This window comes from Chenopodium album, chromosome 14 (genome assembly GCF_948465745.1).
Source record: "Chenopodium album chromosome 14, dcCheAlbu1.1, whole genome shotgun sequence".
Lineage (NCBI taxonomy): Eukaryota > Viridiplantae > Streptophyta > Magnoliopsida > Caryophyllales > Amaranthaceae > Chenopodium > Chenopodium album.
The window spans coordinates 17,783,536-17,855,624 of record NC_137847.1 but is presented as its reverse complement, the minus strand read 5'-3'; the positions used below and the strand labels follow the sequence as shown (position 1 = coordinate 17,855,624).

Genomic DNA, 72,089 nt, shown 5'->3' with positions numbered 1-72,089 from the left:
ATACACTAACTTCTTTAATAGATTTCACGATATGTGAACATTCTGTTACAACAGCAGCATATATTTCCTGGTGAAGCAGCATAACTATCATACACTAACTTCTTAAGTAGTCGATTTCACGATATGTGAATGTTCTGTTACAGTAGCAGCAGCAGCATATTTTTCCCAGTAAAGCATATCATCTCCCACACTTCTGATTCTTGAATAATACACATATCATCTCCCACTCTCAAAATTAAATATTTGCAGGCAACCCCAAAAATCTAGGAAACAATAGATGAAAAGCCTTTCATACTGCACAGCAAAGTTTTGGATCGATCGAAGCCAAACAGATGCAGAATGCTTGGTATCCGGTAAGTGGATGCCTGTTACATTGAGAATTTCGGCTTCCGTTAACAACTCCTAATAAAAAGGCTAGGTTTCTTAGAATCAACAAACTTTAAGAAGATCATTGAATCCATTACCTATAATCTAGCACAAACTTTGACTTGCCCAATCTTCCAAGCTGCAGGATAGTTTGTCCTCCACTCCCCTACAAATTAGTCATTTTTTTACAAGTGTTAGCATATCCTTAAGTGACATGTATAAGAAGCTATAAATTGAATGACTAAGCATATGTTGTCACTAAATTACGCGTGATTTTGTCATTCACTCTAAAACTTACATTCCAGATTAGAGAATATGTTTGAACCTTAAGGATACATAGATAAGTATAGCAAAACCCATTTTAAAACTCGTCTTGTACAAAAAAAAAATTGCGCATAAACCCATACCCTTACCTCCATAGTAAGCTGGATGTTCTTAACTGAGCTCTGAATTCTAAGGCCAGCTCTGACTTTCTCTCTGAAATCCAACTCATATTTTTTTGAAATCTAAAGATGCAAACCAGTCAGAATTTATTGTAAATTACTATACCGAGATGGAGAAAAAATGTGATACTTAAAATTATAGGAAAAGGCATTCTGACCTTGTTATAATGAGGCGCTCTTGATGATAGGCAATGAACTTGGTCTTGGTCCATCTTCCCCTCCCATTGTGAAGGAAGACCCTTCACATTTTGTACCTGTAGATGTCAAAATTTCACTGATTCAGTCACAAGGTCGTTGGAATAACTTTGATGCATTAACCAAAATATCGCATCTTCATCAATCAAGATTGACCTGATTATTAGTTGTATTCTTTGACTGCGTGGACAGAGGCTGCTGCTTCGAAATCCATGCTCTAAGACTTCTGTGCCTCCCAGTCCAGGTAGCAATGGTGGGAGTAAACCTGCACATAACTCAAATTGAATTCAAGATGCTTTGGGTGCTTATATTATAAACTATTGCTCAAAGCACTAAGAGGAGGATCATAGGGAGGCTTACTCTACAATAGCCTCAAGTAATCTTGATCTATCAACCCTTGTCCTAGGGGACCTGCCCTGGGAAACAGAAATTCACATTTGCAGTTCAATCACGAGTTTAGCAAGAGTACAAATCAGTGGTACTATATTTTTCATAATTTTCATGGACTAAAAATAAAGGTTCTTCATACGGAGTACCATGCTATCACTATTGTTGTACTTGTACCTTATTCCAGACATAGTATCTTGAACCCATGAGGTTTGCTGTTACTAGACCAACGAAACTGTCATCTGAGGTAGACAATACACCCTTTGTGTTTTGGGCTATGATGAATACAGACCGTCCACTACGTCGTTTGTGGTAAGCAACAGCTAGTTTTCGGTTTTGTCTGCCTTGACCCTCCTGAAAAAAAAGCTGAGAAAATTACTAATCGTGTCCAAATTATAGCCAGTATCATTCAATCACTCTACTTGTACTGTAGAAAACCAACTAAATTTATAACAGTCCTTTGTTGTCATACAAAAAAAGACCATTTAATGACCTTTAGCTATGTTTAGAGAAAACTTAATCCACTGCAGTAATACACAACACAACAGCCAGCTAAACTTCATAAATTGCACTAATATTTTATTTTGTTTTATAAGTCATAACTTGAACTAATATAAATACTTGTACAACAGAAAGATCAGTCTAACGGTCTGAAAGGTACAAAAAATTATTGGAAATTAATTAAGCATAACAAATTAAATAGGAGTAGAACAAGTACAAAGATATAATTGAGTCACTGAACTTCTGACATAAGAATACTAAAACGCTCAAGGAAATTAAACAGGTACGTATCCATGAGCTATACAAGTATATAAATTTCCTAATATTTGTTCAGAATTGAAGCGTCAAGAATACATATACTTATGTGGAGCATCATGTGTCAACAAACAAATCCTCAAGAATGCAAAAATGAACTGTTATCATCTTATCAAGGATCTCAGTATATGTTGCTAATTCAATAATCATAATGAGCAGAAAAGTTAAAGCAAACGAGGAACCTACATTGGTATACAAAGAGTACAACGAACCGCCACGAAATCCTTGAGGTGCAGCTTCCTTGATGATAATACAAGTGCACCTTCCAACATCCATTGGCAGTGGTCTACACAATAAAGCCCTGCATAAAATTTGGGCTATAAATAATCAGCTTCAAATTTACACAATTATATTAATCTATGATCAAAACATCTTTAAATCATATCGTTATTTAGCTACACATTAACTTTTTAATTGTCAAAATTATACACAAATAAAACCAACCTATTAGGCAATGTAGACCAAGAAGAAGCAGGAGCAGCCTCAGAGTCAGAGTAATCCCACATATTCACCGATTTTGCGCTCTCAGTCTCCTCAGCAGCATCCCAAACCTTAAAACCAAACCCAAACCCGAAACTCGAGTCGGGTTCATTCATTTGTATACACAATTGAAGAGAAGAAGGCTTCAAAGCTCGTTCTTTACAATTCTGCAATGATTTCCCATCTGGGTATTGTTTCTTGGTACAGAATTCAGTCATTTTTGGCACTAAATTCTCCTTATCATCAGTAAAGTTCGAAACTTTCTTTGATTTTGATATGGGAATATCATTTTCCTTACAATTCATTATGTTTTTGCTGCTGTTTTTGAGAGAGAGGTGATTTCCAAGAGGAATGACAGCAACTTCTGCTACATTTTCATTGGTTTTTCGATCAATGAGAGGATTTGTGTAGAGTGAATTATATGAAGATTGCCGTAAAATTGACGTTTTCTTCAATCCAGCCATTTTGTTTCTTGTTGGTTTTTTTTTTTTTTGGGGGGAAAGATTAATAGTTGTTCATGAAGGAAAATTGGGGGAATTTGGGAAAGAACAAAAGAAGTGAGGAAAATTGGATTGGTTATAGGATTAGAAAAGAGGAGCCCACAAAAGTGAAAATTGTCTGATTTATTTGGGGAAAATCTTTGAGTTTGTCTTGGGTTTTGTTGTCATTAAGAAGGTGTTGTTTAAGGAGTTTGAATTTTGAAAGTGGAGAATGATAGTGATAGGGGAGTTTGAATTTGTAATGGTTACTTTTTTTTAGTAACGGTAAAATTTTTTGGAGTTCTGTTTTTGTTTGTTAAAATAGAGGGCGGTGACTTAGTTTTTAAATTAGGTAATGCTATATCAGCCTAAGGATTACATATAAGCATAGAATATACTTTCTTTTTTAGTGTTAAGTTGGAATTTATCAACAATTCACGAGTAAATCGGTATAATAAATCGGTATATCTTTTTCCTTAAAATTATATACTACTCCGTAATATATTAAAAGGCATTTCTAACAATGTACACTTGTCATTTAAGCTCCCCTCACTACGACACATCATTCATTCAACTACTCAATACGCCACGTGGCTCTCCCTTCCATTGATTTTCATTACATGTCATGCACTCATAATAATAATAAAAAAATTTCTCCACAAGATTCGAACTCGTAACTTCTAATTGTAGAACTAAATGTCTTACCACCAAGCTATGTGATTTTTATGTAATCTTTTGAATACAAAATATTAATATGTAGCAAATGATAATATGAATAACAAATTTAATTACAAGAAAATTAAACATAAATTACAATGTATATTAATGATCAGTTAGTTTCATGCAATAATTTGGGACATCGGTCGGGCCCAAAAACTAGTTGAATTTGTTAAAACTATAGCACATTCGGAATATACGAAGTATTTCCTCGAATGCATCTAGGCGCATTGGACTTATGTATTTGGCATGCATATAGGAGGGTAATCAGGGATTCGGTGATACATTTTCTCTCTATTAATCGTATAGTGGTACATTTTTGTGTACTACTATGCATGTATAATGTACCATTAAAGTATAAGTTTTGTGAATAGTACTTTTTGTGTAATATTATGCATGTAGTGGTACTTTTTGCCATCATAATTTCCACCATCAGGTTCCCATTATTTACAAAAATGACATCCGATTTACATGCTAAATATATAAGGCCTATACGCCAATACTTTTCTGTACTTCCTCCGCCAACAATTATGTGCAACAAAGAGGTATTATTTGTGAGATATAAGATACTCCATCCGTTTTTTTAATACTTGCTGCATTTTTTTTTTCGGCTGTTTTTAAATACTTGCTCAATTTCCTTATTTGGAAAGTTTTTACAAGATTTAATTCATTTCTCTCACCTAGTGGACCCATCATAAATCACATTTTATCAATTTCATATTCGTTCTCCTTCAATTCTCTCAACTACTTTTTTTAAAAAAAAATTTATTCTTCCCCCTACCCCACTACCTCCATATTTTATTATTTTCTCCAATTTCTCCTAAAACTCCGCGCATGGAGAAATATAGCAGGTATTTAAAAACGGATGGGGTATTCCTTTGTTGCACATAATTGTGGGCAGAGGAAGTACTAATCATCGTTTATTGTTAATTTTTTTCTCAAATTTGACATGAGGAGATTATTGTATATTTAGGGCCTGTTCTCATTAGCTAAAATGAGCTGAACTGAACTGAACTGAAATGAATATTTTATAAAAGAAGGAAATTAAGAGCTGAACTGAACTGAACTGAAAATAATCGTATGAGAACAGGCCCTTAGTCATTTAGGAAAAGTTATTATGTTGATATAGGTATAAACAATTAAATGGACCTGATTTACACTAATTTATTGTCAACCATTAACATTAGAGACATTGTAACATATAGAAAAAGGTCAACTATATTAAAATAAAAATATTATGTTAAAATAAAAGTCATTTTGATATTAAAGGCCATAAAAGGTTAATTATTTTCAAATGATTTATATACTGGTCAGTATGAATAATGAAGGTCACTATATTAAAATTAAGGCCAATATATTCAACATAATATCGTATTTTAGGTTTAAAATAATATTAAAGGTCAAACAAGTTTTAATAAAGGTTATAATGTTAAAAATAAGGTTACCATGTTAAAATTAGAGTCACTATATCCAGTATAATGTCAGTTGCATGCGTATATCCATAAGCCTCATATCCACAATACTATTATTAGTTTTTTTCCTGATGAAGGAAGTTACGATAAGTTATAGTTTTAAAAAATAAAAGAAAAAGAAAATTAAAAATAGGGAAGGCAATAGGATTTAAGGATTAAGAGTTTGGAGGCTTATCATTAAAAGTTGTAAAATTAACTGTGCAATTATATAAACTAGAGTGTACTCGTGCTCATGCACTACGGGATATATGTAGTACGTATGTTAAAGAAGAAAATAAATGTATAGTAGAAGCGGAAGTTATAATATAAAAAGTTTCTTTTGTGTTAATTTGTAAGATGTGAAAGTTATTTGTATTGTCAAAAAAAAATTATACATTTTATTTTAAAACCTTTTTTACAAAAATTGAAGGAACGGGGGTTTTGGAGGGTTAGATAATGTTATATATATATATATATATATATATATATATATATATATATATATATATATATATATATAGAAATGGGATCATGTGAGAACCAAGTCCTATAATAGGAACTAGGAACTCATCCTGACCGTTGATCACTCTTAATCCAACGGCTCATGCTTCACCCGCCTTTTTCATTTTCATTAAGTGTATTTTCGTAATTTCGTCCATTGAATGACCTCCCTTCTTTACAGGCGCCGCTTCATTTTCTCTCTTCGCTTCCGAATTTTCTCTCTCTACCTTCGAATTCTTTAGAATGCTATTTTCTTCGATCTGCATTCTTCGCTTGTGCGAATTTATTTGTGCAATTATGGGATTTTGATCTTCAATTACTTTGTATTCTTCGATTTTTTCCATTCATTGAGGTAATTTTTTGTGTTTCTGATTATATTTCTATTTTCGTTGTTTATTTTGATTTCCTTGTTTATCTCATTATGAGTTTTTCTGATTTAGGGTTTTTTATTGTAATTTTTATCAATTGTTACTTATTAATTGTTCTCTGATTTATTCTATACAATTTAGTGTTTGATTTAGGGCTTTATTTTTACGATTTAGGTTTTTTTATTCCGAATTTAGGGTTTTACACTTACGTAATTCATGGTAGTGGTTATGTATATAGTTGCTATATGGCTGGCTGGTCTTAATCAAGTAGTAGATCTTGTTGTTTTAAATTTACTTTTTGCATTGAGTCATTTACTTTTCATTATTAATTTTACTTAATCCTTATAACTTCATGTTTTTTAGTTTGTTTAATTTTTTCAGTTTTTGTTTTTTACTTTTTGCTTTGAGTCATTTACTTTTTAGTATACTTCTTATAGTTTTTATTAGTATACTTTTTAAAATTGGTTTACTTTTTGTTATTGTTTATTTACTTTTTTCTTTGATTCATTTACTTTTCAGGAAGATGACTGAAAGTGTAGAGCATTGTTCTGCTGCTGTCACTAATGAAAATATGAATGTAAGAATTTTTAAACACCTACTCAGCCTGTGCTTCCTAGCATATATTATAATTCTGGAGGTGATAAAGAGTATATGCCAGGTTGTTCTTTGGAAAACAAACCCTTTATTGGAATGAAATTTGATACTCTTGAACTTGGTATTGCCTTTTATTACAAATATGCCAATGAGTGTGGATTTAAAGTCCGTTCTAGTACTACTAAAGTACAAAAGAATAAGGATGATTCTAATGATAAAGGAGTTACTGTAATTAAATATTTATTATGTAGCAAAGAAGGGTATGTGACAAATAACAAGAAAGCTGGTAAACAAGTTGAAGGTGCATGTTTAAGGAAAAAGACTGTGAAGAGAGTTGGATGTCCTGGTAAGATTAAATTTAGGTTTGTAAATGGTGGCCAGTATATTGTTTATTCTTTTTATGAGCCCCATTCTCATCCTTTTTCTACACCTATTACTAGGCAGGTTACTAAATATGAAGTTAATTTAAATTTTGCTCATAAGAAGTTTATTTTTGACAATTCAAAGTTAAATATAGGGGTTGTTATGTCTTATAGGATCATGAAAGAACTTTGTGGTGGGTTTGAAAATGTCAGGGGCAGTAAAAATGATTTCAAATATTTTTCCAGGGACTTAAAAGTGTATATCTCTAATGCTGATGGTGCAATGTTTGTTCAAAACCTTGAACAAAAAGTAAAAACCAGTAAAGGGGGTTATTATTTTGATTACTGTGTTGATGAAAGCAGGCATTTGACTCGTGTTTTTTGGGCTAATGCTATTGGTAGAAGAGATTATCAATTGTTTGGGGACTCTCTATCTTTTGATTCTACCTATGATACAAATAAATATTCATTGGTTTTCTGTCCTTTTACTGGGGTTGATAATCATAAGAGATGTGTTACATTTTGTGCTGCTTTGTTATCGAAAGAAGATATAAAATCTTTTGTGTGGCTATTTCAAACTTTTTTGAAGTGTATGGGAAGAGAACCCTCTTGTATAATCACTGATCAAGACCGTGCTATGGGTATTTCCATACAAAAGGTTTTTACCAAGACTAAACACAGGTTATGTATGTGGCACATAATGAGGAAGGTACCTAAAAAGGTTGGAACTCAGTTTTGTAATGAAACTGACTCCTTGAAAAAGCTAAGTGCAGTAGTTTGGGATAGAGAAATTGATCCCCATGTATTTGTTTATGGCTGGAACAGTGTTATGGAGGAATTTGACCTTGTCTATCATGATTGGTTTGCATACGTGTTTAAGATTAAACATCTTTGGATTCCTGTATATTTCAGGGACTTATTTATGGGTGGGTTACTACCTGTTGCGGATCTTCTAAGGGGCAAGGCTGGGCTTGGCCCCCCTTAGATTTTGATCCAAAATTTATTATCTACTTAGGCTACTTCACTTATATTAGTGTCTTTAATGTAACATTTTAGATAATTACATCACAAGCAAATAAAAATCCTTGCATTTTTATATATTTAATGGCATTTTTCTTCTTACTTTACTTATTTGCAATGTTGTTAGAGATTTCATACTTGCTAATGCAGCTTTTATATCACTAATTTTTTTTAGTTATACTTTAACATATACACCGTATCTAAGCCATCTAAATTTAGTGTTTTCATACAAGTCAAAATCTGAATATGTTTTTTTTTTTTTTTTTTTTTTGGGTCGGTTGACGGATCGCTTTGTAACACCTATCTAACATGTTATGATAATATTTATATATTAGTAAAAACAATATGTCATGGTAATACATAAATCGTGTAAAATCGTAGATAGTTAAGGAATAATTAAATTATAATTTGATTGGCCCCCAAAAAGAAAGTTGTCAAGATCCGCCACTGATTGGAGGCCATTATTGTACATGCCCAAAAGGGTCATCACGGAAATGGGATACCAGTTTTTGCTACTGCAGGTAAGGAACAACTAATTAAAACTGCTCAAACAAAATTCTATCTTAAAATATTTATTATTTGTGGGACATAAAATATTCTTTTGTTGTAAATAATAAGAAATGGGGGGTAATAATTATCTTATACTTAGTATCTTATAAGAATCATAGAAGAGGAAAAAAACTTACGTGGACCGGGTTCACAATAATATTATGTAGACCTGGGTTCATACACGCGCAACTGACGATATAGTGACATAGTGATCATAATTTTAACATAGTAATCTTTATTAAAACTTGTGTGACCATTAATATTATTGTGAACCTCAAATATGATGTTACGTTGAACATAATGACTCTATTAACATAGTGACCTTTATTATCCATATTGGCTATTATATAAAAATTTAAAAAAAAAAACCAAAATATCTCTTATAGCCTTTATAATAACACAATGACTTTTATTTCAACAAAATAATCTACATTTTAACATAATGTCTTTTTTTTTTATTATTATTAACAAAACAATTATAGTGTCTTTAATATCAGTGGTCTATTATTAGTTAATGTGAATCGGGTGTATTTAAAAATTTAGGCCATGTTCATTTCACCTTATTTTTGCTAAACTGAAATTATTTTTATTGATCTGAAATTATTTTTGCCGAACTTAATTACATTTACTGAAGTGAAATTAATTTTATTGAACTGAAATTATTTTTGTTGAACTGAAATTATTTTTACTGAATTTCTGTTATATTTCTTCTTAAAAGTTACTGATTTTTACTGAACTGAAATTAATTCTAGTGAACTGAAAATATTTTTATTGAACTGAATTTATTTTTACTGAATATTATATTTTTAAGGTGAAGTGAACAGAGCCTTAATTATACATGGGAGAACACTTTCCAATTTTTTTTTTTTTAAAAAAACAACCATAAAAATAAATAAATAAATAAAATAAACATGGAAGGAGTAGAAATATCCCCCTCCATTATTTCACTTTTTTTCCTTGCAATATACTTGTATAAACAATTAAACTTGGATTATATATTCCTGAGCCTTTTTTTGTTTTTACTCCCCATCAATCTTCCCTTGACAATATTATGGTACTTGTACAACAAATGAAAGACGGTAATGTATGTCTGTATATTGCAGTGTTTAAGTGGTCTCTAAGATTGCATAAATAATTAACATATTTATATGCATGGTAGGTGTTGGTGGTGGCATCATCATATTGCTTTTGATTGGGTTTCTCTTGCAATATAAACACGGGAAAAGACAAATTAGAAAAATGCGCGAAATTTTTTTTCAGCAAAATGGTGGTTTGCTTTTACATGAAAAACTTTCGGAACGAAACGTAGGCAAATTTAAGATCTTTACTTTGCAAGATCTTGAAGTTGCCTGCAACAATTATAGTGACGAAAACATAATTGGAAGAGGAGGTTTTGGCATTGTTTACAAGGCAATTTTGCCAGATAGCCAAGTTGTAGCAATAAAAAATCTCTCAAGGTAGATCTAAAACAAGTGGAGCAGTTTATCAATGAGGTTATTGTTCTATAGCAAATCAACAACAAAAATGTGGTCAATTTACTAGGTTGTTGTCTTGAGAGTGAAGTACCACTATTGGTGTATGAATTCATGAACAACGGGACATTATATGACCATCTAAATAATCTAGCCAAAGCTTCCATAATGAAATGGCATGTGCGCTTCAATATAGCTTCTGAAGTTGCCAATGTGCTATCATATCTACACACAACAATCTCAACACCGATAATTCATAGAGATATGAAGTCAATGAACATACTCTTGGATGATAATTACACTACTAAGGTAATTGATTTTGGAGCTTCAAGATTGATACCACCAGACCAGAGTCAATTTGCTACAATGGTGCTAGGAACCAGAGGATCTAACTGAAAAGAGTGATGTTTATAGTTTTGGTGTCGTCTTGGTGGAGCTATTGACAAGAAAAAAAGCAATTTCTAATGATAGGCCCAAAGCTGAGAAATGCCTTGCTATGCACTTCCTCCTCAAGATAAAAAAGGTTGTTTGTTAGACATTCTTGACTTTAATATAGTAAGCGAAGGAACAATTGAAGAAATACATCAAATGGCTAATCTAGCTAAATGGTGCTTGATGTTGAAAGGAGAGGAGAGGCCTACCATGAAGGAAGTTGCTACGGAATTGGACACTATAAAAAGAAAGGGATCCCATCATTTCCATCCATGGAATGATGATGGATCAGTTCAAAAAGATTGTGAATCTTTGCTCGTCGGGACTCAAAAAGATTGTGAATCTTTGCTCGTTGGAATTCCAAGATCACACGACTACAGTGGTAGTGGTATCGAATCTATTTTGTACGACTCACAATTGCTCTCTAGCTCCACTTTGGGAAGTGGTAGGTAATTTAATCTTGCATATGCCAATTGTAGTGATGAAATGCGAGGCCTTCCAAAGAGAGGTTTGTGATGTATGAGTAAATGCATAACGAGGGGCATAGGGGTCATTTCACGTAAATGCATATCTGATTTTAGAGTAGTACCATTAGGTGATCAATTGTATCACTGGATGATAAAATAGTATCATTGAACATTCAGCGGTAGTATACATGTATGTAGTGGTACTATATATTCATTCAGTGGTACTCATTATGTGTAGAAATAATATCATTACATAGTCAATGGTATTATCTAAGCTATCAATGGTACATTTAAAAATGACCCTACTTACCCATCTCTCTCCTCCTTTCTCTCACCCCATGTACTTTTTAATATTTAATTATTTGTTATGCACTTCCAAATGCATAACAAAGCTATATTAGTACTTTCTCCTGAAATGCATATAGTGATGATGGGAGTAATTAAAATTGTATCAAATTTCTTCCATATTTATACCTAGGAGTACATGTTTTACTTTATATAGGGTCGGTTTCACCTCAGGTATCAGGTATCAGGTAGACATGTTGTTCAAAATGTGTAATTCTATGTACTTTTATTTATTTATTTATATTTTTATTTTATATAAAGAGTGTAATAGAATAAAAACAAAAGTGATACATAAAGGTTTTCTGCATTCTTTGAGTAGTACGATAATTGAATGCTGCATTTTCTTGTTAATTTCCACTGTATACATAGTATGTATATTACACAACTCAACATTTCAAAGGCAATGAATGATAACAGTCGACTTCAAGTCGAAGGAGTATATAATCCAAAAATTCCATATGCGTATATGGGTCTACTAGCTTAAGAAATTTCAAAGGAAACTGCTCGTGTAGTCATGTTAGGGGCACTCTATTTTTTTTTTTTTTTTTTTTTTTTAGGGATACTTTTACATGTATACAGTATACATACGTTTTTATCTAGATTAAGATTGTACTGTAAGTCGTATGGATGTTGTGAGACTTGTGAAAATTCTAATGTAGTCTTATGACTTTTGACTGCCATAATTTTTTTTTAAAATGGACGGTTGAGATAATTTCTTTTTTGATTTATTTTTAATTAGTAATTTTAATTAAAAACTCCTTTTTTTTTAATTATTTTGTATATATTTTTTCTTTCCAGAATTTTGAAAATATTAAAAAATAATTTCTAAAAGATAAAAATATATTTAAAATAAGGAAAAAGATATACAGCCCTAAGGGCTCCGTATAAGAAGCTAAAATGGGAAAGAATTGATAATAAATAAACATTTATTACACTGATTTAATCGTGAATTGTCAATAAATTCTCAACTTAATACTAAACACGGAAGTATATAGCATTACCGTTAAAATATTTAAAAAATTATTTTTAATTAAAATTACTAATTAAAAATAAAATAATAAAACAAATAATCTTAGCCGCCCATTTTAGAAAATTGTGATAATCAAAAGTCATAAAACTACATAGAAAATTGTGATAGTCAAAAGTCATAAAACTACATTACAATCATGTGTGAGACTTGTAATTAATTGTGCCATGAATCCCATGATAAAGTAAGACAACGGATATCATTTTTTTAAAAGTTATTAATAACATGTTTGATCGGTTAATGTGCAAGATTTACCTTTTTTTTTAACTTGCAAGTCGCAAAACTTGTCAATTCTCAATTATTTTTACTCCCTCTGTGTTTTAATAAATGTTACACTTATCAAATATGGTTGTGTTTTAATAAGTGTTTATACCTTTTTTTTTCCCCAAAAAACTGCATTTTCATATTATATATATCTTTTCATTCCAGTGCTTTTTTCTGTGTGGCTGGGGTTACTTATTCAGGGGTTACTTAGTCGGTCAATGTTACTTATTCTGGGTTACTCAGTCGGTTAGTGTGTTTTCTGTATGAGAGTAACCTCTGATTGACTGAGTAACCGCTGACCAAGTAACCCTTAACTGACCGAGTAATCCATGACCAAATGAAATAACGCCTGAATAAGTAACTCTTGATCGACCGGATAACCGCCAAATAAGTAACCCCGAACACACGATGTGACCCATTTGAAAATTGTGATGGTCCCCACCCAAACCCAGTGCAGTTTTTCATTTATTTATTTTGTTTTTTAATTTTTTATTTCCTCTCACATTTATAACTCTTTAATATATTATTACCCCCTAACTTTCTTTTAATTTTTTTTAATAATTTAACTACCCCACTTACTTCTTATTTTATAAAGTCAATTAAATTGACTAAAACTATATAGCGATCAAATTATAATGCTGATTAAAACATGGGGAAGGTTCCTTGTGTGCGAATTCTAAGATAGGGGGAGGCTCTTAATGGCAGGAGTATGCAATAAATCACTCAATCTGTTACTATGCTAAATAATGACAGTTGGGGACATAGGTGGCTTATATATGGGGAAGTAGTAATACAAGAATGTTATGTATTTACAAATACTTAGCAATGATTAAAATATTCTAAAAACACATGGTAGATAGAGAAAGTGAAGAGAGATAGGAAGACAGAGGTATGTAGGTGGACCCCACCTATTTTTTTGGCAGATTGTCTTACGTGATGGGGTACCATATGCTGATTGTTCCACTAAAAGCATATATAGTACTATTAAACCTTCAGTGTTACTATTTATGCATAAATTTAGTACAACTGAATGCATATATAATACCACTATATACATATATTGTATCACCGTATGTGTTTTGGTGTTTTTCTGGTCCTTCGAGAGAGTTACGTCACTAAGTATGGATTCCCGCTGTTCGTACCTGCAAAACAACAGAGACTCCGGGTGGTTGGAGCTCCGCCTCCGACGATCAAGTTAGAACGTATTTGGAGAGTGTAAAAAGGTGCAGAAAAGGTAAAGTAAGATCTTCTCGGATTCCGAGATCAGGTGTTTTCTTTGATGTAAGAGAATTCAGGTAGGTTGTAATAAATAAACGTGTCCCAACATTGGGGAGAATCTCCCTATTTATAGGGTTATCGAGATTTGTGCCCTTGCCTACGTCACGGAAACCTAGGACTGATGGGCTGCGCCGTTTTTCGGCTTTCTCGGGATTTGGGCCATGAAGGCCGTCTTTTCCCTAATGACTAGGAAGACACGTGTCAAAGGGGGATAGGTCCACTTAGAACCTTTCCTAGGGTGACACGTGTCACCTTCTGATAGGGCCACGTGGCTTGGGTAATTTTACCCAAAACATTTGCCCCTAACAGGTGTGACGTGGCGTGCCACGTGGCATATGTGACACTTGTCACTTAGTTATTGGTGAATCAGTTTTAACTGTTCACCTTATGAGGAAATTACAGGGTTGCCCCTGAATTTACCCCTTTATAAATAGGGTTTTTACCCTTCCTTTTTTGGACGTTTCCAATAAGTCATAAGAGAGAGAAAAATTATTTCTAGAGAGACAGAGTCTGCCAACCATCTGTGTATTTCACAAACATCCGTTCGCTTTCCTGACCGCTTGTTACAGCCGGTCAGCGCTTGACACCTTTTCTAGAAACTTCTTAAGGTACCGTCTCTACCCCTCTCAGCTTTTTCATATTTTTTCGTTTGTGCATTTACATTCAATAAATGGACTCAACCCCATCACACAGGGCAGTAGTCAGCCGGTTTCCTGGTACGACTGAGTCTAGGATTAGGGGTGCCGGCTCTGGGTGTATGGAGCAACCTTCTACATCTTCAAATCCGACCGTCTCTGTGTCTGTGCAGGACACAATGGCTCAAGTAAAGCAGGCAGCCCGAAGACAGCTAGGGAGAGACTGTCCTTTAGAAGTGCCATCTAATGAGGTCACACCGGTCGAGGGGGAAGATATGCCGGTTGACCAGGAAGAGGATTTCCCTCTAGGCACGCCTAGCACACCAAGTGATGGGATCCTTGCTGAATTTGAGGGGGGAGACAGTGAGGAATCCGTCTCTGCTGCTGGCTCCCAAGAGAAAGGGTCTGAAAATAGAGGCGGTAAAGAGGTCGCCTTTGCCTCTGGCTCTGATCATGAGGATGAGGTCTCCCACGGGAGAGACGGGGGAGAGACCGCATCTGGGTCTAGGGCGGAGGAGAGCAGTGATGGTCCTCCTTTGCCGCTTGAGGATAATGAGGCGAAAGAGAAGAAAAAATGGAATGATGAAGCGGATCCTCTCCGGATTCATGTTTCGGCTAGAGATAGAGAGAATATGATTAAGGGCCTGAATTACTTCAAACTCAAGCGACCCCTTAAGGAAGGCTATAACATCCTAGTGCCACTTGAGCTAGGCACAATTTCCTGAAGGACGATAAGCCAAATGCCAATGAATACTTTGGCTGTTATGAGGCGACGTTTTGGCTGGCCTCTGGTTCCCCTTACACGACGCAATAAAGGCTATTCTGCAAGGATATGACCTAGGCGTGTGGCAGTTGTCTCCAAACTCTTGGGTCAACATTCTGGGCTACATCGCCGCCTGTGAGATGAAAGGCCTGCACCCCGGCTAGGAGGCCTTTGCCCACATGCATTACCTTAGCCGTAACCCAGGCAGCTGGAGGGCGTGGTATACCTTGACCACGTACCCCAAACATCAAATGACCCTAGACAAGCTATGTAAGTGTTCTGACTGGAAGAACCAGTTCTATCTGGTTTCTGACCCCAACTAGTGAGAGAGCTATAAGTTTTGCCGATATAATAAGAACCCTGACCTTTTAGGCTAAAAATGCAAGTTTCCTACAATCCTGGATGAGGATTACGAGAAAATAATAAAGCTGGGATTTTTTGAGCTTAATTACAACTAATACTCTCTCAACCGGCAAAGTAATAAGTGTACCCAAAAATTAGATACCTAAGCATGAATGGTTGAGAGACGAGGCGTTCTTATCCACCTGCGATCTGAGCACAATGTTTTACAGACATAGGTTTACCATGCATCCGACAATTATTATGCCGTTTATATTGTTTAATTACTTCATCTATTGTGTTCGCTGAACTAACACCCGTTCCTTCTGCAGAAACCGGTAGAGGGATGCTTCCTAACTACAAGACACCAAGGTGGTCTACGGCTTAAATCCTTGAGGATAATGCGAAAGTAAAAAGAGCCCAGCCGGAGGCTAAGGTATAAACCGCTGCCCCTACCATTTGAATTTTCAGATTTAATTTTTCATAGAGGCGGGTGTTACCGACTGTATACTTAATATCTGATTTTGCTTTGCAGCGTGGAAACAGGGTAGCTCCTAGGTCTTTCACCAAATTGATCAAGCGTAAGTAAGACGACGATGTCTCCAACTCCACCAAGTCCCAGAAAGTGTCGTTTGTCCAGATGGCTCTTAAGTTTCCGCTTGGGAAGGGTCGCTTGAGTATCGATCGAGGGGAAAGGAATCATCCCGAAAGGCTTTGGTCTTGGGATAGACCTTAGAAAAAAGTCGGGTTCCATCACGGTACTAAAGAGTAGCGAGCTACCCAAAGCTGCAAGCGGTGCTGCAGCAACTGTGGGCGACGATAGCATGCAGATCCTCGAAGGTATGGCTAACCCTTATGAATCCCCGTTTGAGCTTGGCAAGCCCATGCTGGTTAAGTCACACTCCGAGCAGACGTTTGAAGGATCACTAGGCAGCCGTCAACTGATAGGTGGCGCCTATATAGCTCACTCACCCAATCTTGCTTATGGTAGATTAATCCCCCCTGCTGGCCGGATGTGCAACAGTACTTCAAGACGATACGCCATCCCCAAGAAGGAGCAGGATGCCATCCCAAGCATACAGACGTTCAATGTTAAACGGATCCTCTCCCTTCTGTCTGAGGTATGATAGCTTCACTTAGTTTCTTAAGTACGTTTCCAGCCGAGTTTCTAACACACCGTTTATCTCATGTAGGCGATGCTGAGAGTTGATGGGCTGAAGAGGCCGTAGGCCCGAAAGCAGGAAAAGGTAAGACGGGCTAATAAAGCGGCAAAAGATTCCACAGACGTTGCCCAGTATCAAAACACAATAAATGATCTTGAGACTAAGGCCGAGCTGATGATGCAGGCAGAGAACATTAGGAGCTTCACGGCTGCACTGCAAGAGGCCAACAAGGATAGGGGTGAGCACAACCGGGTACCCATTCAAAAACAAAGGACCCTAAACCGTACTCTGTTGTAATCGGATCTAGAAAATTGGAACTGGTATTGGAACCGGTCCTAACCTGGTCCAATAAGTCTGGAACTGGTCCCGAACCCGGTAGGAACCGGTTCCAAAACCGGGTACCCGGTTAAAAAAAAAATCTAACATGATATTTCTTAATAAAATTAGGATAATTTTTCAACATAATCTATAATATAATTGTAGAGTCAGTTAACTACAATCACCCAAATCCCCAATCCTCAAATTCTATTGATCACACTTTTTTTTTTTTTTTTTTAATTTTTTTTCTAGAACACCAATAACTACCTTATCCATCCCACTATTTTTTAATTTTATTATTTTGTATTTTTTTAAGGGAAACCAATAACCACCAACATTTCACTTTACGTAGTTTTCTTTTGCGTATAAGGTATCCCGTGCAAGGCACAGGTATGCTCTAGTAACTAAAAAAAACCAAAGTATCTAAACACTATATAACAGATTCAAATAACACAACAACACGGTTTCAGAAAAAAAAATAATACATCGAGAAAATTTAGAAAATAATAAAAAATTTCCAGTACAAAAAAAAAATACACAAGTAGACAATTTACTTTATAAATTGATACTCCAAAATAAAAGCTCTTTTCCCTTTGAATTGGCGTTAATATCAAGAAAAAATGTTATGATTGGAAAAACTAAGAAATTCTTGAGTTACAACATCAAATGGAAAGAAAAAAATATACAAATATCTTATAATTATTAGAGAGGTGAAGATGGAAGAAAAAGGAGAAGTTGAGAGTTAAAGAGGCGTTGGATGAATGAGGGAGGCTGATGATTTTTTTTAGGGTTAGTTTAGAAAGGGTAGGAGAGTTTATATGTAAATGGGTTGTTGGGCATACTAATATTACATATGTACATGGGATATGGGCTGTATAAAACAAAAAAAAACAGGTGGAACCGGGTACCTAGTAGGAACCGGGTCTTGATTTTTGGAACTGGACCCGAACCTGGTGGAACCAATTCCGGGTCTAGACCCGCCGGGTCTAAACTGGTTCCGGTTCCAAAACCGGGTACCCGGATTTTCTGCTCACCTTTAAACAAGAAGGCTACTGACTTCGAGGTTGCCCTCAAGAATGCTCAGGCGGACCTCAAGGCTCTAGAGGGCGTTGACCAGGAGAACACCGATCTCTAGGAAGACGTCAACCGCTTTAAAGATGAGATGGCCAAATCCCAAGAGAACGTCTAAACTACTCTCCATGTTGAGCAAAGCCGCCTCATTGAAGAGAATGAGCGAGATTGCGAGGAAAGGATGAGGATCGCTTATGCCCGGGGGCTGAATATGGCACATGGGCTCTAAGGTACCATACACCAACCTTGTCCTCGAGGCAAGGGAGGAGGGAGCACCAGAGCCAAAGCTGTTTAAGGAATGGGCATAGAAAGAGCTGGCTAACGGCGGTGAGCAGCAACAGGTCCAGGAGGGGGAGGAAGAACATGAGCCACACGCTGAAGAGCCTGTAGTGGAGACTGTCCTTCCCCTGCCTGAGAAGGATGCATCGTTTTCTCCGCCTAAGAAAAATTAGCTTTGTGTTTTTTGGCCTTTTCCCGTTTACATTTCCGGCCTGTGTGCCGAGTATTTTTTATGTTTATTCAACAATCTTTCTTCTTTTCTGGATAGGTATCCAGCTAACGATCTGGTCGGGTTAATTTATGAAATGGTCGATTGAGTCGGTTTTGCTGAATTTGCTTTACTTTTTATGAATTTTGATTTGCCTTGATTTCTGCATATATGTTTGAATTTTTGCCAAGTTATTATAAGCATGCAGCAACTAACAAACCGGCTGGCCTTTTTCCCCTAGGCGGCTGTGTGGTATGACATGTTCCTAATGATAGAAATGGTGTCCTTCGAACACGTGTATTATTCCGATAGAGGGTTCGGAATTAATAGAAAGCTAATTATTCAGTGAGATCAAGTGATCGAAATGCCTAGTTGGAGGCCGCTTACAATCACCATAATTAATATTACAGCTTAATCTTGACTGAACCCTTCGAGTCACACCCAAGCAACTAACGATCCGATACGACGAATTAATCTAGAAGGAATTAATGAGTCGCTCGAGTATTATATATTTGGACGTCGAAAATCGAGCTAGAAGCGCCGAGACCGAGCGTCGCAAGTCGAGTCGAATTAATAAAAGACGAGACGGTAAAATCAAATTAATTAATCAACAATTACCAAAATACCCCTAGCATCGGAATGCCCCGAGAAAACCGAGTACTAGGGGAAAATGGTGCTAGCACGCCAAGGCTAGCAATGCTATCAAGCATGCTAGCACGCGCATCAGCTAGCATGCTAGCACGCAGCGCTGGCGCGCGCACAACTGCTAACAGCCAGCAGCGCTAGCTAGCTAGCGATGTGCCAGCGGGCTAGCACTGCCAGCACCAAGACGCGCACATGCCTCGGCCAGCAGCCCGTAAGAATGCGTGGCTTGCTGGGCAGCAGGCCTTCCGCACTAAAGCACGCACGGGCAACCAAGCCAGGCACAAGGGCTGCTAGCTGGGCGCACCTTGCTGCCCAAGGCTGGGCACCACGTGGAACTTTGTGAGAGGAGCCGAGTGAGGGTGAGTGGCGGTTAGGGAAGCTTGGGGAGGAAGTCAATGGTCTCCTCCCCTTGTGGTCCTTACCTACCCTCTCCTTCCATGAATGCCACTTGTTGATTAATTATTTGTTTGGGATTTCTTTTTATTTTTAATTTAAAAATAAAATGAGAAAATTGATTTTACCAACACTCCCACATTGATGAGAGAATGGTATGGTCATATGACATTCTCTAGAAATACCCACCTTGATAATTGGAGAAAATCACTTGAGTATGAACTCAAAAAGGCATCTCCACTTGAGAGAAAACCTTTAAGTTCATATAATACTCGAGTAGTGTTTTGGTCCGACTCAGCTAAACTCCGAGTAAGAGACCGATCGGGTGGATACCGTAGGAGGTCTTTTCACTTGTAAGACTTAGTTTTTCATGTAAGAGCTCCGTGGTGTGAGCGAAGCACGCAACAAGGGTAAGATGGTCTTTTTTCTCTTTTTTTATTTAGGTTATTTAGTTATATTAATTGTGAGAGGGTCTTGGGGTCGGGTTTTGTTTCGCAAAAAGTCGGACTTTCTGAAACCCAACACCTAAGTCAATCAATCACAGTAGTGATTACCCTAAACCAAGTACATATTTGACCATCATACAGGCGGGTAGACAGTTGGCCCCCAGGCGGTTCAAGTAGTTCTATCTTTTCCTCCGTCTAGGGTAGTTATAATCCAATTATATACCCAAACGTCCGTCTATCCCATTGGGAGAACTTTTTAGAGTTACATAATTTCAAAATATAATCTAAGTTAGAACTATATTGGTCACCGACTGATGTCTTCAGACACACGGTTCTTATGACCCCGGTTGTGTTTCTCTTAGATTACTTAAGTCAAACGGCTATAAGTTGGCCAATTAGGCCAATCAATTTTGACAGTTTGTATATGTTTATAGAGCAATGTGCCACCCAAATGGGAGATTCTCTCTGCGAAGAATTCACCCGGATGGGCGTCGTTGGATGTCGTACTCATATTGGAGCAGACGGTAAAATATTTATATCATCGGCCATTAGCCTCATTACGTCGTCTAAAAACGATTGTTTAGCCGCTAAGTTTTTGACCTTTACTTATTTTAATTATATGAGATTTAGCCGCCTACATCATGCACAGGCGGTGTATCCGCATGTAATGAAAGCGTTAAATGAAAAGAAATTATAATAATTGAAAATAAAAAGCAATTTTTCATTGATAGGCTTTTCATTTACAAAAATTTTCAAGTCTCAAAAGTAGTACTTTTTTAGGTTGTCTACATTCCAAGTTCTGGCTAAGTGCCTGCCGTCTAGGGTTTCTAGCCGGTAGGTACCGCCTCTTACTTCCTCATGGATCCAGTAGGGACCCTCCCAATTGGGCGTCAGCTTGCCTTGTTCATTGGCCCTACCGGTTGCCTCCATTTTCCGTAGCACAAAGTCCCGCACTTTCAAGGGTCGTTTGTTTACTCTTTTGTTATAGGCACTTTCAAGGAGGCATTACCCCTGCGCTCCGGGAGTTAGTCTAAAGCTAGCCGCATGGCCTCCCAGTTTGCCTTTTCGTCATATAGCATGACTCGAAGAGTTGGCTCATAGTGCTCAATAGGCAAGACGACCTCTGCACCATACACCATGAGAAATGGGGTCTTACTGGTTGCCCCTTTTTCAGTTGTTCTAATGGCCCATAGGACATGAGTTAACTCCTCTGCCCATAAACCGCCAGCTCTCTCAATTTTCTTCTTAATGCCGTATGAGATTAGCATGTTGAAGGCTTATACTTGTCCATTTGCTTTGGGTCGGCCGACTGATGCAAAGCAATGTGAGATCCCTTAATCTCCCAACCAATTTTTGAGGGTAGGCGTCTCAAAATGAGGGCCATTGTTAAAGACCATAGACATAGGTACCCCAAACCTGGTGATGATGTTCTTCCAGATGAAAGAGATGACGTCCTGTGTCTTAATATTCTTGACTGCCTCCGCTTTTACCCATTTAGTGAAGTAGTCGACAACAACTAAGATATACCACCGTCCGCCTGGCGTAGGAGTATATGGACCCAGGATATCCATGCCCCATTTGGCGAATGAAACCAGGCTATGAATGGCCGTTAGATCAACAGCTGGATGGTGGATTAGCTTGTAAAACCGCTGACACTTGTCACACTTCTTCACCATTTCCATGGCGTCTGCCTCAAGCGTGGGCTAAAAGTAGCCCTGCCGCCTGGCCCTAACTACTAGAGCCCTGCCGCCTATATGAGAGGCGCGGTAGCCCGAATGTAACTTCTCTAAAACTTCATACCCCCTCTCAGGGGTGATGCAATTCAAAGTAGGCTTTAGAAAGCCCTTTTTGAAGAGTACTCCGTTCTTTATTTTAAAGTTGGCTGCACGTTTTCTCCCATTGTGACCATTTCTAGATTTGTATCCGATAGGGTGCCGTTTAGTAGATAGGCCCGAATGCCATCCATCCAGGTTGAGCTTCGGTTAAGTATTCCAATGGGATCTTCCTCAAAAATACTTTGTTATTCCATTACTTCCCAGAAGACTGACCGAGGCGTATCACTGAAGGCGGATGATGCCAACTTTGACAAAGCATCCGCCTGGTTGTTCTCATACTTGGGCACTTGACTTAGTTGAAATTCTTCAAGTGTCCCAGCTTCAATTTTGACCGCCTGAAGGTATTTGATCATAGCCAGATGGGTGGCCTCATAGTCACCATGGTATTGGCTAACGATCAAATGAGAGTTAGAGCATGCGTCAATTTTTGTTGCCCATACCGCCTTGCATATACAGATGTCGGCTAGCAAGGCTTCGTACTCTGCCTCATTATTTGAGGATTGGTACTTGAACCATAGAGCATATTCAAACTTGTCCTCTTAAGGACACTGACATATAACACATGCACCACAACCGTTTATGGTAGAGCTCCCGTCTACATACACTATCCAAACCTAGTCAAGATTTTCTGGCACAACCAACTTTGTCATTTCGACAATGAAGTCGGCAAACGTCTGACCCTTCACTGCCTTCCTTGGTTCGAAAGTGATTTCAAGACTTTGCATTTCAATAGCACATTTGAGCATTCTACTGGATGACTCCAGGGTTGTCATTGGTCGTTTGAGGGGTTGGTTTGTATAAAACACAACCGGATGCGCCAGGAAGTAGGGTTTCAACTTCTTGACGGCCATGAAAAGAGTAAGGCCAAAATTTTCAACCATAGGGTATCGTAGTTTAGCATTTCAAAGAACATGGCTGATAAAATAGACCGGGAGCTGATTGTCGTCTTTGTCAGCAAGGAGAACAACACCGAGGGCATAATCTAAAATGGCTAAGTACATGTAAAACGTCTCTTTCGGCAGAGGGCTAACAAGCCTTGGCAAAGGGTGTAGAAGTTTTTCAATTTTTGAAAGGCTGCCTCAGCATCATCCCCCATTAAAATCTAGTCTTCTTCCTGATTGCTTGGAAGAAATAAAGGCACTTGTCACCTGACCGACTGAGGAATCTCCCCAATGCCGCCAAACAACTAGTTAGCTTCTAAACCTCCTTGATAGTGCAGGGTGACTTCATGTCAATGGCCGCCTGTATCTTCTCGGGGTTGGCCTCTATCCCCCTTTGATCAATCAAGAATCCGAGAAACTTCCCAAACTCAACACCAAAAACACACTTCTTTGGATTGAGCATGACCTTGTGCCGTCTAAGTGTGGTGAAGGTTTCTCGGAGATCAGTAAGATGATCCGTATGTAGCTTGGATTGACTATCATATCATCAATGTACGCCTCTACATTCCTCCCAATCTGATTAATGAAGACTGTATTTATCATTCGTTGGAAATTAGTAGGTGCATTTTTTAAGCCAAACGACATCACAGTATAAAAGAATAACCCTTGATCAGTGATGAATGTCGTCTTCTCCTGATCTTTTTTCCACAGAGGATTTGATGAAAGCCTGAATAGGTGTTCATGAAGCTCATCAAGGCATGCATGGCAGTAGATTTGACCAGACTGTCGATCTTTGGAAGCGGGTAACTGTCCTTTGAACATGCCTTGTTCAAGTCAATGTAATCAATACACATGCGCCAAGTACCATTTGACTTCTTTACAAGCACAACGTTTACAACCCAATTAGGGAAGTTACATAGCCGAATGAACCCAGCATCACAGCTTATTAACCTCGATAATTGCCGCCTGACTTCTCTCCTCACCGTGATTTCTTTTCTTTTGTCTGATAGGCTTCTTTTTTGGATCCACAAAAAATTTATGGACAACAAGATCCAAGCTGATGCCTAGCATCTCTTCCACTTCAAAGGCAAAAATGTCTTTGAATTCTTTCAGCAGGTTGTGCAAGTATACACCCAGCTTCGCAAAAGCAACCGTCCCCACCTTAACAGTACGCTCTGGATGGCTTTCGTCCAAAGCAATATCAATATGTTCGCCAGCCAGCTGGGTATGGAGTTTATCTGATCGTTCCTCGGTCAGTGATTGCTATTGCTTTTCCTTCTTCATCGCCACTAGCTGATCAGCTTTCCTCTCTTTTCTGGCTGCAGGTGGGGCGGGGTTAGGATCCTTGACATTGTCAAGGTATATTGGCTCCTCACCTTGGCCGGCTGTGACCACTGTGGGCTTGACGTTAGAGAGATAACATTCCCTAACCGTCGTCTGATCCCCGTTCAGGGAGCCAACAGAACCATCATCCCTCTTGAATTTCAGCAGGATGAGAGATGGGATAATGACGGGCTTGGATTCGTTTAGAGACGGACAACCCAAAATGAGGTTGTAGGTGGTAAGATCTTCTACGACTAAGAACCGGACGACCATGTGGTGTCCCTTTCCCTTCTCTCCCAGACGGATGGGTAGATCAACCCGACCGACTGGGTGCACAACTCTTCCCCCAAAACCAACCAGGGGGTGAGTGACCTTATGCATGCTGTCGGGCTTGTACTTCAGCCTGGACAAGCACTTGTAGCTGAAGATGTCAGACGAGCTGCCAGTATCAATCAGGATCCGTCCTACTAGTTGGTTGGCGACCTTGCATTCGATGACGACAAGGTCATCATGCGGCTGACGAATTTTTCCTCGGTCTTTTCCAGTGATGACGACCTCAGGAAATGTACCGGTAGACGCCTGCTATTGTGTAGATCGGCTTTTTGTTAGTGTCCAAACTACTAGTAGGCTGGGCAGTCTTTTTGAATGACTGCCTTGGATTTGTCTTCAGGGTAACTTTGGACTTGAGGATGTAAGACTTCAACACCCCCAGATCAGCCAGACGGTCCAACAGCCACTTGAGGCTATAGCAATCGTCGGTGTCATGGCCAATATCCTCATGAAAATGGTAGTACTGGTTTTTGTTCCGATTTTTGGCGGAACCTTTCATTGCAGCGGGCTTCTCAATGGTCACTCGGTCTTTGATCTCCATGAAGATGGAGAAGAAGTCCTTGTTAAACTTGTACTTGGGGACATATGGTTTAAACTCTTTCTTTTTCTTCTGGGACAACTTATCAGAGTCGTCAATCGCTCATATTTTTTTTCTCTTTTTGCTCTCTTCGGCTTTATGAGCCTGTTGAGCAGGCCAAATCTCTTTTTGTTTCTCAGACTTCTTGGAGTCTCACTGATTGCTAAGCGAACAAAGATCGGTCGCCTCTACATAGGCTTCCGCCTCCATCAATGCCTCTTAGAGAGTGAAGACTCTCTTTTTGACGAGGTCAAACTTAAAAGTCGACCGGTCTTTCAGACCCTTGAAGAAGTCTGTGTATGCAACCTCGTCAGACAGTCCTTGAATCTGGATTCTCACTAGATTAAACCGCTTGACATAGGAGTGAAGCCGTTCTCTCTCTCCCTGCCAGATGGTACTCAAGTCGAGACTTGTTTTCTTGGCAGGGATGTTCATTGAGAAGTTGGGTGATACATACCGTGACACAGTTCTTTCCCGTGCCTTTTCTGCGTCTCTTTTCTCACGCCCTTATGAAACCTGGATGCAAATCTGGAAAAATTGTACACCATGACACAGCGCCACGTGTCGTGCCACGGTGGATATTGCCGCATCGCGGCATCCTTTGCCGTGTCACGGCACACATGCCGTAACACGGGATTTTTCCGTGTTTTCTCCGCGTACACAACTGCACGTGCTTTATCATTTTAGGGCAAAATAGTGCACCGTGACACGGTAATCTGTACCGTGTCACGGCGCCCCAAATTAGGGCTTTTATCTTTTCTAGGGTTCCGTGTGATCCCCTACTCATTTCCTCTATAAATACGAGCCTCCTTTCTACAGTTCGGGGCACAAAAAATCATTCTCTCTTCCTCTCTTCTACACCAAAAATCATTCTCTCTTCCTGTCTTCTACACCAAAAATCATTCTCTCTTCTTGTCTTCTACACCAAAAATCATTTTCTCTCTCCCTAGACCAAAATCATTCTCTTCTTCCTCTTTAGCCTAAACACTAGCCACCCTATTTTCTCAAAATACTTCCTTTAAGCACTCTAAAGAGTCCATACTTGACCCGAGGTTCTGTCCTTAAACCAAGGCGTGAAAAGGTAGAATTAACTAAGGGTTTGGTTTTGGGGAGACATTTTTAGGTGTCTACATTAGTCCATAAACATTCTTTACATTGATCCAACACAAAGATGGTTTATTTATCATCATAGCACTTCCGGTTGGGACAGGAGGCCAAAAGTAGATGTCTACATTGGATGACTTTCCTCGTGCCCGTCTAGGGCATAAGAACCTTGGACCTGTCAATCAAGGTCCCCGCCTTCTCTTAGTAGCGAGATGTGGAGTAGGTTGCCGGTCCCTGACTGACTTTCTCCTCTCAACATGAGGAGACTTTCTAGCCGACTGACCCTTGCTAGAGCCAGCCGTCCTTTTGTTGATCAAGTCCTTGATCTCCCCCTCGAAACTAGTCATTAATTTCATGAATTTGTCTTTAGTGACTGTAGGACTTTAAATACTCTAAACGGAATTGCATGAATCATATTCATAGGCATCTAAACACCAAGATTAATGCATAACACATAAAGAACATATAATTGTACCTTTGAAGCGTGATTCCACGTGCGATCGAGCAAGAACGAGAGATAAAGAACCTCAAGCGTGATTCCTCTACTTGGTCATCGGGCACAAATTAAACCTCCACTAATGCTAGTTTGTCGTGATTGAACCCTTCAATCAACCTTCGACGGAGAAGAGAGGAACAAACCAACCAAGATCCACCACCACGAACACCACGCGCCACCTTAGGGTGGCCGGCCGTACGGAGGGGTAAGAGGGGAGGGGCGTGCGTGAGAGAGAGAGAGAGCTTAGGGTTTTGGAAGTTGGTTGCTTGTTCACAATTAACCTAAGCAAATTTACTCTTTAGGTTAATTGTGAATTAATTCAACCTTGGTCATGAACTTTATTTATAGATCATATCTAGAAATAAGAGTCCATGTAGAGCCCAAGTTCCTAACTCTAATGTAACTACTCTAGCCCAACACCAATCATGATCTACCATATCCTCATAAGGCCCGTTAATGGGCCTCTAACTTGTTTAACCCAATGCCCTTATTGTGTGACCTCATAGGATCCATTCTATTGGGCTTTGGACTAATTGACTAGCCCTAATATCATTTATCATATCTAGCAACAGACAATGACGACCCAAAAGAACAAACTTATTACGCCATAATAATGACCCTTGATATATCTAGTAATTGCACTTATCGAAGACATAATTCCTTAAATCTCCCACTTGTTTGAGACAAGTGCACAATATTCAAATTTCTTAAGTCAATGTGCGTCGATTTGATAATATGATTGCATCTCATGTCGTGATCGTATTAATCTACGAATCTTTTCTTGAAATCTGAGTTAGAATTACAAACAAATGATTACTATGTAATCCATTTGAGCACGGCCATGCATTTTCTGAATTCTCCCTCTTCAAGGGGCCCATACACATTCCTAATTAAATAGGTAGACTCAATCTAATATTGTGGCAACCAAATCTCCCACTCAATTCTTGAAGTAACCATGAAATTAACATCCTTTATAATCTCCAGTTACGGACAGACGTTTGAATGTACCACAGTCAAATCAATCATTGAATGGAATCAGTGTTCCACTCATGTCAAAGAAATCCACTAATATATCTGGAAGCTCTATACTTGAACTTCAAAGTAGGTCTATAGTTCGATCATGCATCGTTCATGCATATTTATGTGATTGACCGAGCATCACTACGCTCTTTTAGCCCATGAAACTGCTCTAACCAATCAATCTTACATGGCAGTCCTTTTATTGAAATCATTTATGTCCACTTTAATGATTTCGAACTAGGAACTTAAATAATATATGAATTTAGTTCACATGTGGGGTTTCATTCACCAGGTCATCAACCTGATGAGCCCATCAATTCATAATTATTTTGGAAATTTTATTGAATATAAAAATCATGATTAAATAAGATTGAAACTTTGTTTCAATTGATAAACATAATTCTGCAAGTTAAAGTATTACTTATGATATGTTTTTCTCAAAACATACACAACTTAAATTACATAACTTGCTTGAATATAATAACCTTAGTATGACTCTCATACCTTGGCCATGGAAGGGGTTTAGTTAGTACAATTCATGAGACATTCTCATAAATATGAATTTTGCAATTTCTAAATTTATAATAATATTCATCTCCATGCACTAAGAATTTTCCTTCGTCCTTTAGCAAGGAATTTAGGAATTTCTAACTTGTATTCCAACGTTACATTGGATTCCAATTGAAATCTATCATCACTTGTTCTTAAAATGTTTGAATCAAATAGAGGAGTATAGTCCATGATATTCATGATGCATCCTTTGCAAACTGCATAAGGAGCATCACCCAAAACCTTAATTTCATCAACCTTTCTCAAAGCATTGAATCTTTAGCAATGTGCCATGTTACATGGGATTGAAACTCCTTTCAATATAGTGTCAAACCTTATAAGAATCTTATCAATATAAGCTTCATACTTCAAAACCTATCTCTATAGATCTTGAATCCCAAATGTACTCATCATCCTCTTCAAGGTTTTTCATACAAAATGCATTAACCATCACTTGAGTACTTGACTCTCCAGCAATGAATAAATGCTCTTTATACTAGACCAAGAAGAGTGTATATCACCCACTAAACATTTTGTATACATAACAACTTCATTTATGAGAACATCAAACAATTTTAATTAACTCACAAAAATTAAGAACATTAACTCCATGGTGCTAACTTCAATCCATTAAAGGATATTTTATGTATCCCTAGGATTATTAGATTTTCAAAATCATTTGGATTGTATCATATACAAATCTTCTTTCATGAACCAATTCAAGAAAGCGTTTTGAAGTCCATCTACCAAATCTCATAAGGCAGAAATCACTAAAATATCTTTGATAGATCTTTACAACGTGACTAATGTAAAGGTTTCATCGCATTCATAGTCATACTATGAATTAGTTGAATCTTTTAACAAGTCTTTGCTTTCTTTAGAATACACTTTTCTTTCTTGTCTGTTTTTCTTATAATGGGTATCACCCAATTAGGCAAATTAATCAAGTGTCATACACTTGCTTACAGACTTAGAATCTATTTCAGATTTCATGGTTTTTAAACCACTTGGAGTTATAACTTGTGAAATCATCTTTATTTCTTGCATAATTATCATGTTCCAAAATAAATATTTTAGAACTCTTAGTCAATATGAAATCATATTTCTTTGGCTAAGTTTTACATATGCTAGTCATCATTGTGGGTTTTTATACAACAATTGAAACTCATACCACAACTTTGTTTAGTTTTTAATGAGAAACAACAATAGAGGATGTGCATTTGGAATGTACTACCTTCGACACATGGTTATTGTTCCCATTACACTTAATGAGACCACGCGTTGTCATTTATAAAATGAGGTGAATCGTGCTCATATTGTTGCTTTTATTTGATTACTTCTCGAATTTCTTCAAGATTTTCAAATTAACTTTTCTTGAACTCTGTTTTGGCTTTCAAACTTTTCAAGATTCTTATACTCCCACTTGCCTTCTTGAAGAGACAAATTTTGCATATGGTGAACCAACCATAGTTAGTTTGAACCATGTTTGTTTGTTGCTTTTCTCGAACTCTTTCGAGATTTACACTACTCCCACTTGACCTTTTGGAAATGAAATCTTTCCATAAGGGCATTTACTTGAGCAACAAACATTTTGTGCTAAGTATGACTTGTGTAATAGTGCCCCGTGCTCTGTATAGGAATCGAACGTATATCAAACGATTTAATACACCTTTTATTCCTTGCTTTGTAGAAAGACTTTATAAGAAATTTTCTTATCCATATCACATGTGAAGCCTTTGCTACATTTTGATTTGACATATGTAGTTTTGCTTAGTTTTGTAGCTCATCTGAAAAGTATATCTTTGATTTATGGTTGGAAGATAAGGTATTTTCATCCATTATTAAAATATATCTCATATAGAATGATAGCTCCTTTACACTTCATAAGATTTTCTTTTGGAATTTGTTGTAAAATGATTTCACAACTCTTGGATGTTTATCAAGTTCTTGACTCAAATTCTCATTATTACGATCATATTGAAATATTTTGAGTATATATTGCCAAGTAAATGTCTTGACTCAAACTTTCACTATTACAATCATATTTGTAGTGTATTTATTGTCTTGTCAAGTTGATTCTAAACTCCATATTAGACTTTTGAACTTTTCAAAATTTTCACACTATACCTTCAACTAAGCACAAGTGATCATATCACAAAAGAAGTTTCATTGTCCGTCTCCAGTCTTTGAACCTTAGGTGTTCTTACATCGATATGTATTAGACCTCAAGTTTGCATCATCAATTCTCTAAATGGTAAGGGTGGGCAAAAAATCCGATCCGATTGATCCTATCCGCGATCTGATTGATCCGATCCGATTTTTTACATTTCGGATAATTCGGATCGGATATCTGAAAATTTTCGGATCGGATTCGGATCACGAAATTTGAAAAATCGGATATCCGATCCGAAAATTACTTTTTTTTTTTTATAAAGAACTTAAAAACAATTACAGTATTTTACATTGTGTCAAAAACGCAAAAGTCAAAAATCAAATGCTCAAACCCTAAAACACTAAAACATTCACTGCCTCTTGCCCTCACCGCTCTCCCTATCGCGCAGCCAGCCAGCCACAAACCTGAAAATCTCACCGGAGCCACCATCCTCATCGAAGCCACAACTGATCTTACTCGTCCTTCATCATTCGTCACTCTTCACTTACCCAGACAACCACAAGCGCACAAATAATGAGGAAATTCGATGCTTTTTTTTTAAAAAAATTGATTAATAAGTTTCTTTGTTTTTGTAATTTTGTTAGATTTGTTTTTGGGGTTGAATTGTTGATGTTTTGCAGTTTTCGTGAGTTTCAATTTGTTGTTTGGGATGTGGGTCTTGTTCTTCATTTTGTTGTTTGATAAATTACTGATATTTTGGTTTTTGTTTTTGTTTTTGTTTTTTATAAATAGCAGTTTTTGTTCTTTGTACGTAGCTTAGTTGATTTGGACTTTGGTGACTTTATCCTTGATAATTTTTGGTGATGAATTACATTTTTATTAATTTTTATGATACTCCTTGAATCCTTGATTTAGTTTAGCTTTGTATTATTATTACTTACAAAAATTAAAATAATAAAAAAAAAATGAGCATAGAATTTTGGATCGGATATCCGATGATCCGATCCGAAATTTTCAGATATCTGAAAAATCGGATATCCGGTTTTTTCGGATCGGATTCGGATCAGTTTTTTACCGATCCGAAAATTTCGGATATCCGGTTTTTTCGGATCGGATCGGATATCCGGTTTTTTCGGATCGGATCGGATATTTGGTTTTTTCGGATCGAATCGGATATCTGAAATGGCCAGCCCTACTAAATGGTGACTTTGTCAAAATTTTCAAATTAGAATGATATTTACATATATCAATGGATTCATAATCTAATGATATTGAAATTCCATCCCTTTGGATCTTCCGCATGCAATGTTCATTTCTCATTTGAATTACTGGACATTTTAGAGACTGGTTTATCTATATCTACTATATAAAACTTTTAAAACTATTTAGATTTTCAAAACACATCGTGACTCAATAGAGCATAGAATAACATTTATTCCATGTTTTTAAATCTTCAATGATTAGTCATTACTAACATTGAATGGATATGTTTTGATAATGGCAAGAATAAATAATATTTATTTAATTCTAGTCAATTACTAGGTAAGGTGAAATATAGGTTCTACTTGTAAGGTTGCAACTTTTGCTTCCAGACTTGTAGATTCTACTTGTGAAGTAGCAACATTTGCTTCTAAACTTGTAGATTTATTTCTCCCTAAGCCATACTTCTTCATTTAGTTCAACCACATTCTCAATGAGAGAGAACTAAACATGACATCACATGTCCAAGAAGTAGTAATATGCTAAATCAATTTCTATAATATACTTCTTATATTGGAACACTTCCATTCTTTTACCTTCCAACTGTATGAGGTTGTTTCTAACCAATTGGAGTTATTGGTCCATTTAATTGGAAACATTTGTTGTTCATAACAACATTTAGCATATAAGTAATTTTAGGTTTTAGAACTAGCAACTTGCTTGCATTTCTTGACTTATAACTTCTTAATGCAATCCTCATATATTCTTAAACCATTCCCATTTGAGCCACTTAAAACACTTATCTTAGGTTCAAAATGAAACTTTGCTTAACTACTTTAAGCACTTTCATGATTTTGCTAAGTCTATTCAATCATTATTCTTATTACAGTTTAATCAACTATTTAACTCTACATGAAATGGATGAAGAATAATGTCATTTGATCAACTTTTTATCATAGAAATTTCTAATCACTTTCTTATAATCAATCATATTGAAGATAAAAGATTTTATTGGACTTCTATACTTGTCTTTTGGAAGGTTCATACCTCTCATCTCATTATATCCCTTGAAACACTTTTCAAAATGAAGATGTGTTGGCATTTTACTTAAACATTTTAAATAAAACCAACCTTAGACATGTGACATGGGTTTCTAAAACTTGCCTTTTAGAACCATTTTAGCAAAATTGGAATATAAGTTTAGGGATTATCTTTTAACCTTTTGAGAACGTTTCTCAACTTTATTTTCAATCGAGGAGATTATATATAATAATAAAATTAGAACGAAATATTACTTGTAAATAAACGCGAAATTCAATTATGTTCATCTATAAAGCACCTAAATTAAGGTTATAGGTTACTTTAACACTTTATTCATAATATGTGTCCCAATTGAATTAAGTGATTCCAAGATCTTTTATTCGTGCAATAGTTGACCGGACTGAGGCCTACCATCAAGCATTACATTTTCAAGTTGAGTAAACTCTTTACTGATTCCGATTACTGCAACTCTTGGTTGAATAATTAACCATCTCATGTTTAATTATTACCATTTGCTTCAAGGTTCTAAACTCTTTAGGTAATCTTGTTGCGCACAACCAACTAAATGTGTAGAACGTGATCTACCCCAAATTACCCAAGGTAACAAGTGACACTCTGCTGAGGCCGACCCATCACTTACGATCGAAGGATTGTTGGGTATCTAATTGGGAAAGCAATCTCAATATTACCGGGACCTAGATTTATTATGTTATGATTAATTTAGTAAACTCTAGTGCATCATCATTAACATCAATAAAACTAGCACGCATAATCAACTGAATGCATAAACAAGACATAGTATGTCCCCTAATCCTAAGAAAACTAATAAAGTAAATGCTCCAATTTGAACTTTCATGGATCTCATCCACCTTGTTCCTTTGGGCCTTCACTTCATGGGCTTCTTGGATTAACTGCAACCTGTAATTCTACTATTTTCTATTTACTACTTAAATAAAATTTAATAAAATTACAAATATACTTTATTGGTACGCAGACCGTACTTAGATTACAAAAATATTTCACGATGCGCACATCATATTTAGTAATCTACTGGTTCATACTAGTCATTATATAGAACATAATATCATACATTATAAAATTGCCACATAATAAATCACTCATCATGCTTTCCTCTATCGAATGTTCATAATTAAGGAAATATGACACCTAAAAATCTCATATTTAAATTACTGCAATTAGATAATATCATATATTATTCATGACCATCAATAAAATATCATATATTTTAAATTAGGCATGAGATAGAATCAAATCTTATTTTAATCTTAAAAGATAAATCATATTTATCCTCGAAGATTATCTTTGCTAACTTAGGAGATTCTATCCTAATCACTAGCCAATCACAAAATTTTAAATCAATTATATCCTAAAATAATGGATTTTTTGTGAACCACTACCATTTAGTTTACACTTTTTGTGAACAACTACCATTTAAGTTTTTTTTTTTTTTTTTTTTTTTTTTTTTTTTTTTTTTTTTTTTTTTTTTTTAAAAAAAAAAAACAACTACCATTATTTGTAAATTTGTTTGAATACCACTACCATTTAACGTAAGATGTTATAATTTCTGTCAAGTGGGACCCACATTATGAGTTTCCATCCAATTAGTGTTGTAAATGACCAAATTAACCCACTCAATTACTGTTCTCATAGTACCCAAATCCTACCGCTGAAGACCTAGGATTTGGGTACTATGAGAAGTGTAATTGAGTGGGTTAATTTGGTCATTTGCAACACTAATGGGATGGAAACTCATAATGTGGGTCCCACTTGACAGAAATTATAACATCTTCCGTTAAATGGTAGTGTTAGTCAAACAAATTTACAAATAATGGTAGTTGTTTTTTAAAGAAAAAAAAAACTTAAATGGTAGTTATTCACAAAAACTGTAAAATAAATGGTAGTGGTTCACAAAAAATCCTAAAATAATTATGGGATAATCATATTATTTAAATCAATTATTTTCCTTTTAGAATATGTTCAAAATATCCTAACAAATCATATTCAAAATTAACAACTTTAATTATGGATAATTATCAAAATAATAACTTTTGAAAATTTGATATTATCTTTCAAAATAAAAATCTGATTTTTAATTTTAAAATAAAATAATTTTGTTTTGAAAACCGCGCCAACTAACCACCATGGTGTGGCCAGCCAAAGCCATCCACGGTGGCCGTACACCTTAAAGTGTATGCCGCCGCAAGCAGCGACGCACAACACATCAGCAACAGTGCCATGCAACACTTGCACGGTGCTGATGTTGCTGCTCTTTCTTGAACCTGCTTCCCTCCCTTCCTCTCCCTCTTGGACCAGTAGCGGTGGCAGTCACCGTGGCTACGCCACCCAGGCGCGGTTGCCGCCCCTAAATCAACCTCAAATTTTTTTTTTATTTTTTGATTTTTTTAATTTAATTAAAACAACCTTTGTTTAAATTAAATTAAACTAGCCCAAAATTAAAATCAGATCCCAATGCAATTTTAAAATTAGGGTTCTTCACGAATTTAATCCCAAATTAATTTAACACTTAAAATAATTTATTGATTATGCAAAAATTCATAATTTATACATCAAATCAATGCTATTAAAATCATCAAACATATTTAAATCGAAATCGAACAAAACAAGCACATAAAATCAGATTTTGAGGGCTTATTAGGTTCAAAAATTTTTGAAATTATTAGGGTTAGGGTTCGAAAAATTCGAATATTTTAGGGCAAATTTCGATACTTTCTAGGCTATTTTGAGCACAATTAAATCACATTTAATCAATTCCAAGAGTTAAAACACATTTAATATAATACTTGAATCGTAATTAAATTATTCTTCCTCTTAATTGAATTAAAATTATGGACAATCAAAGAATTAAAATTCAATATGTGTACATGCAAAGGCTAACTAATACCAATGTAGGACTTTAGATACTCTAAGCGGAATTGCATGAATCATATTCTAAGCATCTAAACACCAAGATCAATGCATAACACATAAAGAACATATAATTGTACCTTTGAAGCGTGATTCCACGTGCGATCGAGCAAGAACAACGGGAGATAAAGAACCTCAAGCGTGATTCCTCTACTTTGTCCACGGGCATAGATTAAACCACCACTAATACTAGTTTGTCGTGATTGAACCCTTCAATCAACCTTCTACGGAGAGGAGAGGAACGAACCAACCAAGATCCACCACCATGAACACCACGAGCCACCTTAGGGTGGGCGGTCGTACGGAGGGGTGACAGGGGAGGGGCATGCGTGAGAGACATAGAGAGAGAGAGAGAGAGAGAGAGAGAGAGAGAGATTAGGGTTTTTAGGAGTTGGTTGCTTGTTTCAAAAAATTTATTGCTTAGGTTAATTGTGACTTAATTCAACCTTGGTCATGGACTTTATTTATAGATCATATCTAGAAATAAAAGTCCATGTAGAGCCCAAATTCCTGACTCTAATCTAACTATTCTAGCCCAACACCAATCATGATCTACCATATCCTCATAAGGCCCATTAATGAACCTCTAACTTGTTTAACCCAATACCCTTGTTGTGGGACCTCATCATTCTATTGGACTTTGGACTATTTGACTAACCCAAATATCATTTATCATATCTAGTAACAGACAATGACGACCCAAAAGAACGAACTTATTATCTCCATAATAGTGATCCTTGATATATCTACTAATTGCACTTATCGAAGACATAATTCCTTCAGTGACAGGAGCTTTCCCTCTTACTACATGGGTTTCCCTAGCCGGTTGTCCAGGGGATTTGCTCGGACCCGCTTGATTTTCGCCCCATTCCAATCTATCCTTGGGATGGATGCGTTTACTTATGAGTGACCCATCAGGGGCCACATGCGTTTCGACTTCAATGTCGTTGTCTGTAATGTGGTCTAAATAGACCTCTACCTCAGCTCGAGGCCGATCCTCATTAGGAGGCGGTACAGAACCTTGTGAAACCATCTTAAAGGTACTTTCCCCATAGACAGCGCCAAATGTTTTGGGGTTTTTCTAGTCCCTCGGGAGAGTTACGTCACTAAGTCTAGATTCCCGCTATCCGTACCTGCAAACCAACAAAAACTCCAGGTGGTTGGAGCTCTGCCTCCGACGATCAAGTTAGAACGTGTTTGGAGAGTGTAAAAAGGTGCAGAAAAGGTAAAAGTAAGATTTTCTCGGATTCCGAGATAAGGTGTTTTATCTGATGTAAGAGAATTCAGGTAGGTTGTAATAAATGAACGTGTCCCAAAATTGGGGGGAATCTCCCTATTTATAGCGTCATCAGGATATGTGCCCCTACCTCGGTCACGGAAATCTAGGACCTGATGGGCTGCGCCGTTTTGCAGCTTTCTCGACATTTGGGCCATGAAGGCCGTCTTTTTCCCAATGACAGGGAGAGACACGTGTCAAAGGGGGATAGGTCCACTTGGAATCTTTCCTAGGGTGACACGTGTCACCTTCTGATAGGGCCACGTGGCCTGGGTAATTATACCCAAAACAGTATGTTCAGTGGTATTATTTGATCATCTAATAATATCAAAATATGGTTTTCGTTTGTACACATGTGTAATTACGTGAATGCATGCTATGCATTTCTAGCTACATAAAATTCTTCCATTTAAAATCCTTCCTTATATACTTCCTCCGTTTTTTAGTACTTGTAACACTTCCCTAAAATGGAAATGTCACAATACTTGCAACACACTATAAATTAAAATTTATTTTAGGGAAAAACTACTATTTCCTTTATTTAAAGCACATGGCCCACTAAATTACAATCCTAACAACCACTCATCCCATTTTAAAGTGTATTATATCATGTGAACCCCACATTTCTTAAATACCGTGAAAAAGTGTGTGTTGCATCTATTAAAAACTGGAGGAGGTACATATCTTTCTAGAGGGAAATTGAGCGGTGTATTGGTTTTCCAAACGCAAAGTCACTAATGACACGCATCTTGATATTCTTAGTTTTATTCCTATAGGTCTTAGTAGTGTTTTAGGGGAAGATGCTAAGGGAGTGTCTTTATCACGCCTAGTACCTCCGTAGGTGTTTTTTCTTTGTTTTTGTTGTTGGTTTGTTTGGTGTGTGGCTTGGTTTGTATTTTCCGTTTTTTTTTTTTTTTTTTTTTTTTTTTTTTTTTTTTTGTCTTTGCCTCTTTTGAATAAAAAAAATTATTAAAATATGGAGAGAGTATTTTTTTTTGAACAAAGATTGATAAATAAAAAGTCATACGACATTTATTAAAAGATTTATATCTAGCAAATACATGACAATTAAATCAAATAAAAAATCCTTTCAGCAAAACTACGATCATTGTCTCAAATCGTACATTCTTTATACCATCATTCACATCGCTGTGGTATACAATCCTCTTCGACGTGAGTAAGGGCCTACCTATTTGTTGTAGTCGTGATGAAAATTTCCGCCTGATTCGTCCAGTTGTAAGCGAAATATTAACCTCTATGCAAGTATCACCCGGAACAAATCTCAGGTCACATGCTAATCGTTAAATAAGTATCACTCGGATCAAAGCATAGGACACACACTAAATTAGGTCAATTGGCCAAATTGGTAAATAAAAAAGACCCTTAGCGATAATTTGGTAAAAAAATAACTCCGGCGACAATTTGGTAAAAAAAGTTAACCCTAAGCGACAATTTGGTAAATTAAATTGTCTCGGCGACATTTAACCCAAAAAAAAATTTACAACAAATTACTCGTGAATACTTAATTTAGTTTGTTTTTCGTGGCTTTTTACCAACCCTTTTATGAAAATAACAATTTCAAGAAAAAATATGTTAAGTATTAATTTTCACTTAAGTTTCATACCCCCTATTAACGAAATGTTTTTAAATAGGGCTAGGAAATAAAATTGATTTTAAGATTTAGCAAAATAAAAAAGGAGATAACATAGTAATTCAAACTTGTTAAAAGGAAAAATAAATTTAAAAATACGAAAACAAATTAAATTATGATTTTTAAAGAGTTTGTCAAAAAAAAAAAAAAAAGATTTTTGGGTCTAAATGTCGTCAAGAGTTTAATGTTTTTACCAAATTGTCGCATATGATTAGCTAATTTTACTAAATTGTTGGCGGAGTAAGTTTTTTTTATTAAATTGTCACTGGGGGTCTTTTTTATTTACCAATTTGATCAATTGGCCTACTAAATTATTAAAATTGTGTATTGATGAAGGTGATAAAAGAAATATGTCAACTTAAAAAATGGAAGAAATAATTTAGAGAGAGTGTAGAAATAATTTAGAGAGAGTGTGGGATTAGGTAATTTAGGTAGTGTTTTATACCAAACCCGTTACATACTCAGATCATTCATCTTCCCTCTTGCCTGCAACAATCAACATTGCAATTCAATTTAACATCGAATGACAAAATTACTACATACCCAATGAACAAAACTATAATTCCTCAACTGAGTATCACCTTTCTTCCCCAAATTTCACCCTCAAAAATCGAAGATTAATCAATTCAATTCAATCCATGGAAGAAGGAGAAGAAGGGGTGAGTTACCCACTTGAAAACGAACAAACCCAGAAAAATAAGAGCAAAAAAAGAGGAATTTGGGGCATAATAATGTCAGCTATGAATTGGGTGATCATGTTATGTGATGAATTACACTGGAGTTTTGTGATGGGTGTGATTGCAGTTTATGGAATTAGTCAAGGGTTAAGTATGGGTTTAAGCCGTGTTACTATGCAGTATTACATGAAAGATGAACAAAAGATTCAACCCTCTGAAGCTCAGATTTCAATGGGGGTTATTAGATTTCCTTGGGTTGTTAAGCCTTTGTGGGGTCTTCTTACTGATGTTGTTCCTCTTTCTGGGTATAGAAGAAGGCCATACTTTATATTTGCTGGTATGATTGCCTCCCTTTCTTTTTTTTCATTTCGGTTTTAATTTTCGCAAAATGGTGCTTCCTGTTATAATTTAGGCATGTATGACAAAATCACGTGTTGATACTTGATAAGTGATAGTGGTGTTTAAGTTAATTGTCGTAAAGTTACATAGATTGAGTATCATTTTTGTTTATTTGGTGGGTCAGTGGGTGTGCAATTCTTGTTCATAGTAATGGAATCTCAACTTAATCATGTTTGACTGTGATGAATGTCTGATTATGACAACTGTTGCCGAGGAGATTAGATTTTTTCAATTGCTGAATTGGAAAATGTTGCCCACTATAGTAATTACATGAAGCAAATCAATTCTATTGATGAACAAGATGATAAAGATTATTTAAAGTTATTTGCTGAGAAAATTTATGTATGATTTTCATTACTGAAATGGGATTTTTGAGTTGTATGAATTGTCAGCAAGCAAGGTTTATTGTCGATGATCCATTAGCTGCTCCTCAACATAGGAATGGATATATTTTTGCATGGTCTTTTGTTAGACTTGGTAAAACAATGCAAGTACAAAGTACAAATTCTTGTGAAATACGAAGTAGAACGAATATTGTAAGCTCTACTTACAACTTACTACAAAATGTAGGAGTTTCTTTCTTAACCCCACAAAAACCAAGTTATAACATTCTTTCAATAGGAAGTTCTATTTCTTGTAGTCAAGATCTCAAGAAAACAAATTTTATGATTTCTTGGATGTGCAATTATTTGCAATGGTCAATTCTGCTGAAAACAGATGAATGGTGTAATAGAGAGATGGTGAAAGAGAAGGGGTTGGGGGGGGGGGGGTTGGGTGGGGAAGTGCTTAAAAAGCTAATATATTTTGTGTCTTTAACCGTGTAAATGTACATAATATAAAGGAGTATATGCATTCTTGGGGGTCTCGGAGGTTAAGTACCCAATGAAGAAACTAGCTAATAAAATTATTTGCAGGCTTGCAGCTGGTAGAAAACATCAACCAAATTTATAAGATGCAAAATTATAATTAACCAAGGTAGCAAAATATAATACCGTGTTTAAAATGAAATAGCATATCTTAATACAAATTATTTAGTAAGTACAACTTTATGCTTCCAAGTTCAAACCAAAGGACAACTAAATTTTGTTATCTTATTGCACTGGTAGCAGAACATTCATGCTATCATATTCCCCTAATATCAAAACATTTCTGCAATCATTTAGTACTGGATTTAATCTTTGACCTTCCAGGGTTTCTTGGAGTTACGTCAATGCTTGTCCTGTCTATTGTCAATGGTCTCCATCTGGTGCCTGCCGTTCTGTCTCTCATGGCTGGAAGTGCTGGGGTAGCAATAGCAGATGTGACAATAGATGCTTGCATCACTGAGAATAGTAGCACTCATCCTACACTTGCTAGTGACATGCAGAGTTTGTCTGGATTAAGCTCTTCAATTGGAGCTTTAGTGGGGTTCATAATAAGTGGATTTCTTGTTCATCTAGTTGGGTCCAAGGTTTGTTTCTTCTTATATTTGTTACAGATGTGTACTACTCTTAAGATAGGGGAAAGATCATTATTGAAACCTCATATGATATGTGTACAGTGTACACATATGAGTTCTTCCATACTGGGGAAGAGGAGAGTGTTTAACTACTTTGTTAGCTTAGGAGGTTACTTCTTCCATTGCCAATTGGTTTTGGATGGAACTCCACTTGAACTCATAAGCTGTCCAAACTATGCACCATATTAATAAGAGACCAGACCCCATTTTCCAAATATAAAAAAGTTATAGGTGTCAAAGCCAAGGCTGGTCTGTTTAAGGGTTTTTCGTATCCCTTGTGTATGAATCCCTGATATGATTAAAACTTATGTTCTCTCATTTTTTGTTTTTTTTTTTTTTTTGGGGGGGGGGGGGGGGTGGTATTCGAACTGCATGTTTTTTGTATATTTATTTGTGTATGCATCTGTGAATTGTCTCACCTTGGAAAAGAGATTAGGGCATAATCACTTTTTGGGATTCAAAACTCACTTGAGCTTCCAAGGCCAATTTTACAATTATTGAAAAGTTCTGAGTCACTGCATGGATTGCAAAGAAGTTTAGATTGTCCAAATCATTTTTCAGTAACTAAACGTCTTTTAATTCTTTTTTTAAAGCAAAAATGTCTTAAATAAGTTAAATGGAACTTAAGTCTGATGGATCACAATGTAGTTTCTTAATTTGAGATATATGAGAGAAGTTAGAGGTTTCTGTTTCATTCTTATTAAAAAGCTGTGAACTATAAAGAAACATTGCCCTTTTTAATTTAATTTTATACATGCACTTAAAATAACCGTGTAGTTTGGGACTTAAGGCTGGAAACTGTCAATGGCCTAGAGAATTTAGCAGTTCTATGAAAATTTTAGTCACGGAAAAGCTCAGGATTGATCTGGAGTAGAAGAGTGTGGTAGGTGAATCTTTTCAAGTGTAAGAAAGTCAGTGGTCATTGATTGTGTGAGCTATGAAGTCATCAAATGTTTACTATTTTCTCATACTATTCTTGTTCAAGTCAAAAAGGAAAGTTATTTAATACTATATGTCCTTCACCAAACCAATATCATTTGCTGGCTCCTTTGTGTTTGTTTGTTAGTTTTTTTTATTTATTTATCCCTGTATCATGTTTGTTGTATGCTGCACTACTATGTTTCTTTTTACTAACTTTGTTTATTCAATTTCCTCTTTTTATTCTATGAATCAATACCGTCTCTCTCATCCTTAACAGTTTAATAATTCTAATATTAGATTATTGCTCTCCATAATTTGGTTGTAATAGCAGGTGTTTTCTAATTTTCTTTCACTCATAGGGTGTGTTTGGCCTGCTGACACTTCCGCCTGCACTGGTTGTTTTGGTTGGATTGACAATTAAGGACGCCCCTGTGCGAAATCACTCCTATAGTAGGGTAATTCTCTACGGTCATTCTCCTTGAACTTGCAAAACAACTCTCCCTTTCTAAGAGTTTTGTTGTATTGATCAAAATTTTATATGACTAATGATTTAAACAGGTAAATGAGAAGTTTTGTGATGCTGTAAGAGCTATGTGGACCACATTAAAGTCCCAGCATGTCTGGAAGCCATGTCTTTATATGTTTTCGTCACTTGCACTTAACATAAACATCCATGAAGGACTGTTTTATTGGTATACAGATGGGAAGGGAGGTCCATTATTCTCAAAGGTAATGCCTTTCTCAGTGTATACGTGTGCTATATTTTAGCAATATCTGCTTGGCTATGTTGTTGCAGTGTGGCGGTCTTATATTGCACCTTTAGTAGTTAATATTCCCTTTAGATGCATACAATAATTATAAACTACTACAAATTGACACCTGTGCCACAGTGGTTTGCTTGTCAAAATAACATTTACCCGGGACATAATTCATGGCAACATTATTTCCCACGAAATTTTTTTACTTGTTGCATAAAATTTTGTGGTTTGTTTGGTGGAAACTCATTTTTGCATGGCAGTTTCACAAAATTGGTATTCCGTGGCACAAGTGTCTCATTGAATGGTATTTGCTTACGATATATTTTTTAGCCCAAGTATCCCCTTAAACTGCAATGCACCCACACACACCACCACTAACCTTGGTGTACAGCAGGAGATAAAAGAAGAGACAAGAGCAGCAGGCGTAGCAGGACAACCAAAACAATCCCAAGCACAAGCAACGGCTCACTAGTGGCAGGCTGTTGGCTTATTAGCTTTTTACTGAGGGTAACTTAGCTATATGACAAGCAATAGTTAATGTAGCAATTAAGGCTTTTGGCCAATTATGTAGTACTTGTACTGTATAAATAGAGAAGGTCTAAGCTAGAGAAAGGTATCCAGAAAATTGCATTGAGAACTTGGAAAGTAGGTCTAAGCTAGAGAAAGGTATCTAGAAAATTGTATTGAGAACTTGGAAAGTAATGGCCTAAAGCCATTGGCGTTTTACGCAAGCTTTATGCTCTACCTATCAAATCAAACCTTCCAACTTTCTCTTATTCGTATCACGCTAGTCCTTGCACTTGGTATCACAGCACCCATGGCATAGCACTCGAAGAGCGATTGGAAGAGATAAGAGTCAAGGTTGGAGATGGAGAAAATTCTCTCCGTCATATTCTGATGAAGGAAAAAGAGGAACGCAAAAACTGAGAAGCCATAGAAGAGGTTAGACAGAGGCTAGAGGCCCGAGTAGACCGATTTCGCGACGACCAAAACCAACAAACTGCTCTAATAAAAAACAACCAAGATAATTTTTTTTTTTTAAGAGATTAGAGGTGTGATGGCAGGAAGGAAAAGGGGAAGATACCCAGAACGGCGGAAGAGTAGGAGGAGCAGTTTTCCGCTGCTGGGGGCTATAACGGCCTCAGATTCGGCAATTGGGACCTCGGAGCAGGCGGCGGGTTTCGAAACAACAACCACGACCTGGAAATATCGCAAGTTGGAGATGCTGACTTTCGATGGTTCCGACCCTGACGGCTGGATTCTTCGTGGAGAGCAATACTTTCAATTGTATAGGTTGACGGAGATTAAGAAGTTGCAAGCGGCGGTCGTGGCTATGGACGACGACGCTTTGAGGTGGTTCTAATGGGAAAGTAAACGCCCACCGTTGATTGGTTGGGAGGATCTCAAAGGCAGAGTTTTAACCCAATTCCGACCAGTTAATTCCGTTACACTCTACGAGCAATAGCTGGCGGTGTCGCAGTCGATGATGGTGCTGGAGTATCGGCGATTGTTCATTGAGAAGGCTTCGCCTCTACTGATGTTCCGGAGAGTATTATGAAGGGTCAGTTCATAAATGGGCTTAAGGAGGAGATAAGGGCGGAGATACAGATGTTAAACCCACTTACCAGTGAGGATGCCATGGATCTTGTAATACGGGTCGAAGACATAATTCGGGTCAGTGGCTTGAAGACAACGGGTGGGGCTTTTTCAAAACCTGGACCCTATTCTTATTTCAATAGAAGTCCAGCTTTTGGGCCGACCAAACACTAGCCACAAACACTCCACCTTATAACCCAAACTGACCTAACCCACCTTCTTACCAAACTCCCCAAACTTCAATAGCTTCCGTAAACAATTCGAACAACACCAACCAAACTCAAACCCACCCAGGCTCTTCCTGATTCACCGGGGAGGTGCGCCGACCGACGGAGAAGGAGATTAAGGACAAACAGGCGAGAGGGTTATGTTTCAAGTGTGATGGGAGATGGACGGGACCCACACACGTGTGCACAGCCAAGAGCTCGAGTATTTTGCTCGTAGAGGAGGAGGAAAGAGAGAGTGAGAGTGAGCTCATGGCCATGGAGGAACTTGTAGGGCCGGAAGAAGAGCTGGTTGACAAACCCGAAGACAATGAAGCTCATGGAAACCGTTTTGGGGCAGCAAGTGGTGGTCATGATTGACCCCGGAGCAACACATAATTTCATCCCTCTACAAGCAATAAAGAAGAGAAGCTGGGCCTAACCGTAAGCGGTAGTGGCACCTTTGGGGTATCTCTAGGGAATGGTGAAGCTGTAAAAGGGCTCGCAGCGGGGTTCGATTGAAGCTAGGAGAAACCATAGAGTTGGAGGAGGACTTCTTGCCTCTTCAATTAGGAAATTCTGATGTGATTTTGGAGATACAATAGCTGGAAAAATTGGGGGCAGTGTTAGCTAATTGGAAATTGCAAGAGATGAGTTTCTCTTGGTGGTAAAACCGTGACTCTTAAGGGCGATCCGGGTTTAGCTCGAACCGGCATCAAATTGAAGGCAATGATCCGGACCCTTAGGAAGGAGAATGGAGGAATACTAGTGGAGTTGAATCGTTTGGAAAGAGTGGAGCAACCGAAAGAAGATGAAGTGCTCGAATTTTCGCTAGAAGTATTAGGGAATTCCCGGAGGTCTTTGAAAGCCCCACGGGCCTGCCTCCGGTTAGAAGGCACGAGCATAATATTGTGTTAAAGGAGGGCAACAATCCGGTTAGCATATGCCCATATCGTTATCCTCAATTCCAAATAGACGAGATTGAAAAACTCATTGGGGAAATGCTCAGGGCTACTGGCATCATGAAACCATAAACTAGCCCCTTCCCTAGCCTGGTCCTCTTGGTGAAGAAGAAGGATGCGTCTTAGCGCTTTTGTGTTCGACTATCGCGCCCTTAACAAAGAGACCGTTCCCGATAAGTACCCGATACCGGTGATAGATGAGCTGTTAGATGAATTGAATGATGCTCACATATTTTCGAAACTTGATCTTAAAGCCGGGTACCATCAAATACTCGTTTGGTCGGAGGATACATAGAAAACCGCTTTCCGTACCCATAAGGGTCATTACGAGTTTCTCGTAAAGTCGTAATGTCGTTCGACCTCACCAATGCTCCGACCACCTTCCAATCTCTTATGAACAAGGTATTTCGCCCCTACTTTGTACTTATCTTTTTTGATGATATTCTTGTGTATAGTGCTAGAAAGGAGGAATATGTCACCCACTTGAAGTTAGTGCTTGCTACACTCAAGAAACACTCTCTGTTTGCCAATCACAAAAAGTGTGAGTTTGGTAAAGAAAGGGTAGCATATTTGGGCCACCTTATTTCTAAGGAGGGGGTGGCATGGATAAAGATAAAGTTGGGTCCATGATAAAGTTGCCACCCCAAAATCTTTGAGACACTTATGGGGATTTTTGGGATTGACTGGATACTACCAAAAGTTCATACATCATTATGCTCACATTGCACAGCCACTCACGGATTAGCTTCGGGTGGTCGGAGGCGGTCGACGAGGCTTTCCAGGCACTGAAAGACGCCATGGCCTTGACACTGATACTAATTATGCCAAACTTCACAAAGGTGCTTATAGTGGAGTCGGACGCATCGGGGTTCGAACTTGGGGCGGTGCTGATGCAAGAAGGGCAGCCGGTGGTGTTTTTCAGCATGGTTCTCGGCCCTAGAGGTCGGAGCAAGTCGATCTATGAAAAGGAACTTGACGGTGTGTTTATCTGTGGAGAAGTGGAAGCATTATTTGTTGGGTAGGCGGTTCATAATCTAGAGCGATTAACAAAGCCTCAAATACATCACCCAACAAAGAGAGATTAGCATGGAATACCAAAAGTGGGTGTGCAAATTAATCGGGTTCGATTTCAAGTTGCAATGTAAACCCGGAGTTGCGAATAGATGGCGGACGCCCTATCAAGGAGAGGTGAAGGCGCAGGGGAGTTGGAGTGTGGAGCGTTGGTTGCCACTCAAGGAGTGGATTGGGGAACTTTGAATGATGAGATTGCAGGTGATGTGGGAATATAAAGATAGAAGGCCGAGGTGGAGGGAGGTAATGGGCCTTGGGGTTACACGGTGGAGACCTCTGTACAATGGAAGGGTGGTTATCCCATGAAATTCCAGCTTAAAACCAGCTTTATTTAAGGCCTACCATGATTCGCCTGAAGGTGGACATACCGGTGTGACCAAAACATATTTGAAGATAGGAGTGGATTGGTTTTGGGCCGGGATGAGAATAGATGTGGCGGATTACATACGAGGCTGTTTGGATTGTCAGAGAAACAAACATTCACAACAATCTCTAGCGGGTTGTTACAACCATTGCCGATTCCGGAGAGAATATGGGAGGACATAAGCATGGATTTTATTGAAGGATTATCGAGATCAAAGGAGATCGATACGGTTTTAGTGATGGTTGATAGATTGTCAAAATATGCCCACTTTATAGCCCTCAAGCATCCTTTCATGGCATATGTGGTGGCCGAAATTTTCGTTGGGAAGTGGTGAGGTTACATGGGATTCTGACAAGCATATTCATGATAGAGAGAGCGTCTGTGAGCATATTTTGGAAGGAGCTCTTTCGAATGCAAGGGACCGAGTTGAAGCGAAGTACTTCGTATCACCCCAAAACGGATGACCAATCCGAGGTGGTGAACAAAAGACTAGAGACCTATCTTCGTTGCTTCGCGGTAGGGCAACCCAAGTCGTGGGCCAAGTGGCTTCCTTGGGCCGAATATTCCTACAACACCACCCCACAATCTTCCACGTAAGTGACTCCATTCATGGCGGTTTATGGAAGGGAACCACCTAAATTGATCAAAGTGGGGGCCGGGTAGACCGCAGTTGGTACTGTGGAAGAAGTCTTGCGAGAGCGAGATAAGATGCTCGATGAACTGAAGTCGAACTTGGTGCGCGCCCAACAGATCATGAAGAGGCATGCAGACTTAAGGCGAAGAGAAGAAGAATTTCAGGTTGGAGATTTTGTTTTCCTCAAGCTTCAACCATATAAACAAAGGTCTTTGGTAAGGAGACCGTTCGAGAAATTGGCTGCTCGTTTTTATGAGCCTTATGAGGTGGTACAACGCGTGGGAACGGTGGCATACAAACTGTTACCACAGCACTGCCGTATTCACCCCGTTTTCCACGTTTCTCAATTGAAGCGAGCTATTGGGGAAATTCCAAGCTCTCCTACTATTCTGGCTCAAATCACACCGAAGTTGGAATTGGTGGCTGAACCGAAAGAGGTGCTCAAACAACGGAGTGGCGGACTTAAGGTGTTAATCAAGTGTCTAGGGGTACCCGAGTTTGAGTCCACTTGGGAGGATGCCGAGGTAATCGAGTTGGAGTCCACTTGGGAGGATGCCGAGGTAATCAAGGAGAAGTTTCCGGACTTCCACCTTGAGAACTAGGCGGCTCTTTTTAGGGGTGGTATCGCAATGCACCCGCACACACCACCGGTCACCTTGGTGTACAGCAGGAGACCAAAGAAGAGACAAAAGCAGCAGGTGTAGCAGGTTAACCAAAACACTCCCAAGCACAAGCAACGGCTCACTAGTGGCAGTAGCAGGACAACCAAAACACTTCCAAGCACAAGCAACGGCTCACTAGTAGCAGGCTGTTGGCTTATTAGCTTTTTACTGAGGGTAACTTAGCTAAGTGACAAGCAATAGTAAATGTAGCAATTAAGGCTTTTGGCCAATTATGTAGTACTTGTAGTAGTATAAATAGAGAAGCTCTAAGCTAGAGCTTGGAGAGTAATGGCCTAAAGCCATTGGCGTTTTACGCAAGCTTTATGCTTTATCTATCAAATCATACCTTCCGACTATTTCTCTTATTCGTATCACGCTAGTCCGTTGCATAAACACTGCTTAAGACTTTTTCATTGGGCCTATGTTTTCTCATTGACTCTTGAACAGAAATCTCAGCTTTATTGTTTTAATTTTGTTGCTATGGATTATAAACCCTCTTAGATTTTAATCATAAAACTTTTTTTAACTGTTATAGAATCTCAAGTATTGAAAACTAGGGGGTTATATTGTAAAAAATCACTATCATATAGCAAAATTGTGAGATAGTTATTTATTATTTTTTGAAAATTATTTAAGCCCGTCATAGTTGTCTTTTAAGTTTTAACAATACCGAAACTTGTAAGCTGTTTTAATGGGTATTATGATGAATGATTGATTTGCTTACGATTTAAGTTCCCTTTTAGCATGCTTACTGGTCATAAAGAAGAACTTAGAAGATGTTGGATATTGACATTATGAAGATAGTTATTTTATATTCAGTGGTGAATCTTGTGATAAAACTTTGCCGACAGACCCACCAATTCAATAATATTATATGCGAACCGATCTATCTAATGAAGAAACACTATTTATCCAGAGATTTTAATCTGTTCTTCTCTAATAATTTTACCCAATTACCCGTTATGATGATAATACTCGAGTCTTTGTTATATAGGCTTAGCTAATGACTGCATTTGTGTGTGTGTATGTGTGTGCGTGTGAATATCTGTGTTTGTGCGCGCGTGTATGTGAATGCATGCGCGCAAAGTCTTTTAATGAAATAACAGATTTTGTTGTACCTGAGCAAACTCTTGAAACAGAGGCATGTCTGAAGATTATGCAGTAGGCTGGAGAAGAAAGCAAAGATCTTTATACTCTTTAGATAATATCATCCTCTTCCTTCTAGCTAGCCTTCTTAACCCAAATCCAATAGTATTCCCTGAATTTTATGATTCTCTGCCAACAATACTCTAAAATCACTGGGTATAATTAGTCTAATTTTGGATCAACGTTGCAATTTTCTATTCTTAATCCCATTTTATGACTAGAGAATTTGGGCATTGAGACAGTATATGAGTTATATACTTGTAAGATTTTTTTTTATTTTTTTGTGACTTTTTGTTACTTTATTTAGCTCATAAAATAGTTCAATCAGCTGATTTGCCCCCTGTTTTATTTCTCATGAATCTGAATGTTTTGGCCTGTTGTGGGTCGCTCTCAGAGAGTGGCATAGAGTTTGAAAGAGAAATGCTAGGTCATGATTCATGAGGCTACAACAGCATAGTGTATAGTTGTGGCTTAGATCTTAAGAAGAATATTTATTTGTTTTTTTATTTTTTTTTTACTTGTATAAATAAGTTCCTATGATATATTACTTCCTCTGTTTTTTTTTTATACTTGCAACAGTTTGACTTTTACACCATTCATTTGCTTCACTTTGACTAACATCGGTGATTTATAGCTAAGAAAAAAAATAGTCATGTGTGATCTTGTTAGTTTCATCTCGATTTATATATACTATTTTAATATCAAATGTTTATAATTTTTACATATTAGTAACTAAAGATATTAGCGATTGGAATAATACATCGGCAAGGATGAAAAGAGAAGTGTTGCAACTTGCACGTATAAAAAAAACAGAGGAAATATAATGTAATGTTAGAGTGCTAGAATTCTATATTATGCTAGTTTGGACTGTGGAATATTGATAATTTGATACCACTTTTCAAATATCTAACATCATGTTTACTTTATGCAGGAGATTGTGGGATCCATATATTCCATAGGGGCACTTGGCTCTCTTTGTGGGGTTCTTCTCTATCAAAATATGTTGAAAAATCGCCCTTACCATGATTTACTTTTCTGGACGCAGTTGCTGCATTGTGCTTCAGGAATGCTGGATCTAGTATTGGTGCTTCGTCTAAATCTGAATCTTTACATTCCAGATTACCTCTTCATTGTAATTGATGAAGGGGTTTCACATATGATAGGACGTCTTAAGTGGATGCCTTTGCTTGTACTTAGTTCCAAGCTTTGCCCTTCTGGGATAGAAGGAACGTTCTTTGCATTATTGATGTCCATCGACCAAGTGGGAATGCTAACCTCGACATGGGCAGGAGGTTTTGTTTTACATTTTTTACATGTAACACGGTCAGAATTTGAGAACCTCTGGCTTGCAGTTCTACTTCGTAATCTTTTAAGGTTGACCCCAATTTTTTTGCTCTTTCTGGTGCCGAGAACTGATCCGAACTTGCCAGTGCTCCCTTCAGAAGTATCAAAGACTAAAAGGGATACTGAGACGCTGACGACTGATAATCTTGAAATGGCCTCTCTTCTTGATACCAGCTGATCAAAATGTTATATCTCACTGTTGTTCAGATGCCAGAGGTAATGATCAATGTTGATCACTGTGTTTTTTGGCTGTTTACTACTGCAAACTGAACTGGCAGCAGGCCAGTATGATCGCGATAGAGCCCAAATTTCTACAGTTTGGAGTAAGCATTTCTTGATGATCAAATATGGTGAAATGAAGTCGACATTATCAGTTTTCATGATGGCTGAAGAACCAATTAACGGCTAGAAACTTCTCTGCTGACCTGTTGTAATTCTCCTAGCTAAGTGCTGTATGATACATCATTACAGTGATGATTAAATTGTCTTTTTTTTTTTTTCCGAAATGAATGATAACTTCTCTGTAAAAGATAGCAAAGAATAGAAAGGCCAGTTTTAGGCTTAGAAAATAATATACTACGTAGTATATTGTATACCATTATTCTATCTCTACATGCCTGACTTTATTGCTGCTAGATAAAGCAATTATCTGTCACTCTTCTCTACCTGTTTTTTTTTCTTGTATACTTACAGACTAAGGGTAAAAGGTACCCATCATTTTAATCTGCCAAACTTGCAGATTTAAGAATATATATGTTGAGATTGAACAGTTAACTTTAGCCTCTCCCTACAATCCACTATATAACCCTATTTAAAAGAATCACTTATCATGTAGCCGACCCCACTTATGGGATTAAGGTTTTGATTGATTGATTGAAAAGAATCACTTATCATACAAGTCTGCCGTACATAATTTTCCCCAGTTTGACTGTTTGATTGAAGATAAGTTCCTTTAACATGGCTCCATTAGATGAGATGTTTTGACAGCGATCTTCAGTTCATAGACCCACATTTTTTGTGGACTTAAAACACTTAATTATGTCATGTTCCACTTTAACATTGGAGCATGATGAAATATCATGCAGAATTTGACAAAAACTCAGAAGGCTTCAAATATAGGAACTGGTTTGCCTATGATATCATTTACAATGAGGGGAAGAAATTGATGCATGGTTAAACACGGGCAGCAGGGGGAAGACTATCCAACAAACTCATCCTTGGCTATTTAAAGATGTAATCATCGATCCTTTTATGATGTAAATAGTATTGTTACTGTGTAATTTTGGACCATTTTAGTACTATATAACATATTTAATCATTTTGTTAAACTCTCGTGCGTTGATACTCGTTTGCATATATTGATATATTCGTTACTGAACATTCCTCTCACGTATGTCTATTAATTGCGGCTAGTGGTAAGGTATAACAACATTGCAAAAGTGTATTTTTAGACCATTTTACATACTATACAACATATTTAAACATTTTGTTAAACTCTCGTGCATTTGATACTCGTTTGTGTATATTCATTGCTAAATATTTGTTTCTGTCTGGATCCGATTACCCTAAAGTCCGAGATCCTGATACTCCTATCGGCAAGCTGAGAACCTACACAATGGATAGAAGTTAGCTAACCCTGGGGTGATCCGGGCCGACATCTTAATAAATATGGATATGAACCCAACGTATCTGTTGAATAGGCTGGTATGTTCCATAAAGCAGACATATCGGCCTGTCGGTACTCGGCATATGGCACCAATAGCTTGACACTTGGCAAAAAAAGTTTTGCATGCTTCATAACCACCTGTCATGAGGTTCATTATAAATAGTAGGTTAAGCTCTATTAATGGTAAGCATTTTTTACTCTCTCTCTCTACTTTCTCTCTCCTACTTATCTTCTTTTTCTTAAACACATTCTAACTTTATCATCGGAGTGGTTATCCCCGGATCACCCCGGGGTTAGCTAACTTCTATCCATTGTGTAGGTTCTCAGCTTGTCGATAGGAGTATCAGGATCTCGGACTCTACGGTAATCGGATCCAGACAGAAACAAAAATTTAGACAATCTTTAGGCAAAGAAATCGGTAGGGGTCAGGGCAATTCAACATCACTTTCCGATAATATTGACTACCCTTTTGAACCTTTAACCTCCAAGGAGCAAGAGCGTGCTTATATTCGTCATAGAATTATTGCCCATTGTGAATAAGTTCTGAACCCAAACAATCCTGATATTCCTGCCGACACTGAAATTCTTGACGTTGAACCTAGCATTCGTTATCATTTACGCAGCCTTGCCGAGAAACGACATTTTGATCAATACGGCACTAACGTTGGCAATATAGGTATAAACACTATGCCGAGAGTGAAACGCACCAGTTATCAGCCTGATGTAGCTGCCCGTGATGCTGCTGAGGAAGCCGAATCCAATAAGAGACCTGGGCAGGGTCAAGTTGTGAGTTCTTCTGAGTCTGATATAGGAACTCCTCCAAACCCACAAAGAAATCAACCCTCTCCTGTACATGAGTCTGCCGTCAACTCTGTTCTTAATGACGATGAGACTCAAGAAGGTAGTGTAAATACCGAGAATAGGGAGGATGTGGTCGATATGACCGCAGAAGTTATTCAGGAAGATAGTTTAGATGAAGGATATAACTCTGAAACTGATGGTGCAGAATTCCGACAACCCCTCGTCTTGGCTGCCAACAGCAAAGTTGCAAAGGCTAAAATAAGTGACAACTTTAGAAAAACGGCACTTGAGAAAGATTACTGCCTTCGTGCCAAGAAATTTTACAAGCTCCCTGATGGGTATGAGTTGACGATTCCTCCTTCAAGGTCTTCAGTGTTGGATTGCCCTGCCGGTTATGTTGCCGTTTATGCCAAGCATTTTGATTTCGGCCTTCGTTTTCCTCTCCACCCTTTTGTTGCAAAAATTCTAAAAGCTTGGAATGTGTGCTTAGTGCAGCTAACTCCTCCCACCATTCATGCCGTTATAGCCATGGTATGGGTTATGTTGTATAGGAATTACCCCTTAACCCTTAATGCATTCAGACGACTGCTTACCCTAAAGAGAGATGGCCAACCGGAAGGGTGGTGGTCTTTGTATACTCAACCCCGTAAATATACCGTCCATCCTAAATTGTCAAGCTGTAAGGGCTGGCAAGATAAGTTTTTCTTCATATCGGTTCCTGAGGATTTTCCTCTCAGGAGAACATTTTTCCAACCTCATCCAAGGTTTGAGTCTATTCCCGAGAGAGATCTCGACAAACATGAGCTCAGAGCTGTCAATCACTTTGACGTTCTGGAATCTGATAATGGTGACGGTAGAGTCCGTCTTACCCCTAAGGTGTGGGTGCAGAATGTGAGTTATATTCTCGGCAACGCTCCTTTGTCTCATGTCGGCCTTTGCTGGACCGATAGTCATGGTATTAATTCATTAATTTTTGTTAATTTTGCACCTTTGCATTTCTTATTTTGTCATATGCACTTAACTTTGTTTTAGGAAAAGATTTGGATTTAATTTTTACGTTTTTTTTTTAAAAAAAAAAAATTTAGGTATTGATAAGTTGGACAACAAACAACTTGGGTTGTCAGCTGACGGAAAGAGGGTCATAAAGCGCTGCCCTAAAGCTTCTAAGCCTTCCTACGATACTCTTGCTGCATATTGTAGCCGCGCTCCTGCCGTCAGTGCTAAGAGAAAGGTTGAAAGTATGGTTGACGACAACGCTAAAAAGAGGAAGCTGACATCCCTTACCAACCGGCGAGGTGGCGGTGATAAGAATAACAACCCAAGACAGCCTGAAGGGCGTGCCGCTAAAAAACATGAGGCTGAAAGGAAAGAGATTCCTTCTTATCCCAGGGTTCAAGTGAAAAAGGTGGTTCAAAGCTCTGAACTGATCGTTAAGAAGGTAGTAGATGGAGTAGAGATTGAAGATCTCACTAATACTCCTGAATCTCCCCATCCAACTCAGCCTAACACTTCCGGTCAGCCGACAGCATTAGTCGGTACTGCCACTGCCGGCGGTTCTAACACAAGCATTCCCGGCCTCATCTATCGGTCTAACCAATGGATTGAGCGTCCTAATGAAAGGTTTCCGGAAGCAGTGATTAAAGGGTTTTCTGTCCCAGCCGGCCATTCTAGAGATCGGTGGCATCCTGACATCGACGCTTGTCGGAATGAGTCGATGATTACTGATGATCCATTGCAGGGTGAGACTCTTGGTTACCGGCTTCTAAGCAACCTGACCCTCCCGATGGATAGACTGCTGGTCCCATTGCCCCCCTTGCTGCCATGTATATGCATACTATGATGAAGGTATTCAACTTACGTTTTCATCATTAAAAATTTTTATTATATTTTTTACTTTTATCACTGGAATGCTAACTTTCCTTTCACCTTATCCACCCCCAGGCCGTTATGTCTGGCACTGAGCTTGTTGAGATGTACTGATACTATCAAGAGCAGCATCATCAAGCTTTTGTTAAGTAGAGTGCACTTCAAACGGCCTTAGACAATGCTGATAAGGCCTTAAACAATCTGAAAGAAGCCAAGCAGAGAGATGATCTTGAGATGTCAACTCTCAGGGACAAAGCTTCCAAAGTGGAGGATCTTGAGCTGGAAGTTCAACAGCTTAAGACTCAAATTGCCGAGAAGAACCAAGCCATTGAGCGCCTTCCTACCCTTGAGAGGGATCTCAATGACGCCAAGGTTCGTTATTATCCACAACCTTGAAGACAAGGTTCAGAAGTTGGAAGCCGACAAGCCTGGAGTCCGACAAAGAGCAGTTGGTCGCTATCTGGCATCTCAGGAATTTTGTATACGGCTTTAAGACCGTTTTGACGGAGGATGGACTGCTGCCCAGAGATGCATTGCCCATGCTGCCGGTTGGAAGAGAGAGGACTGGGTTAAAGTTGAGAAGGCTTTCAACGAGGAAGCTTATATGATTCCTTCCGGCTTCGAGGAACAAAAGTTTTCGGAAGAAGATATTTTTAACCTGGCGCCGAGTGTCGATGACGGCCCTAAAGATCCCAGCATTTTGAACTCCCCAGTGCCTGAAGATACACAAGCTTGAAGGGGCGGGCAGTCATCACCGACATCCTCTTGTGGGTCTTGCACAATTGGGCCTTATCAGTTATAATTTGGATATGTAATCTTTTGTTTTGCTCAAAACTATCTTTTGACAATGCTGTTTTATCGGTATATACCCTTTTTGCGATGATGCCTGTCGATTGTCATCTTTAGTTACTGTGAACTTATTGTATTATTCTCTAACATTTCATATTTAGCAATCATGTCATTTCTAATTATCGGCTATTCCTGTTTTTACCACTTCAAGTTTTAACTTGCTAACATCTGAAGTCAGCGTCGAATTTTGTAAAAATTTAGCCATGTCTACCTCCTATTAAAAGCAATCTTATCAACCATTCGCCCTTTATATTACCTTTTTCATCTAATTGCTTTTGTCTCTATCTCCTGCCCCCCTAGTGCATATAATTGAATACCAAATATATACACTAGGGTCGGAAATGATGTTGCTGGTTCAGAGTACAATATCGGTCACCTACTGCTTTTCTTTCATAGCCAGTTAGGTACCCTCTCGGCAATCATTTATCCAGGTTATGCCTCTTGTCGGCATATACCTGAATTGATTTTGCCGGAATTATATTTTGAACCAGCAACCTCGCGAGTTAATGATTACAACTGATCAGGTGGTAAGTGCATTAACTTCACGGAAGCGGTTTTGAGCTGTCCGTCCCACTTAACGGTGGTCCGTTAAGTGGAGGATGCCTACTTCCAACAAATTTTTTGGCAATTTTCTTATATTTACCACTGACATTGCTTGTACCGATATCAGCTTCATTGTTTACAACAGGATTTTACATTACTTTACTTACATATAGTATTTTTTCAGTACCGCCGTATTCCATACATTTTTCAATGGTTTTCCATCCATTGTTTCCAAGTAGTAAGATCCTTGCATTACCATATCTCTAATCCGATATGGCCCTTCCCAGTTCGCTGTCAACTTTCCGTCTTCATTCCCTTTTCCTGTTGCCGCTGTTCTTCGCAAAACCAGATCCCCTTTACATAAAGGGCGATAAGCAACCCGTCTGTTGTAAGCTCTTGACATTCTATCCTTGTAGGCAGCTGATTTAACTGCTGCTTTTTCCCGTACTTCTGGTAGGAAATCTAGTTGTTGTCGTAATAACAAATCATTTTGATCTTCACAGTAATGTTGAATTCTGAATGTCGGCAACCCTACCTCTGCTGGCACCACTGCCTCTGTACCAAACACCAATGTGAAGGGTGATTCCCCTGTTGCTTCTCTAACCGTTGTTCTGTTTGCCCAAAGAATTTCTGGTATCAAATCAGCCCACAAACCCTTCGCATCTTCAATTTTCTTTTTAATTACTGCTATGATTTGTTTATTTGCTGCCTCTGCCTAGCCGTTTGACTGTGGATGGCATACTGCTGCATATGTGAATTTTACTTTATACATTGCCAAAAGATCTTTGATCGGCTTACAATCAAACTGTGATCCATGGTCAAAGACCATTGCCATCGGCAACCCAAATCTGGTGAAAATACTTTTCCAGATAAACTTTTTCACTTCTGACGCTGTTATCTTTGCTACTGGCTCTGCCTCTATCCATTTTGTAAAGTAGTCCACCCCTACTATGAGAAATTTTCTTCGTCCCGTCGCTGAAGGAAACGGCCCTACTATATCCATCCCCCATTGAGCAAAAGGGACCGGATTAAGTATCGGCGTTAAATCGTTTGGTGGCAAATTGATTGCAGGTGCAAACTTCTGGCATTTCTTGCATTTTTTCACATATTTGATTGCATCCTCATTCATAGTGGGTGGACTACTTTACATACTATCCTTTCGCAACTTCTTAGACTCCCCCTTACCAAGTGGCAACGCTCCATATAGGAGATATGCTAATATTCCATCAAACCACTGGGTGCCGTTATTGATACACAACACCTTCTCTGATTCTTCATCTATACTCTTTTGGGTCAAGATCTCCACCATGACTGTTCTTTCCAAGTCATTAAAGCTTGAACTGGCCAATCTTGCCAGTGGATCGGCCTGTGCATTCTGGACTCTCGGTACCAATCTGATTTCAAAATACTGCAACTGTGCCGTTAACTGCTTCATCTTTTCAAGATATCGTATCATTGTTGTTTCTCGTGTTTCATATTCTCCGTTACATTGACTGGACACTAATTGAGAATCAGTTGTTAGAACCAGCCGTTTTGCCTCTACCGCTATTGACAACTGAATTCCGGCTATTGCGGCTTCATACTCAGCTTCATTGTTAGTGGCCATGAACTTAAACTTCATTGCATACTCAAAAATTTTGCCATCAGGAGCCGTTATCACAATTCCTGCCCCTGATCCTCTTGACGTTGCGGAACCGTCCACCGATACTTGCCAAGTTCCCAACTCTTCCTCTTCATCACTATATGAGGTTTCGACAATAAAATTCGACAGGGCATGAGCCTTGATTGATGTTCTGGGCTTATAATGTATCTCATACTCCGACAACTCAATTGCCCATGTTAATAATCGGCCCAATGTATCCATCTTATGCAATGACTTTTCCAGTGGATGACTCGTTAGAACATATATAGGGTGGGCATCAAAATACGGCCTCAACTTCCTTGCCGCCATCACCACTGCCAATGCCATTTTTTCTATCACTGGATACCCGCGCTCAGCCGCATTCAGCACATGACTAACAAAGTATATCGGCATCTACTGTTTCTTCCTTTCCACTAACAACACTACTGCAGTTGTTTTTGGCGAAGCCGAGATGTAAAGTTGTAACAATTCTCCCCTCTCCGGTCTTGCTACCGTAGGAAGAGATCTTAGGTGGTTTCTCACCACTTCCAGTGCATCACTTTGTTCCTTTCCCCTTTCAAACGTTTTATTCTTCCTTAAAACCATAAAGAACGGTAAAGCCTTATCAGCTGACTTATTGATAAACCTAGTTAACCCTGCCATTCTGCCTGTCAACCTTTAAATATCTCGAATAGTTTTCGGTTGTTTCATCTCCAATACCGCATTCACCTTATTAGGATTTGCATCTATTCCCCGTTCACTGACCATGAAGCTTAAAAATTTCCCCGACCGAACTCCAAACACACACTTCTCCAGGTTTAACTTCATCTGATATCTTCGTAACGTCTCGAATGTTTCCTTTAAATCTGCTATGTGATCCTCTTTTTCCTTACTCTTCACAATCGTATCATCCACATATACCTCTACGTTTCGCCCATTTTGCTTTTCAAAGATCTTATCTACTAACTTTTGGTATGTTGCCCCTGCATTCTTCAACCCGAACGGCATCGCCCTATAACAATACACACCAGCATATGTTATAAAGGCCGTTTTCGCCCTGTCTGCCTTATGAAGACTGACTTGATGATATCCCGAGAACGCATCCAAGAAACTGAGCATAGCATGGCCGGAAGTAGAGTCCACCAACCTATCTATCCGGGGCAATGGATTACAATCTTTGGGGCATGCTTTGTTCAAATCGGTGAAGTGTACCATTACATCATTCGCCAACCATTCTGGATATGTGCAACGTTCAATAAACCCCGCCGCTAAGAGCTTATTAATTTCAGCTTGTATGGCTTCTATTTTTACAGTTGAGAAGTTACGCTTCTTTTGCCTTATCTGTCTGAACTTTCTATCCACATTCAACTTATGCTCCATCACCTCTGGATGTATTCCTGGTATTTCACTCGCCGAAAACGCGAAAACATCCGCATTCTCACGCAACAGACTTATCAAATGACATCTCATATCCACATCCATGTCTGCCCCAACTTTAACCATTCTACTCGAATCACCTGGTTGCAACTCAACCTGCACAGTTTCTCCACCCGGTGACGGCCTCGGGAACTCTTCCGGCCTAGCATTAAAGTTTCTCATAGCCAAATCCTACGCCGTTGGCTCTTTTTCTTTTCTTGGATTATTCGGTATCGGACCATTCCCAACCGGATTCTTCAAAGCTGTTACATAGCAAGACTGTGCCATTATCTGGCCTCCATGGACCTTTTCAACAGCTCCCAAATTCGACACGTAAGCTATCGTGAGATGATAAGTTGACACTACTGCCTGCACATCATGGACTATCGGTCTGCCGATAATTGAGTTGTAAGCCGACGGCACATCAACCACCAGGAACTCTGCCATCACATCTCTCGCTTTTGGCCCATCACCCAGTCTGACTGGTAGCACTATGCTTCCTTCCGGCCTCACCGTTGACCCATTGAACCCAATAACCGGATAAGACACCGGTGTCAGATATTGCCTTCCTATTTTCATTTCATTGAAAGCCTTCATAAACAGAACATTCGCCGAGCTGCCCCCATCAACCAGAACCCTTTTGATATCGGCTCTGTTTATCTTTGTTATCAGAACTAACGGATCATCATGTGGGAAAACAATTCCCCTGGCATCCTCTTCTGTAAACACCACGTCAGGAATTGAAGCTGGCCGAGGACGACTGTCAACATCTAAGGCATACACCAAATGACGATGTTTAGACAAGTGCTTTTTAGCTCCACTGATTGTTCCTCCATGCACTAGCCCTCCCGCTATCACATCTACTCTTCCTGTTGATAACGGTGGCATTCCTCCGTCCCCTTGTCAAACTACTCCACCTTGTGGTCTTTTCGGTCTTGTTTCTGATTGTTGCCTTTCAATCTGCCGAGATGGTGGCTGACTTCCTCCTGCATTTAGCCGGTACTGAGTCAAGTGTCCTTTCCTTATCAATTCTTCAATATTATCTTTCAACTGCGTACACTCCTCAGTATAATGACCCACATCTCTATGAAACATACAATACTTCTTGACATCTCTCGACCTTGCCTTCATCGGAATTGGCCTTATCCATCCTTCTCTATTCTGATTCACCGAATAAATTGTTGCTCTAGGTGTATTTAAAGGTGTATACCATCTGTACCGCATTGGTGGCTTTGCAACCCTAACCTCTTGCCGATTTCCCCCCCCCCCTTACCCGGGGTGGAAGTTCTCGGCCTTCCACCTCTAGAGGCTGCACCCTCAAGCTGATACTGCCCCTTACCGGTAGTCACATTCTTGTTACTTGTCTTCATCAGCTCTTCACTCTTAATGTAATCATGAGCTTTGTTAAAAGCAGCTGCCAATGTCGGCAAATTTTTCCTTGTGAGGTAACGCTTAAAGTCGGAGTCATTAGACCGTTCATCAAAGCCATGACAGCTATCTTTTGCTGCAACTTTGGAATTGTATTTGCTTCATTATTGAGTCGTCTGATAAAATCTCTTAAGGGTTCATCCGGCCTTTGCTCCACTACCATCAACTCTCCTGAAGTTCTTTGCCGCACACTGTTGCTGACATATTGCCCCACAAACATCTCGTTAACTTCTTAAAGCTGCCTATAGTTCCATTTTCCAGATTATTGAACCAATCTGCTGCAGCCCCAATTAAAATAGTCGGAAAAACTTTACACCAAATAGCATCCGAATTGGTATACAACATCATATGCCCCTCATAGGACGTTATGAGTCTGCTCGGGTCCCCCCTTCCATCATACCTACAGGTTGGCATCTTGATTTTTTCCATTGGTTGATCCAAGATGCTCTGTGCAAACGGTGATGCTCTTAACTAAACCACAGTTCGCATTGCTTGCCCCTCATCATGAGAACTTCTCTGCTGCTGAGTTCTTGTGCTGACGGTGTGACTCGAGGATTGATCTTCTGTCCGTCGTGATGTGGTATGTGTTCTTGCCGACGACTCATTTCGGCGACGCCTTGGTGGGTTTGTTGCTTGACTGTGTTGCTCACCCTGATTTATTAACGGTGCCCCTCTTCCAGCTTGAGCCGTTTCGGCCTCCTTCCTTTTTCTACTCATTGCACTCATCACCCTGGTTGCTATCTCCAAATCTTCTGGGGTGAACTCAGCCATAGGGTCTACTACTGTTTCTGGCTGTCTTGGCGGAGTTGACGGCATATGGTATGGATTATCTTCCAAGGTATGGGTTTCATCTTCTATTTGAATCTCAGGTTGTATTGTCACCGGTTGATTTATTACTCTACTAACCACAGGTGTTCCATTATTTCCAGCCATAATTATCACTATTTTTATATGTGAGGTTCTTAGGCGATAGAAGTGATCACTGCCCCTCCTTCTAGCGCCAAATTGTTTCTGTCTGGATCCGATTACCCTAGAATCCGAGATCCTGATACTCCTATCGGCAAGCTGAGAACCTACACAATGGATAGAAGTTAGCTAACTCCGGGGTGATCCGGGGATAACCACTCTGATGATAAAGTTATAATGTGTTTAAGAAAAAGAAGATAAGTAGGAGAGAGAAAGTAGAGAGAGAGAGTAAAAAATGCTTACCATTAATAGAGCTTAACCTACTATTTATAATGAACCTCATGACAGGTGGTTATGAAGCATGCAAAGATTTTTTTCCCAAGTGTCAAGATATTGCTGCCACGTGCCGAGTACCGACAGGCCGATATGTCTGCTTTATGGAACATACCAGCCTATTCAACAGATACGTTGGGTTCATATCCATATTTATTAAGATGTCGGCCCATTTCACACTTTATCCCATACAATATTCCTTTCACATACGTCTATTAATTGCGGCTATTCGTAAAGTATAACACCGTGGGACACACGGTGCACGCACACTTGTTGCTTGCTTCTTTAGAGGGAAGTGAAAGGTAATAAAGGCGATTGTTTTACATACACCAAAGCAAATGCAACATCAGATGAGTCAACGCATGATTGTGGACTTTTTCGTCGGAATTCACTAATCTGGTACCATATAACAAAACATAAAAATAGTCTGGTAGTTCCCCACAAAAAAAATTAGTAAGGTACTTTCCCACAAAATGCCCTAATACCTTGGTACTTTCCCACAAAAAACTTGCAAAAACCAGAAATATAGTAGCAAGCATCTGAGAAATTCTCATTCATCTTTTTACACGTTCGAAGAAAATCAACAACTAAATGAAACCAGATTAGTATATGCAACCCACAGCAATCTTAATAGGGTGGGTATATGCAACCCTGGAGCAGACTTACAGTACTTATAATACTTATCGATTGTATAACTAAAATCAATTTCATAACCGATTGACATATGGTCAGTATCCAGAGAATATGCACCCAAAAACATCTTAATTACAGATAGCATCTCTAAATTATCCACTCTAAGTCTTGAGACCATCAACTATGCCATTAATGCACCATATGTTCAAATGATCATGCACTGTCCTTAAGATCTATCTGATCAAGCTATATATTCTAAGAGTTACTGAATACTGATAGACTAGCCTGACAGTAAATTATATAATTTCCAGCAAGCAACTCAACCTTAGAAAGTCTTAATGGTGTAAATTAGGAAATTCTTTTTTTTTTTTTGGAAAATATAAATTAGGAAATTCTATGAATCATCAACCGAATAGAAAGCCAGTCTTCAAACCTTGAGATATGATGCATGAAAAATTCATTTCGACCAACAGGTTTGCATGCCTCCACCTTCTAGCAAACCAGCAGTCCCCTCTTCCTTGTTTGTATCACTTCTAACTTCAAACACGACAAAAAGGATCCTACATAAGTATGTAAGATATTCATGGTACACAACAAGTCAACAATGAACAACAACAAAATATATATGAACAACGGCCTAAAAGATCATAAATATACTTTCTATTCAAAATTAAAAGCGCAAAATCAAATGATAATTAATTATGCAAGGTTCATTCTATAAAAAGTGTTGTCCCACAATGTTCTTTCTATAAGAAAAAAAATCATGCTAGGCCATATTTTATAGTAAAAAGGCTTATATTTTTTTAGCTTTGTGTATGAACTATGAAGTGCACCATACACAATTGTGTATTGTCTACTAATTGCGCAAACACATTGATCTCAGAACGACTAAAAAGGTAATATAGAAGGCAGCATACACAAAGCCACACATTATACAATCAGGTAGAAAATAAGATATTTACATAGTATGAAGGGACTTGCTTCTTTAAAAGATAAAACCCACTTACCATGGCATAGGAGCCAATATCTCTCATGTAACCACAGAAAAGACTCAGCCTTCACTTCTTAGCAGCATCAGAAACAGGGTTCGAAAACATCCCGGTAATGAGCCTGCGCCAGTAAATATGGATGACTTTGAGTAAGCTTTGTCTCCATTTATCATGTTTTGCAATTTCAATTCTGAATTGATTTTGCAGTTGTCTACATTTTGCTGTACATTTTAAGAACAGTCTCATCTGTCATACATACACCTATCTAATCAATCAATCAAAGCCTTAGTTCCATAATTGGGGTCGGCTACATACACCTATCTAATCAAGCAAAAAATAACCAGCCTTGCAGTATATAATGCTTATCTCCAGATATAAAGCAAAATGATATTTCATGACAGAATGCAGCCTGTAGAACTTGAGTCTGCTCTATATCAGTCTCAAACTTGTTCCTATCAGACTGCGGGATTAGGCTACTGCACAAAGTTTGTTTGAATCACACTATGTTCATAAGATTATTTAATAAATAATTCGCAGACTACTGTAAAAGGGTGGTGTCTATGATCTAATCCAAATCATAACCTACTTTCACTCAAACAACAAGCAACCTAGAATAAAGATTGAAAGGCAAACCGAACCAATAAGATCAAACTTTATAAATCAAAGTACATCACTACATTGACAATTTTGATTTGTAATTACACAACGTAATTGCAAAACAGAAAGCTTAAATATATTTATTCAGCAGCAACGAATTTAAGGAAGGGTGAAAGGCAATTAAGTTTAAAGCAAATAGAATCTCCTACATTACTTGCAATGATCTTGATTTGCTGGCTTAAGACAATTGAACGAGGTGAAGCATGGTGCATACAAGAAGTGAGTTCCCACCAAAGGCACTTCTCCCTCATTCAGCTCAACAATCTTCTCAACCGTATCATTCAATAGATGGATTGCAAAAATGGACCGATGCACAGAAAAGAAAACAACAGGTGCCTCAGGATGCATGATTATTGGAAGTGTATCTACATCATCAGCCACACATTGCCGTATAAAAGTGTCAACATTTGGTGGGAATAAAGATATACCCGATTTCTTGAATATAAGTTGTGGGATCCAAGCATCAGAGCATGTTGAACTTCCTGTGTGTTTCCAAATCCATAGATTAGGAGACTTATTGTAGGAAATATAGAGACATCCTTGAGATCCACACAAGTTCGATTCACAAAAGGCCCTTGTAATACGCCTTGGCAGGCGTAAAGAGTAAACCCTGCTTACTTGCCCGCTTGAATGGAATTGTACTCCCACAGCATGCCTCTTGTTCGTCAAGAAAAATAAAGTGTTATTAACAAACACGCCACTAGAAACGTTCCATTTTTCTAAAATGACCGCCTTTTTGAAGCGGAACTTGGACACACACCATTCACGCTTGTTAGAAGAATAAACCTCAACAAATACCATCCCTTTTGTCTCAGAACAAACCCTAAAAAACCAGAGAAACCCTAAAATTACATTCCGTTGCGAGAGGACAATTCGAAAGATTGATGATGAATACTAGCGGAGAGCCTTTCTTGAAGGAAGCTTCAGAAGCAGGCCTAGAGAGGTAAAAGGACCCTTTGGTGGCAGGGTTGTATACTACATAAGTATGAGGATCAAGGACGCCAAGGAATAAACCCCTGTGCACATTCCAATAGCATCCGTCTTCGTATTTCGAGATCACGCTCATCATGGTGCCGAATTCTAAAGTTAAGTTCCCCAACAACAACCCACTACCACTACCACTACCACTACCACTACCACTACCATGATCATTGTGGGTATTCTCGCGGTCACCGATAGTCACGATAGCACTTTCAGTTTCAAAATCGGTAAGGGACCATTTAGTTAACTTGTAGTCACCAACAAGGGACAAAGAAGCCAAGTAAAACGTACGGTTTCGGTCATGAAAATCATCATCATCAATAGATGTGTAATGCAAAATCATGAACAAAAGACCATAAGGAGGAAGGTCTATTCCTTTTTGGGTAGTCAAAACGTGAGAAACATGGGAGTGCCATGCCTTAGAGACACATTTACAACCCTAAAGAGACTTAATTGGCAATTTCCCCATTATCTCAACCCAATTATCACTTGACAGTTCGGGCAATTGCAACTCATGTTTCACCAACAAATTTTCTCTTTTTCTTCTTGAGCCCCCAAATAATTTATTGTTATCTATATCATTATCATTATCATCGACCAAAAATGGGAAATTCTCATGTTATCTTATTTCACAAATCATAGTCGATGGCGGACCCACGATTTTGAAACTGGAGGGATGAAATACAAACGTCACGACGTTTGGATAATTATTACTAAACAAAAAAATTATAACACTGAAGTTGTTTAATACTACAATTTTACAATTTAAAATCCAAAATGCATAAAGTGATACAATAAAAACAAACATAATAAAAAAAAATAAATAAAAAAACAAACATAATCAATTAATCCAGCTTTCAAATCTATTACTCGTACTATATTTAATAACGGGGTGGTTGCATACATTGCTGACACATGGCACTAATGATAAGCAATCATGCAAGAGCAGCGACTCAAATACATGTTAGAAGCACGATTTTACCACTCTTATGCAGCCCGTCCTTGGGCAAGGGAGAAAGGTCCATATTCATAGTTCCTTTCTATCATTAAAGGTTTATAACTTATAAGGACTAATGCAATTTGACTCAAAATTCATATTGGGCTCAAAAAATCACAGAAATTTCTTTTCAATATTAACACAAAGTGCTCATAGCAAAATTCTAGCTATACAATCGCTCATGAATTAGTAATTAAAGCCAATAGTTCAATAATCAACGTTAGAAGTGAAGAACCCTAAATTGACTATACGGATAATCAAATTAACAATATGCGAAACCAAACCCTAGGTTGTGAAGTTGATATTCGATTATTTAAATAATACTTTTACCTCAGAAGCTGCTTCAATGGAGGGGAGAAAGCCTTAAAACCGCTTCAATGGAGAACTTTGAGTATGTTTCAATATAGGAGAGAAAAGGGGCTGCAGCGTAAAATTAAAATTTCCAAAGGAAAAAAATTGAAAATATTGGAGGAAGATTATTTAGATTATGCACATGTTCTCTTCAGCTTATTTTTAGTTCAGTTTTTAATTTCTTTCTCTTCTAAAATATTTAGTTCAGTTTAACTCAGTTCAATAAATCAGAATAGGCCCTAAAGACATGTATGTTAATTGTCAAATCTTTCAATTGTTAGATCCTGATTACTTCTTTATCCTTTTAATTAAACTACGAAGTAGTATTTACCCCATGCAATGCACGGTTTAAACTTTTTATAAGATGAAAGACATGTGGAGTGTCACATAATCTTTTTAATTTTCCATTCATATTTATTTATTTTTTCTTTTAAAAAAAAAAAATTCTTCAATCTTTGATTTAATCATTAATTTTCCTTTCAAGGATAACACGTTTGTTCAAGTTCTACTCTTCGATAAACCAATCCGGCACAGAAGAAAGTTTGTGATCATGGCCACTCAAGAAGAAGTTGATGAGATGAGACAAAACATGGCCAATCTAACTGAGATGATGAAGACTCTTGCTCTTCAAGTCAATGAAACTACTAGGCAACTTCAACTTGAACGCATGAAAGAAAGCCTCAACAAAATTTCCAACGACTACAAGTTTTAGGGAATTAGTCCACAAAGGGGTCTTAGTGGATAAGGAACTTCTTCCGCATAAGTTCAATGTCAATGATGTCCCTAATTAAGTTTAAACCAAGTGATAATCCCTACTTTCACTTGAGAGCTTTCGAGAGCATAATGAGTATCAAGGCAGTTGGTAAGAAGATCTTTCCTTCGCTTTTTTCACTATCACTTGAAACCGTTTGTCAACAATGATTTTTCTCTCTAGCCAAGGAGAATACTTCTTCTTGGGAAGCCATTACAAACGCTTTCATATATAGTTATAAGTGCAACATACAAGTCGAGATCAGACTGACCATAGGGAACTCAAGATGCTGAACCAGAAGGAAATTGAGGGGTTCACTCCCTTCTTCAAAAAGTGGAGGGAAACTTTCGCTAAAATGGTCGAGGTCCCTACTAAAAAGGAATCTGTAAGGATGCTCATCAAGAACCTCTAAAAGAGTATTCAAAGCACTTGAAATACCAAAGTGACTTGAATACTTTTAAGGCCGTCTACAACATAGGTATCGATATCGAAGACGACCTTGCGAAACAAAAAGCTGCTAACAACAATAGTAATAGTGGCTGGAAAGGAAAGAAGAATGACAATCCTTTTTCTTCCAAAACCACCCACTCAAACAATGTTAGCACCTTTGACTTGAATAAGGTCCTTGCCATGAATAATCAAGGAAAAAAGAAGCCATTTAGGAGAAACTTTACACCTATTGGCATAAGCTATGATATGACATTCGATCGCCTTCATGCTAAAGGATTCATAACTCCTATTGGACCTATGGGCTATCCACCAGTCGAAAAAAGGACGGCTAATTGGAACCCCAATGCGCACTGTAAGTATCACCAAGGCAGGGGCCATCCTACTGAAAATTGTTGGAAGTTGAAAGAAGCCATGCAAGATTTGATTGACAGTAACAAACTTCCACTACCTCCTGCTAGCAAGAAGCCAAGTATCAATAATGCTCCACTTTCAGACTCCTTAGTGATTTCTGATGAGGAAGACCATGTTAACTCATCACTTCTCATCAAACCAATTGAAGAAACTCATGCTATTGAAGAAGTGGAGGAAACTTTCTTCGACGCCATGAGTTACTTTCCCCAAACCGAGAAGCTTGCCTCTAGAGAAGAAGTATATATCCTCATGCATATGGTAGGGGAGTTAATGAAGCTACTCCACGATACCATCAAGAAAATTAAATTAGCTGAAAATAGGCGCATCGTTGAAGAGTTGATGCCCACTAGCACCACTGAAAGAAAACCATTCACTTTCAATGTATTTACACCTCCTAAAAGGAATGACAAAGTCTATACACCTATTGGGACCTCATACGAAAAGGTGTTCAAAATGCTCTTCGAGATTGGAAATATCAAACCTCTCGAGCCAAGACCATTTGAATCACTAAAAAGGACGGACATATTCTACTGTCCATACCATCAATCTGGAGGATATACTATAGAACATTGTTTTAAATTCAAGGAAATCATCTAAGGATTCATCGACAGTGGAAGGCTTGTTCAAGCTAACCTAGAAAAGGATGTGAACATCAATGGAGTTTGGGAAAGTGATAACGAAGATGTCTACCTTAAAGATATAGAGGAAACCCCACTCTACACAATCTATCCTGTCGATGACATTTGGGATGAGGAAGATTCATCCATAGATGTTCTCACAAGATCGGGAAGAATGCAACCTTCCATCACAAATCAACCTATCCTAACCCCTCAACAAGTCCCAATACCATTTACAGAAGACAATAATGTTGTCAAACAACTTAAAAAGACTAAGGTTGAGATGAACGTATGGAAGCTATTAGCCACATCCCACGAGCATGGGCTCGCAGTAATGGACGCTTTGACAAAAGTAGGGATAGATTCAGAACCACTCCTGATGGATTAGCTAACTTTCTCACTAGTGATCTTCCTAGTCCCATCAACTTGATCACCTTTTCTGACAAGGATTTACCTCCTGAAGGTGACAAACATAACAAGGCCTTAAACCACACTTTGATATATAAAAGGATGAATGTCCCAATGACTCTAGTAGATAATGGGTCGGCGATCAATGTTTTCCCACTCCGAACCGCAAGAATTTTGGGAATAAAATATGTGGACTTGTCTCCATCAACACAAGGCATAAGATCTTACCACAACACTCATCGTCAAGCCTATCACTATGAATGTTACGGCAGGAGTCATTGAACATACTATTACTTTTCAAGTAGTAGATATCAAAGCCTCATTCAACCTATTGTTTGGACGCCCTTGGCTTCATGACCTTAAGGCCGTCCCTTCATCTCTCCATCAACAAGTCAAGGCTATAGTTGGAGGAATTCAAGTCACAATCGATGCTTCCCCTATGAGAATCAAAGCGGTAGATAAACCGATTATAAGTGTGGAACATGATGAAAACGATGAAGATTTATGGGGCTTTAATGCTGAAGAGGTCTCTTTAATTGAGGAAGATGAAAAGACCCCTCTTCGCTATGACCTCCATTCAAATATGACAGTTAACGCTATTCTTAGGAGACAAGGACACTTTCCTAGAATGACTCTAGGAAAGAAGAAAGGAATAGCAAAGCAAATGGAACTACCCGGCCTCACTAAGTTATATACTTTTGGACTTGGTTTTGAATCAACTGTAGAGGATCTTAAGTGAGCCTGGGAAAAGTTCAATGCACGGGTAAACACTCGTACTCAAAAAAGGGAAATCCTAATGGATCACTACCCTCTCACCCTAAATGGACAAGTTATAAAAGAAGGGGAAGATTATCCATGCCACGAATTCCCTGAACCCTTTGTCAAGGACGGGATAAGACAACCAGGGTTCGAAATATTTTTGGATTGCTATCATAGATGAGATCCCAACTCCTATCCACAAGGATCAAGCACCTTCATGCTTTGACTTCAATGTCATGGGTCTCCTCTTTGGCTACGAGAAAAATGAGCCTAAGTGTGTTAATGAAAACTCCGCGCTTATCCAAACGGTTTTGCAAAGTGAAAACTTTGACTCCTCGAAGCTCATTACTCCGGCAGAATGAATAGTTCAACGATGGCAAAAGACTGTGAAGGTGACTACACCAAGTGGAAGAAGAATCTCCATCACCACAAGACAAGGAGAAATGTTCGATGAGTCTGAATCATTTGAGTCAGAATTCGAGTCTTCTAAGTCTCCAATAGTTGCATCTCCTTCCATTTCTCCTAGTTTAGAACCTACTCCTAGGATAGTCGGTAGTCAAGTCCCAACGGACATTTCTCTCTTTGATGTAATGGTTTCAGAATTTAATAACATGTCTTCTTCCGCTTACTCCTCGTGTCATTCTCTTACCCAAGATGACGATCATTGCTTTGCTAACAACGAAAATGACAAAGAAATAATTAAAGCAGTGGAAACACTTAAAAATAAAACACCGATAATTGAGGATACCGAAACGGTTAACATCTCAAAAGATCCAACTATTAAAAGAGAAATGAAAATTGGTTTAACTCTTAATAAAGAAGAAAGAACCGATTTAATTAACCTATTAAAGGAATATATCGATGTTTTTTCCTGGTCATACAAAGATATGCTAGGAATAAATAGAGAAATTGCTCAACACGCTATACCATTAATTCCAGGAATGAAAACTCTAAAGCAAAAGTTACGTCGAATGAAACCCGACGTAGCTCTTAAAATAAAAAGAGAAGTTCAAAAACAAATAACTGCAGGTTTTATCAAGGTATCCAAATACCCCGAATGGGTTGCTAATGTGGTACCAGTTCCTAAGAAAGAAGGTAGGGTAAGAATGTGTGTCGACTACAGAGATCTAAATAAGGCAAGTCCAAAGGATGACTTCCCTTTACCACACATCGATATTCTAGTAGATAACACAGCCAATCACGCACTTCTTTCATTTATGGATGGGTACACAGGTCATAACCAGATCCTCATGGTCGAAGAAGATATGGGAAAGACTACCTTTATAACACCTTGGGGAACTTACTGTTACACGGTGATTCCATTCGGGTTAAAAAAGGCGGGTGCCACTTACCAAAGAGCAGCAAATGCCTTACTCCATGACATGATGCATAAAGAGGTTGAAGTATATGTGGACGAAAATTTTGTGAAATCAAAAGACTGTCCAGGACATCAAGTAGCCTTGATAAAATTCTTCGAAAGGTTAAGGAAATATAACATGAGGCTAAACCCAGCCAAGTGTGCTTTCGGAGTCACCTTAGGAAAACTGTTAGGCTATGTCATTAGCTCTAGAGGAATAGAGACAGATCCAACCAAGATCAACGTAATCATGTCAATGCCACCGCCTAAGACCGAGAAACAAATTCTAGGGTTTATTGGCCGGTTGCAATACATAAGTGAAGGATTTATGTCTTCGTCAAGTGCAATTACTAGATATATAATGGATCAAATTATGGAGATAATTAAGTTCGTTCTTTTGGGTCGTCATTATCTGTTGCTAGACGTGATCAATGATCTTTGGGTTAGTC

The 72,089-nt window shown here is 38.1% G+C and overlaps 4 protein-coding genes across 5 annotated transcripts in view; 2 read left to right on the top strand and 2 right to left on the bottom strand.

Moving 5' to 3' along the window:
• Positions 1 to 3,249, bottom strand: part of LOC145579039 (tubby-like protein 8) — a 3,257-nt gene extending 8 nt beyond the window's left edge. The window contains exons 1-9 of the mRNA XM_081636319.1: positions 2,652 to 3,249; positions 2,394 to 2,508; positions 1,569 to 1,745; positions 1,365 to 1,420; positions 1,161 to 1,269; positions 968 to 1,063; positions 780 to 872; positions 465 to 532; positions 1 to 365 (exon numbers count right to left, since the gene is read on the bottom strand). The exon at positions 1 to 365 is cut by the window's left edge and continues 8 nt beyond it. Of these exons, the coding sequence (XP_081492445.1) occupies positions 290 to 365; positions 465 to 532; positions 780 to 872; positions 968 to 1,063; positions 1,161 to 1,269; positions 1,365 to 1,420; positions 1,569 to 1,745; positions 2,394 to 2,508; positions 2,652 to 3,151 (1,290 nt within the window). The 5' untranslated portion in view covers positions 3,152 to 3,249 and the 3' untranslated portion in view covers positions 1 to 289. The remainder of the gene's footprint in view (positions 366 to 464; positions 533 to 779; positions 873 to 967; positions 1,064 to 1,160; positions 1,270 to 1,364; positions 1,421 to 1,568; positions 1,746 to 2,393; positions 2,509 to 2,651) is intronic.
• A 4,088-nt stretch (positions 3,250 to 7,337) lies between these two features.
• Positions 7,338 to 8,144, top strand: LOC145577861 (protein FAR1-RELATED SEQUENCE 3-like). The gene has a single exon (XM_081635292.1). The coding sequence runs from the start codon at positions 7,338 to 7,340 to the stop codon at positions 8,142 to 8,144; it is 807 nt and encodes a 268-aa protein (XP_081491418.1).
• A 30,862-nt stretch (positions 8,145 to 39,006) lies between these two features.
• On the top strand, positions 39,007 to 51,448 carry LOC145579037 (putative folate-biopterin transporter 3). 2 transcript variants are annotated; one of them, XM_081636316.1, is made up of 5 exons: positions 39,007 to 39,629; positions 40,882 to 41,141; positions 42,470 to 42,565; positions 42,669 to 42,839; positions 50,552 to 51,448. In XM_081636316.1, the coding sequence occupies exons 1-5, from the start codon at positions 39,254 to 39,256 to the stop codon at positions 51,026 to 51,028; spliced, it is 1,380 nt and encodes a 459-aa protein (XP_081492442.1). In that variant the 5' UTR covers positions 39,007 to 39,253; the 3' UTR covers positions 51,029 to 51,448. The 2 variants fall into 2 exon arrangements, with proteins under 2 accessions (XP_081492442.1, XP_081492441.1); XM_081636315.1 differs by having other exon boundaries at positions 50,438 to 51,448.
• Positions 51,449 to 57,719: 6,271 nt separating this feature from the next.
• Positions 57,720 to 58,610, bottom strand: LOC145577860 (uncharacterized). Its single transcript, XM_081635290.1, has one exon. The coding sequence runs from the start codon at positions 58,608 to 58,610 to the stop codon at positions 57,720 to 57,722; it is 891 nt and encodes a 296-aa protein (XP_081491416.1).
• Positions 58,611 to 72,089: the final 13,479 nt, after the last annotated feature.

Bases quoted from the DNA above. Each gene is read 5' to 3' on its own strand.
- LOC145577861 (XM_081635292.1), top strand. From the start codon at position 7,338: ATGAAAGAACTTTGTGGTGGGTTTGAAAATGTCAGGGGCAGTAAAAAT.
- LOC145579037 (XM_081636315.1), top strand. From the start codon at position 39,254: ATGGAAGAAGGAGAAGAAGGGGTGAGTTACCCACTTGAAAACGAACAA. The intron at 39,630-40,881 runs GTATGATTGCCT...TTGACCTTCCAG, and splicing joins GCCATACTTTATATTTGCTG to GGTTTCTTGGAGTTACGTCA. The intron at 42,840-50,437 runs GTAATGCCTTTC...TACTTTATGCAG, and splicing joins GAGGTCCATTATTCTCAAAG to GAGATTGTGGGATCCATATA.
- LOC145577860 (XM_081635290.1), bottom strand. From the start codon at position 58,610: ATGCCGATATACTTTGTTAGTCATGTGCTGAATGCGGCTGAGCGCGGG.